The 72,089-nt window shown below is 44.1% G+C and overlaps 4 protein-coding genes across 5 annotated transcripts in view; all 4 read left to right on the top strand.

The window, feature by feature from the left end:
- Positions 1 to 13,584, top strand: part of LOC311223051 (uncharacterized protein) — a 17,764-nt gene extending 4,180 nt beyond the window's left edge. For both annotated transcript variants that reach the window (XM_084307748.1, XM_084307749.1), the window contains exons 4-5: positions 7,736 to 7,887; positions 13,170 to 13,584. In XM_084307748.1, coding sequence (XP_084163874.1) covers positions 7,736 to 7,887; positions 13,170 to 13,478 — 461 coding nt within the window. In that variant the 3' untranslated portion in view covers positions 13,479 to 13,584. The remainder of the gene's footprint in view (positions 1 to 7,735; positions 7,888 to 13,169) is intronic.
- Positions 13,585 to 28,267: 14,683 nt separating this feature from the next.
- LOC311223046 (uncharacterized protein) lies at positions 28,268 to 35,910 on the top strand. Its single transcript, XM_084307743.1, has 5 exons — positions 28,268 to 28,354; positions 28,525 to 28,929; positions 29,953 to 30,110; positions 32,410 to 32,479; positions 34,355 to 35,910. The coding sequence occupies exons 2-5, from the start codon at positions 28,542 to 28,544 to the stop codon at positions 34,903 to 34,905; spliced, it is 1,167 nt and encodes a 388-aa protein (XP_084163869.1). The 5' UTR covers positions 28,268 to 28,354; positions 28,525 to 28,541; the 3' UTR covers positions 34,906 to 35,910.
- A 5,350-nt stretch (positions 35,911 to 41,260) lies between these two features.
- On the top strand, positions 41,261 to 51,544 carry LOC311223128 (uncharacterized protein). Its single transcript, XM_084307878.1, has 5 exons — positions 41,261 to 41,315; positions 45,374 to 45,775; positions 46,801 to 46,958; positions 48,831 to 48,900; positions 49,871 to 51,544. The coding sequence occupies exons 1-5, from the start codon at positions 41,306 to 41,308 to the stop codon at positions 50,473 to 50,475; spliced, it is 1,245 nt and encodes a 414-aa protein (XP_084164004.1). The 5' UTR covers positions 41,261 to 41,305; the 3' UTR covers positions 50,476 to 51,544.
- Positions 51,545 to 60,823: 9,279 nt separating this feature from the next.
- LOC311224393 (uncharacterized protein) overlaps positions 60,824 to 72,089 on the top strand; it is a 12,652-nt gene continuing 1,386 nt past the window's right edge. Inside the window, exons 1-4 of the mRNA XM_084309360.1 lie at positions 60,824 to 60,863; positions 61,765 to 62,166; positions 63,689 to 63,843; positions 65,289 to 65,358. Coding sequence (XP_084165486.1) covers positions 61,779 to 62,166; positions 63,689 to 63,843; positions 65,289 to 65,358 — 613 coding nt within the window. The 5' untranslated portion in view covers positions 60,824 to 60,863; positions 61,765 to 61,778. The remainder of the gene's footprint in view (positions 60,864 to 61,764; positions 62,167 to 63,688; positions 63,844 to 65,288; positions 65,359 to 72,089) is intronic.

Raw genomic sequence — 72,089 nt, forward strand, 5'->3', positions numbered from 1 at the left:
CTATTCAACTATTAATCTACACGATATCTCAATGCCTATTCTGAGGCCAAGTAGGCCTTACTACACCACACGTGCGTCGTGGGTGAGGCTTCGCGTCTGTCACTCTGTTGGAGGGTAAAGAACTGGACTAAAAGGAAGTTCTACTTTACTTGCGCCATATATATATGCGCTATGAACAAATAGTACCATTCGTATTTCGCCAGACATATTCCTGCGTGGAACCGGGGCTTGCCACGACATGTTGGGCGGCACGATTGAACTTGAACCTAGGGGTATGGCAACCTGGCGCCAGGTTCTCGTCCAATGGTAGAATGAAACTATTATGGGCTGTTTAGTAGACTAAAGGGATATTCAGTGCATATTGTACAAGGAATATACAGGGGATATCAAACGATATACAAACACTATTTAAATATATATATATAAATAAATATATATATTCGGTTTAATCTGATCCTTCACAACAGCCGCCCCCTAATTAGTCCCACCTAATTAGCTAAGCAGAGACAGATTAACCGCACTGTCTACCACTCAAGGTCCGCTGTAAGGGTCAGTCAACTCACAAAGTCATGGGGTCATGGTCATCATCGATAGTATCTGGGAGTCGGGGCAGTTCTATGAGCCTCGCCACGGGACGTGTGTACGTGCGCCCTTGGACGAGTACTTCAGCTGCTCGGACCTTGCCATCGGCACCGGTGATCACTTTGCTTACGCGGCCAGCCGGCCACATAGCTCTGGGTAGTGACTGGTCGATAATCATGACGACTGTTCCTTCTGTCAAATTGTCTCTCTCTTTTACCCACTTCTGGCGGGTCTGTAGAGACGGTAGGTAGTGGAGCAGTCTGCTGTCTGATGGGACGGGGTTTCCTCCCTGTAGACAGTCTAGCTCATCTGGGAACGAGTCTCTCTGGGCTCGTTGTAGTAGAAGAAGTTCTGCTTCCTCGTAGTCAGCTGCTGACATGTCAGTGGTGGACTGAATCTCTGGGTGGTGCCGCAGGAATGTTCTTTGCTGCGCACTCTCTAGGGTAATGCAGTCATCTATGTTGGGGTCTGTGGAGGCGACTGTGCTCAGTCCACAGAACATAGGTTTCTTGTTCTCAGCCTCCTCGTTACTTGCTTCCCGTGGGGTGGGCGTGGGCCACTCTCCTTCCGGGAGCCCGAGGAATTCTGGTCCGTCACTGTAGATGTTGCGACGGGTTAGGTCATCCAGAGACATTCCCCGGGTGATGACGTCAGCTGGGTTGTGTTTGGTGTCCACATACCGCCAACTCGCTGCTTCTGTTAGCTCTTGAATCTCAGTGACTCTGACTCCCACGAAGACTTTGTATCTGCATGAATCAGACTTGATCCATGTGAGTACTGTCGTGGAATCTGACCACAAGATTGTTCTGTGCACCGGAATGGTGAGTTCACGTTGGATTAACGTGGCTAGATGCGCTCCTGCTAGGGCTGCGCAGAGCTCTAGACGTGGGATAGATTGTTGCTTACGTGGGGCTATTCTTGAGCGGGCCAGGATGAAAGCAGTGTGTATCTTTCCTCCCTTCTCTTGGGCACGCAAGTAGGCCACCGATCCGTAGGCTACTTCGGAGGCGTCGCTGAAGACGTGTAGATCAATCTCGCATGTCTCTGGCCTCACTGTGGATGGGAAGTAGCTGCGGCGTATATTGACGCCTGGGAGTGAGCGGAGTTCCGTCTCCCACTCTCTCCATGTTGAGGCAAGGTGTGCGGGTATTGGGTCGTCCCAGCCCTGGTCCTTGTCCCATAGTGCTCGTACAATCATCTTTGCCCTGGTGGTGTAAGGTAGAATACATCCCAACGGGTCATATTGTCTGGCGAGTGTTCTGTACACACTCCGTCTGGTGGTCGGTATCGCCGTCGACCTCCCCTGCTCTGGAGCCAAGGGTTTGTGTCTATAGTGGAGCGAGTCTGTTTTGAAGCGCCAGACTAGTCCTAGTGTCATTTCTTGGGCTTCTCCTGGGATGGTCGCCATCCAGGTTTCGCTGCTGGCAGCCTTGTCCGCGGGGGAGAGGCTGCGCAATACGTGCGGGTCACTGCTGGCCCACTGCCTGAGATCAAAGCCGCCTTTGATCAGGGAGGCGCGTAACTTGATTAGGAGAGTCTCGGCTTCTTCTTGAGTCGAAACGCTTTGTAAACAGTTGTCCACGTAGAAACTGTTCTTCACACTGTGTTGGACCTCTTCATCTGCTGTTGGGTCCTCTGCGACGTGTTTCTGTAGTGCAAATGTAGCACAGCACGGGCTGCATGTGGTTCCGAAGGGGAGTACTTCCCACTGGTAGATGGCTGGGTTCTCATCTCCGATCCTCTCTCTCCACAGGAACCGCAGCAGGGGCTTGTCCTCCTCTACTAGTCTCACCTGCAAGAACATCCCTTTGATATCCCCGCTGATAGCCACCTTGTCCTGGCGGAAGCGCAGTAGCACGCCTAGTAGGGAGGGGCCGAGTGTGGGGCCGGGCAAGAGCTCTTTATTCAGATTTTGGGATCCGATCTGGTAGCTGCAGTTAAACACAATGCGATCCTTGCCGTTGTGATGGACCTTGTGATGCGGCACGTACCATGATTCGGTCGTCTGATCGGCCTCTTTAATGTCAATCTTTGTTACGTGTCCCGCTGTGATTAGCTTCTCAATCTCAGCGCGGTACACACTCTCTTGAGCGGGGTCTTTGGCTAGGCGCCGCTCCGTGTTCAATAGATAGCGCTCCGTGGCGTCTTTCTTTGCGTGAAAGGTGGGCATTCCCTCTCGCCTCAGGAGTGGAGTTGCGTATCTCATCACTCCGCCGACTGTGACTCTCTTTGTCCCCTGCTCGAGTAGGTTGATGGCGTAAATGTCTTCTTTAGAACGAATATCTTTCTTTTCGTTCTTAAAGGGCATTGTCTCTAGTGTCCATAGCCTCTCGACATGCTGCAGGAGAGTGGTGTCTTCTTCTGTCGTTCTGGAGTGGAGGCAGCTAGTGGCTGCTGTTCGGTTGAGAGATTTAGCGAGGGGGCCTTGTAGGGTCCACCCTAGGCGGGTCTCGACTGCTGCAGGACAGCCTCGGGGTCCTGTATGGACCCGGTCAATCGGGACTATGAGTTCTGCATGGTCGGAGCCTATCAGCAGGGTCGGGGTAGCGCCGTCTATGAGCGGGATAGGTAATTGGCGCAGGTGCACATATTTATCCATCAACTTGGCGACAGGGTAGGTGTACTGCGATAGTCCTATTTCTTGGCTGGTGAAAGCATTTGTAATCTTGTACCGTCGCTCTGGCTGCCCGTTTGCTGCGATAGTGAAGGAGACATTCTCGCCCTTTATCGTCTTTAAATCTCTTCTTATTGTCCGAATCGTCATTTCGTTCTTGCTCCCCCGCAGTCCCAGCTGGGCCGCAGCGGACGCGAGCAGAAGGGTCTTCTCTGACCCGTCATCAAGGACGGCGTAAGTGTCCATGACTTTATCTTGGTAGCTCAATGTCACACGGACTACCTTTAAGAGCACTTGGGCGCCGCTGCTGCTGGCGGGGTCAATGTACATGACACTTGCCTTGGTGCCGCGCGATGGTGCAGGTGGAGGCTGTCTTCTGTTACTGTCGTGTAGTATATCTAGATGGGCTCCATCGCACCGACTGCACCTTTTCTTTAGGCGGCATTCGGCTGCCATGTGTGGCCGCGCACATCGGTAACAGCGCCTGTTGGACTTTATCCATTGACTCACTTCTTCTGCATTCATCTTTGTGAATAGGTCACATTGTGACAGCCAGTGTTCTTTCTCACAGTAGGGACACGCTATCTTCCACTTCTCTTTTCTCGAGGGGGTGCTGTGACTCTTACTGCTCGGTACTGACTCTGATTGGTGCATGACAGTCACCGATCTTCTTCCATCATTTATTCTCCTGGGTCCCTCTCTGGAGCTTGGCGTGCTCCGCCCGAATGTATCCAGTCGTAAGCTGCTGACTTCTCTCGCCAAGAAGTCGGCTAGATCAAGGAGGGATGGCTCGGGGCCGTTGGGGTCCCGGTAGTCTCTCTGCCGCCTAAAACGCTCCTGTCTTGCGGGTGGCAGCTTCTCCAAAATCCTCTCGACGTTAGAGTTGGCGTATAGCTCATGCATGCCCTTCTCCCGTTGCGCTCCCAGCATCCCTACCAGGGACTGCACTTTGATTGACAGGTCGTCTAATGAGCGATTGTCTGTGGCTGGGGGTAGGCGATCAATATGCCTTATCTCTTGGATTACGTAATCCCATATACGTCCATATCTCTGGTCCAGCGCCGCTAGGGCCGCTGTGTATGGTGTCGAAGAGGTGGCATAGGCTAGCGCTATATTGTGCGCTCGCGGTACTTTCAGGTGCTTCAGTAATATTGCATACTTGTGGCGTTCATCAGCGACATCCACCATCATTGTCTCTAAGCACATCCGGAGCTCCGTGTACTGTGCTCGACTCTCATAGGCGAAGTCTGGAAATGACGGCGTGGCAATGTATGACGCCGTGGATGGCTGATACATCGGCGAGCGTTGGGGGAGAGACCTCCTGGGCGAGTCCCCTCTTGCGCCTCGCTGTGGGCTGGTACTGACAGGGTACCATGGCCCGCTGGTCCAGGTGCTATTCCTCGGGGCTGGTCGTGCGTCGTGCTCACCCGTGAATAGAGTCGGGGGTCTGTAGCGCAGCGCCGCGGGGGTACAGCCTGGACTGTACTGGACCTCCTGGTCCGGTGGAGTACTGTGCTGTCGTCGGGCTTGGTTCTCCTCCTCTCCCTCTTCTTCCTCTATCAGATCTTCCAGATCCTGTAATCGTTTATTTAGCTTCTCCGCAGTGTATGCCGCTCCTTCCTTGTAGCTGGGTCTCGCTTGGACCGGTCTGGGAAGGGGGTCTGCGGGGGGTCTAGGCTCGGTCTGTTGGTCAAGTTCAGGGTCGCTTGCTCGTTGAGGAGACGCTGCCCTTGACTGTTGTCTCGACGAGTTCCTTGAACCCCTGGCGGAGGGAGAGGGTGTTGCCTTGCGGATCAGCTGCTCCATTAGCTGCGCTTGTAACTTGTCGCGCTCGACTTCGCGCTTGGTGAGATCTGCTTCTCTTTGGGCACCGGCAGCGGCGCGCTGGGCGTCGGCCCGGTCTCTTGCCATATTCTCTTCTGTCTGAAGGCGTCTCATCTCTAGGCGTGTGCGCTCTTCCTCGCTCCGTTGTTGTGCTTGAAGACGGTTGCGTTCACCCTGAAGTCGATCGCGTTCGGTAGAGGCTGTCAGGCTGACGAGGAACGCCTGTTGTAGCATCCTCTCCGCTTCGCTGGGGGAAGGCGGTTGTGGAGGTGAGCCGCTCCTGCGTGAGCCGCTCCTGGGGGTACCCGTTGGGGAGTCCTGGAGCTCTATTTCCTCGGCGCTCTCCTCCTCTTCTTCCGTGCAGAGTTCTCTCTCTGTAGGGTTGTCTTCCTCCCGGGGCTGGTCGGGGACTACTTCTTGGGTAGTGGCGGGGGGTAAAGGCATGTCCGCTTCCTCCTGGTCCCCACCGTGAGCTTGGTCAGTTACATTAGGACCTACTAGGGCCTCTGTGGTCGGGGAAACCTGGTCGTTAAGGTCAGACATAATTTTACTTTCTACTTTTACCGCGTTTACCGTTTGTCGAAGGCTAGGTAGTTGACTGCCAGTGTAAGCCTCTAAGTACTGAGGTGTCTGTCGTCTGCGCCGCGGGCGTTCTAGGTTAGGAGGACCGTTTCGTGGAGTGTTCATCATAGGCCATTTCAATATTAATAACACTATATTAATATTACACTAGTTACCCTCCGGCTCGAAGGACCAATTGTAACTGAGGGGTACAATTCCCTGACTGTATTGTTAGATATGATATTTAATACCACTACCTCTTGTACTTTAACTTCTGGCCATCCAGTACATGATATAAGTATGATGAACACTTTCCCACCTGATGAAACGAATCCACACAAATGTACAAATCGAATATTTAATATAGCAAAAGGTATATACAACGTTCACTTGTTTACACTTATGATTTGAAATATGCACTTGTATGGCAAATGAGTATTCGTAGGTAAATCAACATTGAATGTCCAATCTCTGGTTACGCAGGGAGTAAGTATACAACCTGGATATTTAGGAAACTATAGCGATGGTACTTAAATGATTATAGCTGGATACACTAAGGGGGGGGGGGGGTCCCGCTGGTTGTAAGACAGTAGGAGGGGGGGGTTCGAGAAGCCGCTGGCGGTATCCCATCTGGCCGACGGTTTCTTGGGAGAATTCAAAGTCTTGAACACGGTGCCTACAGAACCTCGGTCCGCAGACTAATACAGCTGGACCCTCTGGTGGACGGTAGCTGCCGGTCCACAACGGAGAGACGTGAGGCGACCTCACTGGTGTAGAGCGCCGTCTCACCTGGAGTCCTCTCCGGGGGGTAGTTCCAACACTCCGCAGTGTTGGCCGTTATCCATGGAATAATCAAAGCACCCAAAGCATAATCCAAGCCGTGGAAGGCTCGCCGTCGTCCGGGTAGAGCAATCCAATATACAGGTCCAGTCGCCCTGGCCCGGAGCTCCTCGGATGCAAGCACCACTAGGGGTCTGCCCAGCCTGGTTAAGCGTCCAGATAACGTCAGGAACGATGGGGGTACTGATAACTTTATAACTCTAACCGAACGATGCACCATACATAAATAGACTATTATTAGCTTAATAGAATACGTCCAACTCGACGGTATAGTGCCAAACTATGACTATTCAACTATTAATCTACACGATATCTCAATGCCTATTCTGAGGCCAAGTAGGCCTTACTACACCACACGTGCGTCGTGGGTGAGGCTTCGCGTCTGTCACTCTGTTGGAGGGTAAAGAACTGGACTAAAAGGAAGTTCTACTTTACTTGCGCCATATATATATGCGCTATGAACAAATAGTACCATTCGTATTTCGCCAGACATATTCCTGCGCGGAACCGGGGCTTGCCACGACATGTTGGGCGGCACGATTGAACTTGAACCTAGGGGTATGGCAACCTGGCGCCAGGTTCTCGTCCAATGGTAGAATGAAACTATTATGGGCTGTTTAGTAGACTAAAGGGATATTCAGTGCATATTGTACAAGGAATATACAGGGGATATCAAACGATATACAAACACTATTTAAATATATATATATAAATAAATATATATATTCGGTTTAATCTGATCCTTCACAACACGAAGCTTTGAATTAAAATCGAAGCTCGGCCCCGAAGCTTCGATTGCCAAAAAAAAATCGAAGGTCAGCCCTAACACCCAGGTCATGTGTAGATTTTCCCATTAATCAGTCAGTTAGTTGATTAGTTGATGACTAAACACTTTAGGAAAGCGTCATGTAGCAACCATTCACTCCAATGTTGGTTCTTTTAGTATTACACATCTCTTTCACATACAATATTTGCATATTAATGGGTCATACATTGCATACGATATAAAATGTAGCATGAAGAATTTGGAAGCGGCAAGTATTTTTTATTTTTCCTGTATCTGGACAGATGCTACTCCTACTACTTAGTCTACAAGCTAGGCAGTGATGTTACACATGGCAGCCATGAACTGTCAAATCAGAGATGTTTTGTAAAAGGAAGAATGCCACCGATTTTTCTACAAACCTTTCCCAGTTTGACAGTAAATGTCTGGCGTGTGTGCCAGTATGAGGAGTGTGACATCACCAGCTAGCTTGTAGAATGGCCAGTCCTCTCTCACACATTAATTCGCCCACTCTCTCCTTCTCTCCCCAGACGGAGAAAGTCCCTTCCCTGGGGTGTGGGAGGCGCAGAATGGAGAGGAGGCAGACAGACTCCCCTGGAGGCGGCCCATCACTCCTTCGTCATCCTCAGCAGACGAGGAGGAGGACAGTCTTCCAGCATCGTCAACCCCCGCCATAGACCAGGTATGTTCTGTCAGAGGTTAGAACACCCCACTACATTTCTTACATGCAGAGGGTGATTTTCTATTAAATATAGAGGTGTGAAATTATGGAATGATTTTCTCCATCTGGCAAAAAAAAACTTCAAAAACGTACAAAAAAGGTTTGAAGGAACATCTGATTATTATTATTGTAACAGTGTATTGTAATCAGTAGGGGTGTAACGGTATGTGTATTCGTCCCGCGACTTCGCGGTACGGACGTCACGGTTCGGTACATCCAGCCATACAACGAATACGTCTCATACCACTAGGTGAAACTAGGGTTGCACATTTTACAAATGTATGCTCAATATCTTTACTTTACTTTACACTGGCTTACTAACAGTCTTCTTTTTTTATCCACTTTTTCTCCTTATTTAAAATTTTTCTCATCCCAATTTCATGTATCCAATTCTCCCCTCCCCTGTCTTGAACGTTGCTCGACTATGCCCCCCACTGGTCGGTTGTAGAGAGGATAGAAGCCTTGCATCACATGTTTCCTCCGGCACACGAGGAGGCAGCCTGTCGCATCTTTTCACCTGCCAGCGCGGACTCTCATTGGCGAGTTGTAATGCATGGGAGGCTCACACTACCCTCGCCACTTCCTGTCTCTGCTATGCAGGCGTCTCCCAACCGACCTGTAGGGGTCGCTGTCCACAACATCCAATCCCCACCCATCGACTTCCACCCGCTGACTCTGCCAAATGAGCCAGTACGACGGCCGGCCCAAGCCGAAGGCAATGCTGAGACTGGGATTCGATACCGGAGTCTCTTGCATTGGTGACGAGCGCAATCTCCGCTACGCCGCCCCTGCTTAGTGCTTACTAACAGTCTTAACACAGAAGGTCATTCATTTAACGTTGAATATCAAGCTTGTATTGCCACATTTAGATGATGAATAAAACGTTGAAGCTTGTAAAGGCATGATGACAAGCCGACATAACAAATTAACCGCACACTCTAGTCTGCACTGGGCTGTTTCTCCCCTCCCCTTACTACAGGTGTGCCTGAAACTAAACTATGAATGAATGATATGTTTGTAACACAGCAGGGTCATTACACTAGGCTGAAAATGTTCTTTCTTGTTCGCCTAATATTGTTAACTAATGGAAAGACACACACGCACACACCCACCAACGTTCTTTCGCGCTACTTTCCCTTCACAGCTTATCCGAGAGGGGGGGAAAACGCAAATGTACTTTTGCTGATCTGGAATGGTTCTCTGGGCCCAGGAGTTCAAAACTTTTAATCCCTATCTGATCGGATCAGATTTGGATTTTGGGTAGTTCAAAACCAAAAAACAGGATCAGGATCACTTTGATATCTGATCAGATCAGGAAATTAAATCCAAGCTTTAATCTGGATCAAATCTTCAAAACGGGTAGTTCAAACCGACAACACAGGATTGGGATCAATTTGATCCCAAAAAAAATGGATTATCTTGATCCCACCAGAGGGGTGGATTTCCAGTGGATTACCAGAGCAAAATGTACTATACAATTTATAAAGAAAAATATCTTTCAATATAAATAAGATGGCAAAGTTTGTTAACTGAATTAATACACAATTCTTTTTTGTCACATTTGAGGTGGCCTATTCTTTTCAACCAAATCTTGATGACATAAATGATTATGCTGATAAAAGTATCGCAACAAAAATGGTCAATCACAAATGTAATTTAGATTAAAGAAAGTATCTTCAACAACAAAAAAAGGTCCATCAGCTGTCATCACCTTTCAAAAGTAATTGTGGACAATAGCATCTCGCATTGCACCACCACTCAGTCTCTCATTTAGAGGTAAATCCATAGGTGGGCCTAGATCAGTCTCTGAATAATTAGTAATTGCAAATACACACCTGCAATGCATGTCCAGATTTGTTTGGGCCTGTGGTTAATTAGGTAATTGATAGCAAGTAAGGGCCAGACCTATAGAAACGAATTGCTCACCTGACCAAACCAGTGAGTTGGAAAGATGGACAAGAAGGGGCCTAATTTCACATCTGCTGATACCCATGCACAGCTACAGAGTGTAAGGAATTATTATGACTCCATAATTGGTAGCTTTAACAGAGAGGGTGGAGCGACTTAAGAGCGGAATATGGATGGAAGTTACAAACAATGGGCCTCATTCAACAATACTCTCTTATTATATTTCTTATATTCTTGCTTACCTGTCTGTTAACACATTGGACGCCAACAACGTCATAATTCGTTATTGCCCGCCATGCGTTGAACGCCAACAACGTGATAATTTGTTGTTGGGATCAATATTTAATTTTTTCGCCATGGCATTCATAATTCATCCTGCCTCCCTGCGGGACTGCAGCTGCACCCTGTCTGATATTGCAACGCCTCAATACCGCCGCCTGGTGGATGATCGGGCGAATTACACTCTACGCCAAACCGGAAGTGGCGCTGGTGCATCGAGGAAATCCCTCCGGCAGTAATATCTTGTTACAGGACTCCAGACAAACACTCAAGTGCATGGGATCGCTTTCGAAACACTATAATCTATATGATTTCGGCGTTTATTGCGTCATACAAAAGGGAAATGGATCTAGCAGATCAACGTCAAATAATTGGAATATTTTTCCTCCAGTCTCATCGGCGAACGGTAAGAGGAATCTAACGTTATTTTAAGCTTGATTGTCCATTTCTTTGTTTGCAAACAGTCTGATCAATATATCAACCCATACTAAATAAAGCCGTTACTGACGATCAAGGAATTATAAACGACCTCCCCCCCCTTTCCTTCACGCATGATGAAGCATAATGTATACGATCATATACATTTGAATTTTTTAATATAGCGTGTATATAGGAAAGAAACGCCAATCGATAATCTATGCTTCAGGGCCTATAACTCGCGTTTTTGGAATTACAGCAGAAAAGCTTAAAACATACTTATATTCTAGACCAGGGGTCAGCAACCTTTTTGACATGGAGTGCCTGTTTGAAATATAGTTGTAACTAGTGTGCCTCAACAATATTCCATGCATCGTAATTTTTTTTCCTTACATCATTATTGTTATTATTAACAATATTATTATGATGGTTGTATCAACCCTAAATCTGAGTTGGGGGGGGGGGGGATGCAATGCAGACAAACAGCTGCATACAGTGCGACCATTTCACTCACATTTGCCCATTCATTTTTGGACACATCACACACCATCGGTGTGTGTACTGTACGTTTGCTGTCATAGCTCCACCTACAGGCCTAATGGAGAACACCAGGAGAACACCAGGATGTGAATGGAGGGTGAATGTGAGGTATATCGTGTAAATACGTTTTGATTGATCGCAAGACTACACTGTAAAAAAAGAAATTATAATAAGTTACCAGAACTTAAAAATATTGAGTTCAGTTACTGTGCATTAAGGTTTTCAGTTTTCAATCCATAATAAGTTAACAGAAAAATAAGTACACAACCACATTATTTCAACCTAATAAAACTATGTTTATTGTCATTGTTTTAAGAACACAAGTTGACTTGGTAATACTCACATTTTGAGTAAAAAAAATGGCTTTTAACATGTGTAATGTTCAATGAAAAAAAAAAAAAAAATTAGTTGATTAATCCCACTGGTCACAATGGTGACCGTAATAATGTTTTTGTTATAAGGCTCTGCAAATGTTACTGAATGATGTAGCAATGTATTTCCAGCTAAATTGAAATAATAAACAAATAAAGGGTCTCAATTAAATATGTGGTAGTAAAAAGAACCTGTGGGAGGATTTCAACAAGATAAATGCGCCTATGAAAATGCCCCCGCGTGCCTAGGGTTGCCTACCCCTGTTCTAGACGGTATTAACACAACAATGTATGAATAAAAAAATATAACGTTCCCACATCCGGAACGATAGATACCCGATGTTGAATGGGCCATAGTAATGTCAATATAGCTATAATATTAAAAAAAAGTTATAGCCCTGCAAAGAAGGTAAACATCTCCATAGGCTTACAGCGGTGGCAGACTGGGCATAAGGATGGGCATACTGCGTGGCAATCAAAGTGTTAAGAGAACAATAAGAAAAGCCACCGCCACATGGCTGAAAATAACGTTAGTGTCCTCTTACCGTTCGCCGATGAGACTGGAGGAAAAAGATCCCAATTATTTGACGTCGATCTCTTAGATCCATTTCCGGTTTGTATGGCGCAATAAACGGCGAAATCATATCGATTATTGCGTTTCGAAAGCGATCCAAATGCACTCGAGTGTTTGTCTGGACCCATGTAACAAGATATGACTGCCGGGGGCGGCTAGGTGGTGTAGTGGGCAAGGCGCTCGCCACCAACGCTTGAGACGCTGGGTTCGAGCCCAGCTCTCGGCGTTGCTACCAGCTTGGCTGGTCGCTCATACTAACACAATTGGCAGTGTTAGCGGTGGGAAAGCTGGTGGGTGGGTCCTGGGCGTTGTAAACAGAAAAAAACTCCTACAGTTCGGTCGGGGCGCCTGCTCAGCAAAGGAAGGATAATAATAATAATAATAATAATGGCTTGGATTTCTATAGCGCTCTTCATGACACCCAGAGCGCTTCACAGGATCTGGAGGGGAGGTAGTGTGACCTTCCACACGTTACACTCTCCCAGTGAGAATCTGCGCTGCCAGGCTGGCTGCCGGCTGGCTGCACATGTGTCGGAGGATAGCATGTGATAGTCTCCGGCCTCCCGGACCAACAGTAGGGGGGGTGCGCAACAACCAGGAAGGGAGTTGGGAATTGGCATAACGACTAACAGTGGGATGGGAGAAAAATCGGAAAAAAAGGAGGGGGAAAAAGATAATAAAAATTAAAATAAAAAAGATATGACTGCCGGAGGGATTTCCTCGATGCACCGATTGCCACTTCCGGTTTTGGTGTGAGTGTAACTCGCCCGACCATCCACCAGGTGGCGGTGTTGAGGCATTGCAATCTCAGACAGGGTGCCGCTGCAGTCCGGAGGGAGGCTGGATGAGTTATGGCGAAAAAATGAAATATTGATCCCAAAAACGATTTGCGTTGTTGTTGGCGTTCAACACATGGCGGGCAATAACGACTTACGCACATGGCGCACAATGTGTTAAGAACGGCTTGATGAATGTGGCGGTGGCTTTTCTTATTGTTCTCTTAACAGACGGGTAAGCAAGAATATAACAAAAATAATAAGAGTATTGTTGAATGAGGCCCATTGTTCTTATAGTACTACTATTTCCCAGGAGCTTGCATGCTTTTGATCATCTTATTAAGGGGGATAAAGTATATAGATAAACTTTCATTTCAGGTAGTCGATGCACCTGATGTGAAACACACCATTCAAGACGACGTCCTCCTGACCCATGTGGATGCAGAAGCTGGACCTTCAGCCAGGCCTGATGACACACCTCGAAAAAGAAGATGCAAGCGCACCAGACAACCAGAGCAGAGGGATGATGCCTACGAGACACTGCTGAGCCGTGAAACGGAGAGGACAGAGCTGCAGATCCGTCTGGCCAAAGAACAAATACAGCTGTGCCGGCTTCAGCAAACTGAAACCTCACTTCGAATTCAGCTCCTCAAAGCACGCCTGGATGAACCAGCTGCCTTTTTATGAATGTTTTTTGTTGTTACCCTAGTTTGAGTATTTTTGTTAATTACAATTCATTATGATTTTATGTCCTTTATGTATTTAACAATATAATTAGACATTATAGATGTCTCTGCAATGTGGTCTCTTGTCTTCCTTGTCTCTTGTCTTCCTTGTATTCTTTTTCATATCCACTAGATGGAGATCGGTAGGATTAAAGCACTGATATTCAGGATCTAGTCATCTTGAAAAGTCTCAATCTGGATCAGGGTGATCCTATCCTGGATTGCTTTGAAATACCGGGACAAAATCTGTCCGAGTTGTCTGATCCTGGATCACAAAAAATGGGATTTACAAATCTGATCGGATCAGATGGGGATTAAAAGTTTTAAACTCCTGGGCCCAGAGCTCCTCTCCAGTCGAGCTGTGGTGTTTAAATCCAAAATATTGATAAATCCTCTGCCATTGTTGTGTAACATGGCATCTGTTCTCTAGAGTCTTTATCTGCTTCATGTGAAGTAAAATCGACTCTAGACGTGGGGCTGGTGGGGGCAGTAGGCAATTAATTTACTCAAGTGGATTCCTGAACACAGAATGACACCGTTATCACTGACTGACTACCGCGGCAAGCCTAGGTGGAACTAAGTATAACTTAATACAAATTAATTATATTTAATTATTATTATTATAAAATAATAATCATAAATATTTTTTTCCTGTTGTACTGAACTCGTACCAAACCGTGACCCCAATACCGAGGTACGTACCAAACCGTGGCTTCTGTGTACTGTTACACCCCTAGTAATCAGTGTATTGTATTTTAACTTACACACTCGCTGTCACTCACACACGCGCATTACACACAGACACACACACACATTTACTCATACTTACTTCTTACTCTCACATACTCCAACAAGGTCCTTACATTGATCGTGTTTTCCAACTTGCTATATGGATTCATTGGATTGTAATATAATTATGTTTATTATTATAGGTGGAGGTTTCTTATAAGCCTTCTGGGATTTTCTGCCTCTTCCTGCACTGTATATCTTTTGTACTTTACAGTTTTATTGTGGTGTTGTTTCTATACTGTGTGAAAACTAAACACCCCCACCCTGGACCAGATATGCTCAGTCAGAGGTTAGATAAAATGTATATACTCTCTTTTCTAGACTATTTTTGTATCACAAACAGTACTGTATTTGCAAATCTGGTATGTCATAGATGTAGCAGTACTGTCTATCTGTATGTCATATATGTTATGATGAATTGAAAATGGGGGACCCTGATGTAAACAAGACGAAAGTCTTTCTCTGGTCTGCATCCCCTTAACAATTGTATGTATTGAACTGTACTGTACCCATTCTGCAATCTGTTAATAAAGTTATCAATCAAGATAGTATTCACTCTTTTCTGGTAGGCTTCACTCTCTTCTGGTAGGCTTCACTCTCTTCTAATCTCTGGTTGTGTCTTAAAGGGCCAGCAGACATTCTTGGCAGAGACTGTTGTTTACATCAAGGAGGAGCCGGAGGACTTTGAGTTTGAAGGTGAGTTGGAGTTGCTGTACTTTATCAAAAATGTTAAAAGACTCAACTGGTCTGTGGGAAGAAGGGAGGGTTTTCCCCTCAGTCCTCTCTGTCTATTAGTCTTATTACTAATTACTTATTCATTATCATTTTATTCTTAGTTCTTAATATTTATTAATTATACGCTACTTTCATTCTTAGTCCTTAATACTTATTAATTGTAGGTTACTTTTATTCTTAGTTCTTAGTACCTATTCATTGTACATTATGTAAAGGCTACTTTATCCAGGAAGCGGCGGCTAGCATCGCTAGCACAACAGGACAACTGCTACCACATCTACAAAAGAACCCACGAGAGGCCACAGCGAGAAGGAATGAACCGGGGTTCACAATCGTGGCGCCCAGCAAGTCGCAGGACCAAAACAGCGAGGCATCGCGAGCTAACGGGGCTAACAACAATGGACATAGAACCCCACCCCCCCCCCCAGGGCTGCACGATTTTGGGAAATAATCGAATTGCGATTTTTCTGACAGATATTGCGATTGCGTTTAAATTTGCGATTATAATATAAAAAAAAATAAGCAGCCCCACAGAGGTTTATTGTAAAATGCGGCTTGCATCTGGCCTACGTGTGGGTCTCTTCGGGACACCGAGCCTGAAAATGTTTCTTTTTACCTGGGAATCGATAGGCCTACTGGTACCCAACGGTACCTTTTTTTCTGTACTTTACTCTCCCTCTCCGAAGTCTAAACTTCACAACACACAATCTAAAACCCCTTACCTCGCTCTCCCAAACCGATCTTGTATCTCAATAAGACTTCCTGGTTAAACAAATAAAAAAAATAAAATAAAAAAAATGTGATTTCTTTTCTTTTTTGCGATTTGATAATTGCATCATTCCAAATCGCGATTTCGATTTAAAATCGATTAATCGTGCAGCCCTACCCCCCCTCCCCATCTACCGCCACCCGGTCAACCAGACACCACAGAACGTAACACAGACAATCAACACCTTGAACTCGACGACATAAACCAGATAACAGCCTGAGACCTAAACTGGCTGAAATCAGACAGATGACCGGTAAGGCAAACATATTGTGTTTCACAAGGGCGGCTACGTGGTGCAGTGGGCAAGGCGCTCACCACGAATACTGGAGACGCTGGGTTCGCCTGTTCGAGCCCAGCGCTCCACATTGCTTTCAGTTTAGCTGGTCGTCCGTACTAATACACATTGGCAGTATTAGGGGGTGGGAAACTGATGGGTGGGGATCGGGCGTTGTGGACAGCGACTCCTACAGGTTGGTTGGTGCGCCTGCGCAGTAGAATCAGGAAGCGATGGGGGCAGCGCCCCTCCAAAGCGGCGACCCCTGACGCTGAAAGATCGCGCAGCGCAGGTGAAAAGATGCGACTGCTGTTACCTCGAGTATCGGAGGGGACTCGTGCTATGTATGACTTAGTCCACATTGCAGCCGGATTGTGGGAGGCAAGAAACAGCGTTCGAGACAGGGGAGGGTTGAATTGGATGATACGAAATTGGGATGGGAGAAAAAGTGGATACAAAAAAAACATTGTGTTTCACAGAAACTAAACTACATTCATCTGTACAGGATCCAGAGATTGAAATAGAAAATTATTCAATAGTCAGGAGGGATAGGAATCAGTATGGAGGTGGTGTCTGTGTGTATATTCACAAAGATACCAATTTCATCAACCGTACTGACCTTAACCATGACGAAATTGAAACTGTTTGGATTGAAATCTTATTCGAAAGGGCAAAATCAGTACTAGTAGGCACAATCTATAGACCGCCAGAACAGAGTGGCTTCTATGACACACTTGATGGGTGTTTAGCTGGGGTGGAGGGTGTAGAAAAGATTCTTATTGTGGACTGGAACACGGATATGCTATGTAAAGCAGCACCCGTCTTCAAGGCCTTCAGTAGGTTTTGTGATCTGCACGGTTTCAGCCATCACCCAACCCACAAGGGTATGTTTTGATTGATTGATTGATTGAAAACTTTATTAACAGATTGCAGAATGGGTACAGTACAGCTCAATACATACAATACAATTGTTAAGGGAATGCAGACCAGAGAGAGACTTTCGTCTTGTTTACATCAGGGTCCCCCATTTTCAATTCATCATAACATATATGACATACAGATAGACAGTACTGCTACATCTATACATTTATGACATATCAGATTTGCAAATACAGTACTGTTTGTGATACGAAAAGAGTCCAGAAAAGAGAGTATATACATTTGACATAGAAACTGTACATTGGAGGAGGTTGGGTAGGTGGGGGGGCTGTACATTGGAGGTGGTTGGGGGGGGGGACACTGTACAACTGAACAAGCAAAACTGTACATTGGAATATTGACAAGACCATACTTGGTCATTTACTGTACATTGGGGGGGGTTGTGTTAGGACATTTACAGGGGCCAGTTTAGAATTGCAGTCTCCCGTAGGTGTTTTTTGAGAGTGTTTTTGAAAGTGGGTAGTGATTCACATTCCTTTACAGCTTTGGGTAGGGCGTATTTAGTCCCTTGTTTGAGCCGAATCTGGGTTTAACATGATTTGTGGAGCTCCCTCTGGTGTTGTGATCGTGGTATTCACTGACCTTTGGGAAGTATTTTGACATGTACATCGGTACCTTGGTCGTGTAGTGTATCTTGTAGACCAGGCCCATTGCAAGTTGCTGTACTCTGTCGTCTACTCTAAGCCATCCTAGGTTGTCAAAGTGGGCAGGGGTGAGGTGGGTTCTAGGAGTAAGGTCAAGCAGTAGTCTGACCAGTTTGTTTTGAGATGTTTGTAATTTTGTTTTTAGCGCCTTTGAGGTGCTTTGGTACCATGAGGTGCAAGCATAGTCGTAGTACCCTTGAATGAGTGCTCCTGCCAGAGTCTTCAGGGTATTCTTGTTTACCAGTGAGGAGATCCGGTACAAGAATCGTGTTCGTTGGTTGACTTTTTTTATTACATTGGATGCCATTTTGTCACAGGAAAGATTTGCCTCTAGGATGGAACCCAGGTAGGTAATATCATCTTTCCATGTGACAATATTGTCACCCACTGTAACTGAGAAGCCGTCGGTCTTGCTGAGTTTGTTATTTGAACCGAAGAGAATGGACTCTGTTTTGCCCATGTGTAATGATAGTTTGTTATCAGCGAGCCATATGCCATATGCATATGTGATTCAACACAAACCACCATTGACCTCATTCTGACCTCTGACAAGTCCATGATCATTATATGATTTTCTGTACCCGCAAAAAGCTCAAACAAAAGGCCGGCTGTCACAAAACAGTCACATCTAGGGACCTCAAAACCTACTCTAGAGAGGCCTTTAACCAAGAACTGGAGAGCATGGACTGGTCAGATGAGCTCAGTGGTACACTGGTTGAAGAAACATGGCATGGATTCAAAACCAAATTCACAACAATACTTAACAACATGGCACCCCTAAGAACCACCAGGGTTAGAAATCGCGCTGAGCCATGGATGCACACTGAAATACTGACCGCTATGAAAACCAGAGACAAAAAATGCTCTGAACTTCATAAAAGTCAGACAAAGCTTACCAAAAGCTCAAACAGTGAACTCCAAGCCCACATGGTTGAACTAAAAACTCAATAAGAAATGGCGTAAACACCATGATCAGAACCGCAAAAAAAATGTCATCAATGACAAAACTGAGGAAAATAAAAACAAACCCGCAAACTTTGGAAATTACTCAACAACCAACTAGGCTGCAGTGAAAAACTAAAAACCAGATTTATAAACATAAAGACAGAAAACACATCACAGACAAACTGGATGTGGCCAAATACCTAAACATATTCTTTACAAACATAGCCACAACACTGGTTAATAAACTACCCTCCCACTCAGGGCATTATGGGGTAGAACACATAGTAGCATACTACAAAAACCTAGGGGTCCGCAAAGACGACTTCAAACTGGAAATGGTAACAACAGATGAGGTACTCAAAAAACTGAGCGCCCTCCAACCTAACAAGGCCACTGGCCATGACAACATCCCCTCCAAATTCCTCAGAGACTCAGCAGCCGCCATCACCCCACTCATCACACACATAATAAACCTCTCCATAAAACAGGGACATGTACCCAAAGACTTCAAAAATTGCGAGAGTAACCCCCCTGCACAAAAAGGGGAGCAAATTAGACCCAGGCAACTACCGCCCTGTTTCTATTCTTACCTCCATCTCGAAAGTCATGGAAAAAATAGTATACGAACAGGTCGAAAAGTACCTAGCGGAAAAAAATCTAATCTACAAATTCCAATCTGGCTTCAGAACATCCCAATCCACTGACACATGCCTTCTCTATTTGAACAACCACATCAAACAAGAGGTGGACGCGGGCAAATACTGCGGCATGGTCATGCTGGACCTACAAAAGGCCTTCGACACTGTCAATCACTCCATTCTGATTGACAAGCTAAAAGCAATTGGTTTTGATAGTCTATCAGTGAGCTGGATGCAATCCTACCTTGAGGGGAGAGAACAGATGGTGGAGGTAAACAGTACCCCTCACAGTACAGCAGCTTGCGATGGGCCTGGTCTACAAGATACACTACACCACTAAGATACCCATGTACATGTTGAAATACTTCCCAAAGGTCAGTGAATTCCACGACCACAACACCAGAGGGAGTTCCACAAATCATCTTCAACCCAGATTCGGCTCAAACAAGGGACTAAACACGTTTAGCAATTATGCCACAACAATGTGGAACGCCCTACCCACAGCCGTAAAATTATAATGAATCCCTACCACCCACCTTCAAAACCGCCCTCAAAGAGCACCTACGGGGGACTGCAATTCGAAACTGGCCCCTGCAAATGTCCAAACAGTTTCTTCCCCCTCGAATGTATATATTTTCTTTTAGATATCTGTTAAACAGTACTGTATATCTTGTATGTCATAAATGTAACGGTACATATCTGTATGTCGTGTATGTGATAAATGCCATGATATATATCTGTATGTCGTGTAGGTCATAAATGTCATGAATTGAAAATGGGGGACCCTGATGTAAACGAGACGAAAGTCTTTCTCTGGTCTGCATTGCCTTAACAATTGTGTGTATTGAGCCATATTGTATTGTACCCATTCTGCAATCTGTTCATAAAAATGTCAAAAGAAATCAATCAATCAACATCTGTTTTGTAAAGTACTGTATGTATGGTGGTGATGGTGACGGTAATGATTAATAATCAGAATCAGGGGCGGCTAGGTGGTGTAGTGGGCAAGGCACTCGCCACCAACGCAGGAGACGCTGGGTTCGAGCCCAGCTCTCGGCGTTGCTACCAGCTTGGCTAGTCGCTCATACTAACACAATTGGCAGTGTTAGGGGTGGGAAAGCTGGTGGGTGGGTCCTGGTCGTTGTAAACAGCGACTCCTACAGTTCGGTCGGGGCGCCTGCACAGCGAGGGAAGGATCTGGAGGGAGGTAGTGTGACCTTCCACACGTTACACTCTCCCAGTGAGAGTCTGCGCTGCCAGGCCGGCTGCCGGCTGGCTGCACATGTGTCGGAGGAAAGCATGTGATAGTCTCCGGCCTCCCGGACCAACAGTAGTGGGGGGTGCGCAACAACCAGGAAGGGGGTTGGGAATTGGCATAACGACTAACAGTGGGATGGGAGAAAAATCGGAAAAAAGGAGGGGGGGGGGGGGGGGAGATAATATAAAATATATATAATAATCAGAATCAGAAAGGTCTTTATTGCCAAGTAGTTTTCACATACAAGGAATTTGCCTTGGTCGTTTTCCGTGCGACATTAACGGACAGACAACAGACAGATAATACAATAAAGAGGTGGAGTGAAATAAAATGAAATATTAGCACAATATAATTATTAAAGAAAATATAGGCCAGGGCTGTACAACTGTAAATAAAGATGTCGAATAAAATAAAATGGGATATAAACCAAATTAAATATAGCACAATAGAATATAATACAATTATAAGTAAAAAAAAATTTATTGGAATAAGAATAGGTCAGGGCTGTACAACTGGGCAAGATGTGCTCAAGTATACACTAATTAGAATGAAATAACAATAAAGTGGGATGGGGATAATTAGCAGGGCTCTGCAATTGAGCAGTTATGTGCAAAGAATATGAATCGGTGAAGTATGAACAAGTATGTTTTGATTGTTTATGCAAGTACTGTATAATAGTCCAGTAGGGGTGTGTTAATGTAACACAGTGGGGGGTGTCGGTGAGTGTCCCGAGCCTTGTTGATGAGGCTCACTGCAGAGGGGAAGAAACTGTAAAAGTGGTATAATACAATAAATTGTGTTCTACGTGGCCCCACCCTGCCAGATAAACTGACCAATCATTTGTCTTCCAGGTTGTGATGGAGTTCCATTTCCCGGTCAACCAGGTCAGAACCACACCAAGACCAACACCAAGATCAATGCTTCTCGACCACAAAAACGTTACCCAACACAGATGAGAACCTATAAACCTGCAAGGATTCCCGAGTTCACCTGCAACTTCTGCGAGAAGTCCTTCCTGAAGTCTTACAAATTGCTGGAACACCAGAAGAAGTGCAAGCCCCGGCACGTCCCGCCAAAGGAGTTCACCTGTAACAGCTGTGGCCGGCGGTTTGAGAGGGCCTCTTCCCTCCGCAATCACCTGAAGCATCACAGCGGCGAGAAGCCCTACAGCTGCTCATTCTGTGGGAAACAGTTTGTCTTCGACAAGAGTTGCCGCACCCATGAACGCAGAGATCACGTCGCCATGGGCTACCGGTGTTCTGACTGCGGAGAGACCTTCCGTGAGCGAGAGCAGAAGGACCGACACAAGTGCCTGGTGTTTAAAGGAGAGACTGTCTTCCCCTGCACTGAATGCACGGAGGTCTTCAGCAGGCGGTATCTCCTTAAGAAACACCAGCTAGAGTTTCATCCAGAGATCTTTGTGGAAACAAGCCAGAGTCCTCGCACAGAGAATGACAGAATGAACCCTGCAGACACTGTTGACCAGGCCATGGATGAGATGGAGAGGAGGAAGGAGGAGGAAGAGGAGGTTAGAGATGCCACCTTTGGAGCCGTTTGATTCAGGAGAGTTGGTCCCACTGTCCCTGGGCCTGCTTGAGATGGATGAGATGGTCCAGCCTGGGTTCTCCAACAAACGGTGAATATACAGAAAACACAAACCATGAGTTTGAAGATGACAAAAGTCTTGCCAAGAGGCAGAGGATCTGTGGATGCCAGGGTGGAGAAATAGGGATCCGTGGGCATTGTCAAGTGGCATGACAACAGATCCGTTACTGTGATCTCTTCCTACTGTGCAGTTGAACCTCGAGACAAAGCTCGACGCTGGATCAAATCAGACAAAGCATCTGTGGATCAGCAGGCCACACATTGTGAAGGAGTACATATATATATTTATTATGGTGGTATTTTGAAAACAGAAATGTGGTCTATTTCATCTGTCTTATGTCCCCCATAATTTTCCTTGAAGGAGAAATGGGTCGGGGTTCTTATAATAACATGTGCAGGGTTGGGTCATGATTTGTGGTTTTGGTGTGCTGTTGAAAGGGTTTAGTGCTGGTTTAGTTCTACATCCATTCTCTTCTGATTTGGAGACTTCATTATGATAACATTTATTAAAAGGGGGGGGGGGGGGGGGGGGGCAGAAATCTGACTAGGTTTTGTTTTTTTCCTTCTCTACCACCACCTCCTAATAGACAGTCTCCTCCCCACCGCATGTATATATTCTCTCCCCACCGTATGTATATTTCTCAACCCACCCACCCACCCCCTCCTAATGTACAGTCCCCTCCCCATCATATGTATATACTCTGTCAGGATCTATGGGTAACAGTGCTGTATATTTGAATACCGTTTATGTCACAAATGTATCAGTACTAAATACCTGTATGTCCCTATGCCATAAATGTCATGTATGTTGTGTATGTCATAAATGTCTATGAATTGAAAATGGGGGACCCTGATGTAAACAAGACAAATGTCTTTTTCTGGTCTGCATCCCCTTAACAATTGTGTGTATTGAGCCGTACTGTATTGTACCCATTCTGCAATCTGTTAAATAAAGTTTTCATTCATTCATTCATCGTGACCCACAACTGACTCCAGTACTATGATTTAAATGGGACTCATTGATGATCTGGAGCAAAACAGACGTGTAGATCTGAAAGATGCAGCAAAGAATGAAAACATCCCGTATGCCATCAGTTACTTACTGCTGAGAACAGTCCTGTGTTTAAAGAAGCAGCAACGAATCTTAACAACTCTGACATACAGTACAGAGACAACTAAGACTCCAACTAACCCTAAAGTCAGAGACACTCAAACTAATCGTAAAGCCAGAGACAATGTCGAAATGTATGTTTTGTTTTATATTTTCAATTTGAGAATTATAATTTTTCTATTACATTTTAAGGTGTAGGATTTCACAAGATGGCCGCCAACCCTGAGCTGCTGTGATGAATGAATGAATGAATGAAAACTTTATTTAACAGATTGCAGAATGGGTACAATACAGTACGGCTCAATACATACAATTGTTAAGGGGATGCAGACCTGAGAAAGACGTTTGTCTTGTTTCCATCAGGGTCCCCCATTTTCAATTCATATAGACATATATGACATACATGACATACAGATAGTCAGTACTGCTACATCTATACATTTATGACATACCAGATTTGCAAATACAGTACTGTTTGTGATACAGAAGGAGTCAAGAAAAGGGAGTATATACATTTGACGTAGAAACTGTACATTGGAGGTTGGGTGGGGGGGGTTGGGTACATTGGGATATTGACAACCATACTGGGTAATTTACATTGGAGGTGGTTGGGGGGGCGGGGGGCACACTGTATAAACAAGTAACACTGTACATTGAGGGGGGGGGGGGGAGGAGACACTGTACAAACAAACACAATTGTACATTGAACTATTGACAAAACCATACTAGGTAAATGACTGTACATTGGAGGGGGTTGGAATGATTGGGTTAGGATATTTACAGGGGCCAGTGTTGAATTGCAGTCTCCCGTAGGTGTCCCTTGAGAGAGTTTTTGAAAGTGGGTAGTGATCCACATTCCTTTACAGCTTTGGGTAGGGCGTTCCACATTGATGTGGCATAATTGCGAAACGTGTTTAGTCCCTTATTTGAGCCGAATCTGGGTTTGACATGATTTGTGGAGCTCCCTCTGGTGTTGTGATCGTGGTATTCACTGACCTTTGGGAAGTATTTTGACATGTACATGGGTACCTTGGTCGTGTAGTGTATCTTGTAGACCAGGCCCATTGCAAGTTGTTGTACTCTGTCGTCTACTCTAAGCCATCCTAGGTTGTCGAAGTGGGCAGGGGTGAGGTGGGTTCTAGGAGTAAGGTCAAGCAGTAGTCTGACCAGTTTGTTTTGAGATGTTTGTAATTTTGTTTTTAGCGCCTTTGAGGTGCTTTGGTACCATGAGGTGCAAGCATAGTCGTAGTACCCCTGAATGAGTGCTCCTGCCAGAGTCTTCAGGGTGTTCTTGTTTACCAGAGAGGAGATCCGGTACAAGAATCGAGTTCGTTGGTTGACTTTTTTTATTACATTGGATGCCATTTTGTCACAGGAGAGATTAGCCTCTAGGATGGACCCCAGGTAGGTAATTTCATCTTTCCTTGTGACAATATTGTCACCCACTGTAACTGAGAAGCCGTCGGTCTTGCTGAGTTTGTTATTTGAACCGAAGAGAATGGACTCTGTTTTGCCCATGTGTAATGATAGTTTGTTATCAGCGAGCCATATGCAGATTCTGCCTAGTTCCGAGCTGAGGGTTTTTTCAACCTGTAACTTGTTCTTGTCAGAGACCAGCAGGGCTGAGTCGTCCGCAAACAGGAACAAGTTGCAGTCACAAGCTGACGACATGTCATTTGCATAAATTAGGAACAGTAGCGGTCCTAGTATGCTTCCTTGTGGAACACCACAGCTCACTGTGAGGGGGGGGGATAGGGTACCGTTTACCTCCACCATCTGTTCCCTCCCCTCAAGGTAGGATTGCATCCAGCTCACTGATAGACTATCAAAACCAATTGCTTTTAGCTTGTCAATCAGAATGGAGTGATTGACCATGTCAAAGGCCTTTTGTAGGTCCAGCATGACCATGCCGCAGTATTTGCCTGCGTCCACCTCTTGTTTGATGTGGTCATTCAAATAGAGAAGGCATGTGTCAGTGGAGTGGGATGTTCTGAAGCCAGATTGGAATTCGTAGATTAGATTTTTTTCCGCTAGGTACTTTTCGACCTGTTCGTAGACTATTTTTTCCATGACTTTCGAGATGGAGGTGAGAATAGAAACAGGGCGGTAGTTGCCTGGGTCTAATTTGCTGCCCTTTTTGTGCAGAGGGGTCACCCTCGCAATTTTGAAGTCCTTGGGGACGTGTCCCTGTTTTATGGAGAGGTTTATTATGTGTGTGATGATTGGTGTGATGGCGGCTGCTGAGTCTCTGAGGAATTTGGAGGGGATGTTGTCATGGCCAGTGGCCTTGTTAGGTTGGAGGGCGCTCAGTTTATTGAGTACCTCATCTGTTGTTACCATTTCCAGCTTGAAGTCGTCCTTGCGGACCCCTAGGTTTTTGTAGAAAGCTACTATGTGTTCTACCCCATAAAGCCCTGAGTGGGAGGGTAGTTTGTTTACCAGTGTTGTGGCTATGTTTGTGAAGAAAATGTTTAAGTAATTGGCTACATCCAGCTTGTCTGTGATGAGCGTGTTGTCAGTTTTTATGTTTATGTTTGAGAATCTGGTTTTAAGTTTTTTACTGCATCCTAGTTGATTATTGAGTAATTTCCAAAGTTCACGTGGTTTGTTTTTGTTTTCCTCAGTTTTGTCATTGATGAAATTCTTTTTTGCAGTTTTGATCATGGAGTTTACGTCGTTTCTTAGTCTGTTTCTTTCTAGTTTGAGTTCAGTCACGTGGGCTTGGAGTTCACTGCTCGTGCTTTTAGTAAGCTTTGACTGACTTTTACGAAACTCAGAGCATTTTTTTGTCTCTGGTTTTCATAGCGGCCAGTATTTCGGAGTGCATCCACGGCTCAGCGCGATTTTTTACCCTGGTGGTTCTTAGGGGGGCCATGTCGTTTAGTATTGCTGAGAATTTGGTTTTGAAACCAAGCCATGTTTCGTCAACCAGTGTACCATTGAGTTCATCTGACCAGTCCAGACTCTCCAGTTCAAGGTTGAAGGCCTCGCTAGAGTAGGTTTTGAGGTCTCTAGATGTGACTGTTTTGTGGCAGCCAGCCTTTTGTTTTAGTTTTTTTCGGGTACAGAATATCATATAATGATCACTTAACCCACATGCTATAACCCCTTTATTTGAGATCTTGGACTTGTCGGAGGTCAGAATGAGGTCAATGGTAGTCTGAGTTGATTCACATACACGTGTGGGTTGGGTGATTAGCTGGCTGAGGCCATGCAGATCACAAAACCTACTGAAGGCCTTGAAGACGGGTGCATCTTTTCGTTGCATATCCGTGTTCCAGTCTCCAATAAGAATTTTGTCTACATCCTCAACTCCAGCTAAACACCCATCCATTGTATCATAAAAGCCACTATGATCTGGCGGCCTGTAGACTGTGCCAACCAGTAGGGATTTCGCCCTTTCGAATAGGATTTCCACCCATACAGTTTCAATTGATTTATGATTCAGGTCATTTCTGTTGATGAATTTGGTGTCCTTGTGTATGTACATACAGACACCACCTCCATGGGAGAGTTTATTGCTGCAGGGGGTAATTGGCAGCATGGAAATTCAGGTGTGAATGCCATCTTGGGGTGGAATAGACAGAGAAAAAGATTCTTTGCAATGGAAGGATTAGTTTCCTTCAGTGGGTGAAGAATACCCATTTTTAGATGAGGGAAAAGAGGGTTCGGTGAAGGAATCACCTCAGAGACGCCATTGGTATGCATGTTTTGTAGTTTTTTGGTAATTGTCCATTTAAATTACTATAATTTATACCTGTAAAAGTTTGGGTTGTTGGCAATTTTGTGGGAATCTTTATAAAAATATATTAAATGTATTTGGTTAAATGAAATTCAAACTAAATTGATTTGGTCTGTTTAAATTAAAATAACATGTATTTGGAAGGAAAACTAATCATGTTTAATAAAAAGACTACACTTGAAGGAAATGTTTTATTATTTAGCATGAATGAAAACTTTATTAACAGATTGCAGAATGGGTACAGTACAGTACGGCTCAATACACACAATTGTTAAGGGGATGCAGACCAGAGAAAGACTTTCGTCTTGTTTACATCAGGGTCCCCCATTTTCAATTCATTGTAACAGATATATGACATACAGATAGACAGTACTGCTACATTTATGACATACCAGATTTGCAAATACAATACTGTTTGTGATACAAAAAGAGTCCAGAAAAAAAGTATACATTTGATGTAGAAACTGTACATTGGAGGAGGTTGGGTAGGTGGGGGGGACTGTACATTGGAGGTGGTTGGGTGGGGGGGGGGGGTTGTTATTTGTGGAGTGTTGTTATTTGTGGAGTGGCTAATTTGTGTGTGTCTTTCTTTAAAGGTTTTCAACCTACTTTCAACCAACATGATTTGAATGATGCTACTTTCAACCTACATGATTTCAAAGATGATGTGTGGAAACAATGAACAGTCATTAAATCTGGAAATTGGAGTGGAGTTGTCCAGCGTCCTCTGTTGATGGTTCAAGCCATTTTTCAAGTTTAGGCAGCACTGAGACCAAAAAAACGCATAACTTGACACTAAGACGCCAACTAAACCTAAAGTCAAGAGACTAAGACTCCAATAACTGACCCTAAAGCCAGATATGACCAATACTAAGACAAACACCAACCTTGTCTTTACCATTAGTTTCTTAAGCTAGCTAGGTTGACATGACAAGATGGAATAGAGGTAGGCCTGGCTACAGGCAGGGTAATACGAATAAAATAGAAATGAAAGTAAAAACAAAGATACATGTGTGATCATCTAAGTCAACCCCATGGTACAAATATATACTGTATAGCGCCTAACCTAAGTCTACAAATTGGTAGGCACAGTTAATTGTTAAATGCACTGCATTCCTCTGTGACTGTCAGCCATCAATTCAGCATTTGTATTTGTGGACATGCACAAGGCCATTCCTTAATACAAATTTAAAAAAAAAAGTTGACATTTGGTGAACATAAATTGTCCATGTTATGTGATTGTTTTCAGAGTTTTTTTCCCCCGTCACTGACTGTCGTCATTACGCACGTCGCGCACGCGCAGTTTAAAGGATCGTTGTTCTATCGTCCATTTTGTTCTGGTCGTGGATTTGTTCTGTTCAGTAGCTGTGACGATCCAAATAAGTCAAGGTAAGACGATTTGGACGTTGTTTACGTTCCTGTGGTTGTTATGGCTTCTTTTATTCACAGACACACCACTCACATAAGTCACATTAACGTTAGCATTGCGATGAATTGAATGAATCAGTCTGTTGAGACTTGAGACTCCTCCTATAGTTACTTCAGCTTTTGTTTCGCAGCAGAGAACGAGAGAATAATGGCAAAAGTCGCCCCAGCTCCGGCTAAAGGCCTCTACAGACCCAGGATAGCGAGTCTCAGCGTCAGTGACCGGGTCGTCGAGGCAGTGTCCGCTTCTAAAGAGAGGGGCGGCATGTCTTTGCATGTCGTAAAGAAGACTCTGGCTGCCGGTGGCTACGACGTGGATAAAAACAAGTTTCGTGTGAAGACTGCCATCAAGCGTCTGGTGGCGAAGGGAACCCTGGTCCAGCTGAAGGGTACCGGAGCCGTCGGCTCTTTCAGAATCAACAAGGACAAGCATGAGGTTAAAGCCAGAGTCAGTCAGCCTGCAAAGAAGCCACCGGATCTCCTCTCTGGTAAAATAGAATACCCTGAAGACTGGCAGCAGCAGGAGCACTCAATCAAGGGTACTACGACTATGCGTGCACCTCATGGTACCAAAGCACCTCAAAGGCGCTAAACAAAATGACAAACATCATAAAACAAACTGGTCAGACTACTGCTTGACCTGACTCCTAGAACCCACCTCATCCCTGCCCACTTTGACAACCTAGGATGGCTTAGAGTAGATGACAGAGTACAGCAACTTGCAATGGGCCTGGTCTACAAGATATACTACACCACTAAGGTACCCATGTACATGTCAAAATACTAACCAAAGGTCTGTGAATACCACGACCCCAACACCAGAGGGAGCTCCACAAATCATTTTAAACCCAGATTCGGCTCAAACAAGGGACTAAACACGTTTCGCAATTATGCAACAACAATGTGGAACGCCCTACCCACAGCTGTAAAGGAATGTGAATCACTACCCACCTTCAAAACTTCTCTAAAAGAGCACCTACGGGAGACTGCAATCCGAAACTGGCCCCTGTAAATGTCCAAACTCAACCCCCTCCTATGTACAATCCCCCCCCATGCCCCAGTGCTAAATGATGTAGCAACCAGCCACAACATACTTCAAATGTTGCTTCTTTTAGTATTCATACAATCTCTTTCACATACAATATATGTGTATATTAACAGACCACATACTGAACATTGCATATAATATAAAATGTAGCATGGATAATTCGAAAGTAGGAATCTAGATTCAAAATCTACAGCTCCAAAGAGTTGTGCTCACTTCTCACTCATGTCATCCCTCATTCATAACGACGTCCAAGTGATGTCACACCCCACATACAGGCACACACGGCAGCCTTGGACTGTCAAATCAGAGATGTTTTGTAAATTGGAGAATGCCACCAAACCTTTCCAATTTGATAGTAATCGTCTGCCGTGCGTGCCTGTATGAGTGGTGTGACAATCACCAGTTAGCTTGTAAATGGCCAGTCCTATGAGGGGTGTGACATCACCAGCTAGCTTGTAGAATGGCCAGTCCTCTCTCACACATTAATTCGCCCACTCTCTCCTTCTCTCCCCAGACGGAGACAGTCCCTTCCCTGTGGTGTGGGAGGTGCTGAATGGACTACTCTGGAGGCGGCCCATCACTCCTTCATCATCCTCAGCAGACAAGGAAGAGGAGGAGGACAGTCTTCCAGCACCGACAATAGAAATACTTTTTACCCCCGCCATGGACCAGGTATGTTCTGTCAGAGGTTACTTAGAATAGAGAAATGAACTATAGTAAAACCAAAATATTCCTGTGTTTTTTTGTTGTTGTTGTTGTTGATGCAAAGCACCTCTATGCCTGGCAATGTCATTAACTCATGCAATCATTCATTGATTCAGTCATTCACTCACACTTAGCTGTGCTGCCCCCTGGTGGCTTCCCACAAGCATTAGGTTGACATCATCATCAATCGCACTTCCACACACAACATCCACACAGGCCAGGCAGCGTCTATGCCAAATACAACGCAGTTCGGTTTCCGGGTTCCTCTGATTGGCCACTAAGCCCACGTGACCGCGGCTAGCACGCCCCCCTTATCGCCCGCTGCCGCGCTGTGAAGCGGAAGAGCCAGCGAGGCGCCGCGAGGCGGTGGTTTCAGCAGCAGCGGCCGTCTTCTTCCGAGGCGGCTTGTTCTTATTAATCCCTAATGTCATGTATGTTGTGTATGTCATAAATGTCGATATGAATTGAAAATGGGGGACCCTGATGTAAACGAGACGAAAGTCTTTCTCTGGTCTGCATCCCCTTAACAATTGTGTGTATTGCGCCGTACTTTATTGTACCCATTCTGCAATCTGTTAAATAAAGTTTTCATTCATTCATTTCTCCCCCACTACTCCCAAAAGTAACACTAAATAGATAAAGTACAACAACTCCAGGCTCAAGAAACTGTGTTCCCTTTGGTGCATTACACACAATTGTTAAGGAGTGCAGACCAGAGAAAGACGTTTGTCTTGTTTACATCAGGGTCCCCCATTTTCAATTCATATCGACATTTATGACACACAACATACATGACCGCTTTGGCTGTTTGTACGATGAAACAAAGAACTTCTAAGATACATTAACTTGGATTTCAGTGATATTCAGCGGTTATGTCAGTGTTCTTAAAAGCTTGTAGTTGTGCATGTCATAAAAAAACAAACTCGCATCATTTGGGTATTTCTGAATGTTTTGGCATATGAGTCTATATAGGATGCATTTTTGTGTAATTGTTTGATCATAATACAGGACTAAGGAACATGGTATTTCTTTTATTTCAAATTATATATATATATATATATAGGACTAATATGTATAAAGAAACCATTTCTTCTTTCAGAGGCTGATATAAAGCGAATGTTTTGTGTAATTGTTGGACATCACAACGTCGATTCCTGAACGCGCCCTCTTTGATGGAGGAGAGATTACACCCATGCAGCCTCGAGTGTTGTGTGCAGTGTAAACAAACATTGTTTATGGGAACACAGTTTCTTGAGTCTGGCGTTGTTGTACTTTATCTATTTAGTGTTACTTTTGGGAGTAGTGGGGGAGAAATGAATGAATGAAAATTGTTAAGGGGATGCAGACCAGAGAAAGACTTTCGTCTTGTTTACATCAGGGTCCCCCATTTTCAATTCATATCGACATTTATGACATACGCGACATTAGGGATTAATAAGAACGAGCTTCCTCGGAAGAAGACGGCCGCTGCTGCTGAAACCACCGCCTCGCTGGCTCTTCCGCTTCACAGCAAGGCAGCGGGCGATAAGGGGGGTGTGCTAGCCGCGGTCACGTGGGCTTAGTGGCCAATCAGAGGAACCCGGAAACCGAACTGCGTTGTATTTGGCATAGACACGGCCAGGCAACCCCGGTATGAGTGCTCCAACACCAGTCCATCTCATTCTGACATTCTGTGTTTATATTATAAGGTGGCACGTTTTTGCATTTGTCCAAAACCGGGGTTGATGCACTTATTTAAGTAATTTATTGACATCCTGAGTCGTGTTTACACTGTAGATATGTTAGCTAAGTATTTAAGTTAAGTTACTGACATCCTGAGTTGTGTTTACACTGTAGATACGTTAGCTAAGTATTTAAGTTAAGTTATAGTAGAGGGAGAGCGCATGTTCTGCCAGTGACATCACTTCCTGGCGACGCATACATTTGCAAGTTCAACAACAATGACGAAGCCCTCCATTGCAGTCCAGTTTTATACAGTTCAGGCACAATTATGTTAGGTTTTAATTTAGAAATAATCAAACGGATAGTAATATCTTCCATCAAATCTGTTGAGTGACTGATCAATGTAGCTGCAGCCTAACCACATTTTCATGCATTTCTCTATGGCCGTATTACATGATATTACATTTGGACGGTAAATTAGAAGTCGGTCACATTGACAAAAGAAATGCTAGCGGAAACACTGCTGGTTAGTCTGATATGTCTCTGCTTCTACATGCTGTCAACCGTCTTCTTCTGTTTTAACATATCTGGTTGTGTCTTAAAGGGCCAGCAGACATTCTTGGCAGAGACAGTTGTTTGCATCAAGGAGGAGCCGGAGGACTTTGAGTTTGAAGGTGAGTTGGAGTTGCTGGACTTTATCAAAACAGTAAACCGCCTTAACACATTGGGTGCCACGCCCCTTCTGGGAAGTGCATAGGCTCATGCCACCCATTAAACCCATGTAATCTGTCACCTTGTTTGTAGAGCTAAATCTATATTCTATATTATAGCCATGGATTCAATACTATAGTTATTTGACTGGGTTTCTTCTGGTCAAGATGCAAAAAATAAATAATTTTTCCATCCATATCTTCCCGTTTTATACTGTGGTGAATATGAGTTTTATTTCGGAATGATCCGGGCCAATTCCTGAGAGGCTGGTTATAAGCCCCAATGTGTATTATAGTAAATGCATTGGCGTTTTGTCCCTACACACGCTACTTTAAAAAGAATAGTCCGCCCGGACCTATATCATCGACGCACAGCCAAAGACTCAACGTTTCAAAGGATGTGCAATACCGGCCGCATACCACCAGGCGGCGGCATTGGACTTTTGCAATCTCAGACTTATTCCCTATGATAACAGCAGGCTCCCTGGATGGAATAGGATATTAAAATAGAAAAAAAATGGAACTATCCAGAAACGTGTTAACACGTGATTGGCACTGGGCCATCAGAAACGTGTAAATCAGTGATTGGCACTGGAAGTGTTAAGCCCGATCGGCCAGATACCGGGCCAAGATTTATTTCACGTCATAAATGGATCAATACAGTCCATATTAATTAATGTTTCTTTTTCAAATGTAGCCAAGAGTAAAGACCCTAACCCTGTCAAAACGGCAGTCAAAGTGTATATTTTCAGCAGGTTTGTTTACCAATGATTTTAAGTGTTATTAGCGAAATATGAGTTTATAAAAATCTCAGCGCTCTTTAGATGCAAGGCAATGACGCCGTCATGAAATCGTTGTAGTCCTAAGAAAGAGGAGACCCAGGGCTTTCGATGGACATAGAAATTTCATAAAACTACACTACCCAGCTCACACCAGTGCTGTTGAACACAGCCGGCTGGCGTGAACAAAATTATTGACGTTATTTTTCGGGTTGAACAAACCTGAACGTTATTGCCATAAAATACAACAAATATTGTATCTTTACCTTTCTGTGAACGTCTACCAAAAAAACGCATTGCAATCTGGTGAAAAGTGGCGGAGCTATGGACATTATACAAAAGTAACTGTACTTACAATTGATTTAATTCACGGTCTTTGCTGCCCTGTAACGGGCGCCTGGTGGTACTAAATCCAGATTTAACTCTGCTATTGGAAAGAAGATTTGGCCGATCCATAGATGTATGACTTGGCCATAATAAGGTAATTTAAAGTCCTTATATGCATATTTCAAATTGCATGTGTCCGGATGGCAAAATTCTGTACTGTATCTACTAGTACAAAACTCCTGTAAATCATCTGCCCTTTATTCATTGCTTAGATATTTAGTACATATGTAGTACACATCTCAAGAAGGTGCTGAATGAGGTCAATGTTAGCATGGTGTTATTCACCGTCAAAGATGAACAAATTAAAATAAATTATAATATTTTATATTCTCCTTTGGTTCATCACAATTTACTCAAGCATAGTAACAGAAACAATATTTCTGACACTGGAAATACATTCCATGAGGTCCATAGATACCAGGAACATGCAAATTAACCAAATGAAGTGGTGCAATCTTCCATTTACTTGGGGTATGTCCTTTTTAGGGGAATTTTCTGAAAATATGGCTAGGGCTTAAGAGGTTAAAAGACTCGACTGGTCTGTGTGAAGAAGGGAGGGTTTCTCCGTCCAGTCTGTCTGTTTGTCTCTCTCTGTCATGATGATGATGGTGTGTGTGGTAGTGATGGTTATTAATTGTGGCACAATATATTGAGTTTTATATCTGTCTTCCAGGTTGTGGTGACATTCCCCTTCCCAGTCAGCCAGGTCAGAACCACACCAAGACCAACACCAGCGCTTCCCAACCAGGTCATCACCTGAAGCAGCACAGCGGCGAGAAGCCCTACAGCTGCTCCTTCTGTGGGAAACAGTTTGCCTACGGCAAGAGTTGCCGCACCCATGAGCGCAATCACGTCGCCATGGGCTACCAGTGTTCTGACTGCGGAGAGACCTTCCGTGAGCGAGAGCAGAAGGATCGACACAAGTGCCTGGTGTTTAAAGGAGAGACTGTCTTCCCCTGCACTGAATGCACGGAGGTCTTCAGCAGGCGGTACCTCCTTAAGAAACACCAGCTAGAGTTTCATCCAGAGATCTGTGTGGAAACAAGCCAGAGTCCTCACACAGAGATGGACAGAATGAACCCTGCAGACACTGTTGACCAGGCCATGGATGAGAGGAAGGAGGAGGAAGAGGAGCTGTTTGATCCAGGAGAGTTGGTCCCGTCGTCCCTTGGCCTGCTTGAGATGGATGAGATGGTCCAGCCTGGGTTTTCTTGCAAATGGTGAATATGTAGAAAACACAAACCATGAGTTTGAAGATGACAAAAGTCTTGCCAAGAGAGGCAGAGGATCTGTGGATGCCAGGGTGGAGAAATAGGGATCCGTGGGCATTGTCAAGTGGTATGACAACTGTGCAGTTGAACCTCGAGACAAAGCTCGACGCTGGATCAAATCAGACAAAGCATCTGTGGATCAGCAGGCCACACATTGTGAAGGAGTACAACACATTCATGGAGGGCTAGACCTCTTAGATGCCATTACAAGGTACAAGTACTACCTGTTCTGGCAAACCATAATGCTGGACCTACTTGGTGTCCAAAAGCCACCACAACTAGCCTCATTTTCCTCCAATCACAAAGGGGCTTTCAGGCAGAGGTCACAACTAGCCTCATTCTCCAATCACAACAGGGCTTTCAGGTAGAGGTCACAACTAGCCTCATTCTCCTCCAATCACAGAGGAGCTTCCAGGCAGAGGTCACAACTAGCCTCATTCTCCTCCAATCACAAAGGGGCTGCCCATCACTCAACGCCACATCTCCACCACCGCCTCCCAGGAGAGCTCGTGTTTCAGATGATGTTCATGTGGACCAGGTTGCACTGACCTGTGAAATGAGACAAGCGTGGCCGCAAATTCTGCTAAATCGATGCAGCCACCGTCTGATAAACGCCACGTTCGTCTTTGTTTCACTGAGGAAAGAAATCATTAAAAATCTTTCCATTTGGCCTAAACTGGCTAAACTCCCACACATGCCGATAACAACGGTTCAAACACTGTGCTAATGGTACAAAAGTGTATTTGTTTCTAAACTCTTTTTTGAAAACATGTTTTTCAAGTTTACTACATAAGTCTGTTGCTCAGTTTTCTACAGCTACAGTAACTTTTTGAGAAGACCAACAATATGAGGCAGTCAGTCTTATTTATTTGTATTGAGTTTGCACATTTTTGTGTTTAAAACAAATAACAAATAAAATTGTTGATAAACCTAAGAAGGAAAGCTATGGTTTGTGGAAATGCAAATAAAAAGACAAACGGAAAGATTGTCAGGTTGATTTATTTTTCAATGAGGAATACGTTTAACAATTAACGCCCAATGTGACATTATGTAACATTTCAGATATTTGCCACTAGGGGGTGGTATTTTGAAAACTGAGAAATGTGGTCTATTGCATCTGTCTTATGTCTCCCATAATTTTTCTTGAAGGAGAAATGGGTCGGGGTTCTAACATGTGCAGGGTTGGGTCATGATTTGTGGTTTTGGTGTGCTGTTGAAAGGGTTTAGTGCTGGTTTAGTTCTACATCCATTGTCTTCTGATTTGGAGACTTCATTATGATGATAACATTTATTTAAAAAATTATTAAGCGGGGGCAGAAATCTGACTCAATCAGGGGTTTCTCCCCCCCCCCTTCTCTAGCATCGTGGCCCACAACTGACTCCAGTACTACGATTTCAATGGGACTCATTGGTGATCAGAAGCAAAACACAGACGTGTAGATCTGAAAGAAGCAGCAAAGAATGAAAACATCCTGTATGCCATCAGTTACTGCTGAGAACAGTCCTGGGTTTAAAGAAGCAGCAACGAATCTTAACAACTCAAGACATACAGTACAGAGACAACTAAGACTCAAACTAACCATAAAGCCAGAGGCAATGTTGAAATGTATGTTTTGTTTTATATTTTCAATTTGAGAATTATTTTTTCTACTACATTTTAAGGTGTAGGATTTCACAAGATGGCCGCCAACCCTGAGCTGCTGTGATGGGAGAGTTTATTGCTGCAGGGGGTAATTGGCAGAATGGAAATTCCGGTGTGAATGCCATCTTGGGGTGGAATAGACAGAGAAAAAGATTCTTTGCAGTGGAAGGATTCGTTTCCTTCAGTGGGTGAAGAATGCCCATTTAGATGAGGGAAAAGAGGGTTCAGTGAAGGAATCACCTCAGAGACGCCATTGGTACATATGTTTTGTAGTTTTTGGTAATTGTCCATTTAAATCACTATAATATATACCTGTAAAATGCTGGGTTGTGCTCCTGCCAGAGTCTTCAGGGTATTCTTTTTACCAGAGAGGAGATCCGGTACAAGAATTGAGTTCGTTGGTTGACTTTTTTTTATTACATTGGATTCCATTTTGTCACAGGAAAGATTAGCCTCTAGGATGGAACCCAGGTAGGTAATTTCATCTTTCCTTGTGACAATATTGTCACCCACTGTAACTGAGAAGCCGTCGGTCTTGCTGAGTTTGTTATTTGAGCCGAAGAGAATGGACTCTGTTTTGCCCATGTGTAATGATAGTTTGTTATCAGCGAGCCATATGCAGATTTTGCCTAGTTCCGAGCTGAGGGTTTTTTCAACCTGTAACTTGTTCTTGTCAGAGACCAGCAGGGCTGAGTCGTCCGCAAACAGGAACAAGTTGCAGTCACAAGCTGACGACATGTCATTTGCATGAATTAGGAACAGTAGCGGTCCTAGTATGCTTCCTTGTGGAACACCACAGCTCACTGGGAGGGGGGGGGATAGGGTACCGTTTACCTCCACCATCTGTTCTCTCCCCTTCCCCTCCAGGTAGGATTGCATCCAGCTCACTGATTGACGAGCTAAATAGTCAATCAGAATGGTGTGATTGACACTTGACAGTGTCGAAGGCCTGTCAAGGTAGGCCTACAGGCAGGGTAATAAGAATAAAATAGAAATGCAAGTAAACACAAAGATACATGTGTGATCTAAGTCAACCCCAGGTACAAATATATACTGTGTATATAGCTAACCTAAGTCTACCCTGTACAAATTGGTAGACACAGTTAATTGTTAAAAGGCACTGCATTCCTCTGTGACTGTCAGCCATCCAGTGGCGGACTCGCGCTGTTTGAAGGGCAGGGGCGAAAAGAAAAAAAGGTCACCTACTGCACAACATGGGACCCCATCAGTGAGCAAAAAGATATGATGCGTCATGTATGGTGAAATAGTCTTCATCCTTGATTAAGATTAACATTAGAATAATATAGACAATCCAGATTAATAGTATAACCACACCTCTATGATAAAAAACACAGGGAATAATACACCTTTCAAATGTTTATTTCACCTCATTGTCATGGTGTTTGAAAAGTAGATTTATCATGGTGTTTGAAAAGTTAATTATCATGGTGTTTGAAAAGTAGATTATCATGGTGTTTGAAAAGTTAATTATCATGGTGTTTGAAAAGTAGATTATCATGGTGTTTGAAAAGTAGATTATCATGGTGTTTGAAGGTCTCTAAACCATTGCTGCAGTGGTACATTTCTCAATGCTAAAGATATCAGTGAGGATGGAATATAAATATTTGGGAAAAAGCATTTTAATATGGTCTGGGTTGAAAAATAGTGAACCTATTCTTTAAAAGCTATTTACAACATATATTTTACAGGATATAAAACAGTTGAACAGTTAAGTTAATTCGAGTGCCGTTGAGCTTCTTCCTTTCTCTCTCCTTCTCTCCTCCCCCCATGTCCTCCTCCTGCCCTCTCCCTCTGTCCTAATACTCCCCATCTCTCCTCCTGTACTCTCCCTTCTCTCCTCCTGTCCTCTCCTCATGTCCTCTCCTCCTTCTCTCATCCTGTCCTCTCCTTCTCTCCTCTATCTCTCCCTCCCACTCTCTATCTTCCCCATTCTCTCCATTAAAGTTAATATATTGTACCTGGATACTGGCTGGATCAGTGGGATATTTTAATGGCAACAGGAGAGTATTCAAGTTATTTGTTGTTGTGTCGTTTGAATCATTTCTCTCCCTATCATCATTTGCATCCTTGCTTTCTCCATGACCATCTTCATCATAATTTCTCTCCATAGCATCATCTGCATTCTCTTTCCTCAACTTCTTCATAATTTATCTCCATAGAATCATTTGCATTTTCTCTTTCCTCCACTTCTTCACCATCTCTCTTCCTGATATCATCATTTCCTCTTGAATATCTCCATCTTCATTGTCCGTCTTTGTCTAAGGTGGAGCAAATCATATTTGTTTTATAATAGTAATATAATTGTACTGTATATAATATTCGTACAGTAGCCTACAATGTTATAATTGTATTATAAAGTAATATGTCATATAGCACTACCACTAGCCCTCTTGCCTTGATTGGAATAAAAAATATCTATGGTTGGTCAATTTAAATGTTTAAAACAAATTTTTCTGTCCAAAATAAGCATTATTGACCATGTTATAACCAGATTCTCAGTTATAATCCAAACTATTGGCTCTGTGCGACAAGCTTGTACACGTAGCTAGTAGTGAGGACTTACAAATACATAGGCCTACCTGTATCCTTATCTCCTCCCTTACTATTGTTGCTTTGGACCCAATTTTTCAAAGAGAAGCTGCTTTCAGCTGCTTTTTAATATTATTCCGATTTCGTTCTCTCATTGGCATTCTGTAATCATAGAATATAGGCCAATGCTGGTCGGCTAGGTGGTGTAGTGGGCAAGACGCTCACCACCAATGCAGGAGACGCTGGGTTCGAGCCCAGCTCTCCGCATTGCTATCAGCTTGGCTGGTCGTTCATACTAACACAATAGACCTATCTCAAACCCTGCCCCTTTTCTTGATCCTCTAATCACAACTGTCGCTTACCTCGGACAAGCGACAGTTGTGATTGGAGGATCAAGAAAAGAGGGCAGGGTTTGAGATAGGTATATTGGCAGTGTTAGGGGTGGGAAAGCACGTGTGTCGGAGGAAGCACGTGATAGCCTCCACTCTCCCAGACCGACTGTGGGGGGTAGGTGCGCAGTGACCAGGAAGGGGATTGGGAATTGGCATAATGACTAACATTGGGATGGGAGAAAAACGGAGGAAAAAGGAGGGGAAAAAAAGAATATAGGCCAATGCTAAACCCACTTTTATGTTTACTACCACTCTTAAGTTAGCTTTAAAAAGCAATTCACACTGAACTTTAAAGTGCTATGGGTATATTTTGTGCAAATCCTAAAATAATTTGTACACTTTATTTCTAAATTGAGAACACAGGTTAGCATAGAATCAGCTAAGCAAGGTACCTGTTTAGTTAGCTAGCTACAGTAGCCTAGGCTAAAACATCCTGCCATCAATAAAAGCACTTGCAGTGTACACACATTAGTTTTTAGTAATGCATAATTGCTAAAACAAACTCAATCTTTGCAACTTCAAAGAAAGCTTGCTGTATTACCTACCTCACACACAGCAGTAGGATGCAGGGTTACAGCTCAGACTGCATTAAGCCCTCTGGCATCTGAACATTCAAGAGGGGATGTGTCTAAAACTGAAAACTTAAATGGATGGAATATTGTAGTGACAGGGCTGCTCAGAGTTGTGGCTAACACTTTTGCGTGACATTATTTAACCGTCGGGGCACATGGTCAAGTTTAGACCATTGGAAGGGCACCAATGGGCACGTCCTCTCATTTTCGCCACTCAAAAGGGCATTTTAGCGTGATGTTTTCAACTGTGGGGGCACATGGTCAAGTTTAACCATTGGAAGGGCACCAATGGGCACATCCTAGTTGTTTCCACTCAAAAGGGCACTTTAGGTTCAGCGCGATGTTTTCAACTGTCAGATTCAGATTACCTTATTCACCATATTGTATACAAATGGAACGTGATTCGACATTACAGTGCATGATTTTTTTTCACAAATAGGAATAACATAATAATAAATAAATAAGTGCAAAAACAGGACAGAACAGTGAGACAACAATAAGACAGTAAAAGTGCAGTGGTTGGGGACATGGATACAGTGCAGCACAGTTCAAGTCCAGAGGTCTGTGGGGGGCCTGGGGCACATGGTCAAATCTAGACCATTGGAGGGGCACAACCTCTAGTTTTTTCACTCAAATGGGCACTTTTGTGTGATGTTTTTCAACTGTGGGGGCACATGGTCAAGTTTAGACCATTGGAAGGGCACCAATGGACACGTCCTCTATCATTTTTGCCACTCAAAAGGGCACTTTTGCATGACATTATTTAACCGTGGGGCACATGGTCAAGTTTAGACCATTGGAAAAGCACCAATAGGGCACACCCTCTAATTTTTCGCCACTCAAAAGGGCACGTTTTTCAACCGTGGGGACACCAGTCCGCCAGTGCAGCCATCAATTCAGCATTTGTATTTGTGGACATGCACAACGCCATTCCTTAATGCAAATAAAAAAAAGGTTGACATTTGGTGAACATAAATTGTCCATGTTTTGTGATCGATTCCTTAAATAAATACAAATCCATTGTTTTCCCAGTATTTTTTTTCTCTCCTGTCACTTGTTTGCAAACCATTGTTTTCCGAGTTCCCCCCCCCCCGTCACTGACTGTCGTCATTGCGCACGTCGCGCACGCGCACTGTCCATTTTTGTTGTGGTCGTGGATTTGTTCTGTTCAGTAGCTGTGAACGTGTCCCGATCCAAATGAGTCCAGGTAAGACGATTTGGACATTTACGTTCCTGGGGTTGTTATGGCTTCTTTTATTCACAGACACACCACTCACATTAACGTTAGCATTAATTGAATGAATCAGTCTGTGTTGAGACTCCTAGTTATAGGCCGTATGTATGGTGGAGGCTGAGAAGTGGCTAGCCCCTTTCGTGACTTTCGGTTTGCAAACCGAAAGTCACGAAAGGGGCTAAGAAGTGGCTAGAAAACGATTCTCGTTCCCACTTCCCACCTCCCCGAACTACACAATTACTCTGGGTGAAAGATATATTGATGTAGATTTAGAGACAAAAAGTGCTCCATTGACAAACGAGGCCATTTTGCGCAATTCATAACTTTAAAGTCGGGACTAGATCTTTCCTCGCGAACGGATACTTGGTCACCGCGGAGTTTTATTTGACATAATTGGTGCGAGTTCGGTCACGTATCTTGCGCTCGACCAATAGCAGCTCTCTTTGTTGCGAGGATACGGTCGTACAAAGAGCGCTGCTATTGGTCGATCCGGTGTCAACAAAGAAATTACATCCAAACTAACGTTACGGACGAAAATGGACAAAAAACACCGTCTAAAGTTCGAACGGTGGCTTAACCTACCAGGCCAGATTCCAGAATCATACCATTGTGGAGACATACACACATTGTTTAGAGATTTGTGTCATAAATGTCATGATATCTGTATGTCGTGTATGTCATAAATCAATGTCATGATGATGAATTGAAAACGGGGGACCCTGATTAGATTAGATTGTACTTTAGTTTATTGTCATTATATTTGCATACAACGAGATTTGGGACTCAAACCTAAGGTGCAGTAATAAAATCACAAGTAATAAAAGATAAACATAAAATCCTATACAGAAACATTAAATGCTATACAATAAGACTGTTAGTCCTGTACAATATACAAAATAACAACAGAATAGCAATACACAAATAACAATCACAGTGTCAGACGGTAGTGGGTGGGTATTTCACTGTGGATATTGCACATCAGGATATTGCACACTGTGGGATTACTTCAGCTTTTGTTTCGCAGCAGTACTAGTAGGCACAATCTATAGACCACCAGAACAGAGTGGCTTTTATGACACACTTGATGGGTGTTTAGCTGGGGTGGAGGGGGTAGAAAAATTATTGGGGACTGGAACACGGATATGCTGCGTAAAGCAGCACCCGTCTTCAAGGCCTTCAGTAGATTTTCTGATCTGCACGGTTTCAGCCAGCTAATCACCCAACCCACAAGGGTATGCGATTCGACACAAACCACCATTGACCTCATTTTGACCTCTGACAAGTCAATGATCTCCAATAAAGGGGTGATAGCATGCGGGTTAAGTGATCATTATATGATTTTCTGTACCCGCAAAAAGCTAAAACAGAAGGCCGGCTGTCACAAAACAGTCACATCTAGAGACCTCAAAACTTACTCTAGAGAGGCCTTTAACCTAGAACTGGGGAGCTTGGACTGGTCAGATGAACTCAGTGGTACACAGGTTGAAGAAACATATGGCTTGGATTCAAAACCAAATTCACAGCAATACTCAACAACATGGCACCGATAAGAACCACCAGGGTTAAAAATCGCGCTGAGGCATGGATGCACACTGAAATACTGGCCGCTATGAAAACCAGAGACAAAAAATGCTCTGAACTTCATAAAAGTCAGAGAAAGCTTTCCAAAAGCTCAAACAGTGAACTCCAAGCCCACGTGGTTGAACAAAAAATCCAAAGAAACAGACTAAGAAATGACGTAAACACCATGATCAGAACCGCAAAAAGAAATTTCATCAACGACAAAACTGAGGAAAACAAAAACAAACCCTGCGAACTTTGGAAATTACTCAATAATCAACTAGGCTGCAGTAAAAAACTTAAAACCAGATTCTCAAACATAAACATAAAGACGGACAACACGCTCTTCACAGACAAGCTGGATGTAGCCAATTACTTAAACATCTTCTTCACAAACATAGCCACAACACTGGTAAACAAACTACCCTCCCACTCAGGGCATTATGGGGTAGAACACATAGTAGCATACTACAAAAACCTAGGGGTCCACAAAGACGACTTCAAACTTGAAATGGTAACAACCGACAACCTAACAAGGCCACTGGCCATGACAACATCCCCTCCAAATTCCTCAGACGCAGCAGCCGCCATCACCCCAGTCATCACACACATAATAAACCTCTCTATAAAACAGGGGCACGTCCCCAAGGACTTCAAAATTGCGAGAGTGACCCCTCTGCACAAAAAGGGCAGCAAATTAGACCCAGGCAACTACCGCCCTGTTTCTATTCTTACCTCCATCTCGAAAGTCATGGAGAAAATAGTCTACGAACAGGTCGAAAAGTACCTGGCGGAAAATAATCTAATCTACGAATTCCAATCTGGCTTCAGAACGTCCCACTCCACTGACACATGCCTCCTCTATTTGAACGACCACATCAAACAAGAGGTGGATGCGGGCAAATACTGCGGCATGGTCATGCTGGACCTACAAAAGGCCTTCGACACTGTCAATCACTCCATTCTAATGGACAAGCTAAAAGCAATTGGTTTTGATAGCTTATCAGTGAGCTGGATGCAATCCTACCTGGAGGGGAGAGAACAGATGGTAGGGGTAAACGGTACTCTATCCCCCCCCCCTCACAGTGAGCTGTGGTGTTCCACAAGGAAGCATACTAGGACCGCTACTCTTCCTAATTTATGCAAATGACATGTCGTCAGCCTGTGACTGCAACTTGTTCCTGTTTGCGGACGACTCAGCCCTGCTGGTCTCTGACAAGAACAAATTGCAGGTTGAAAAAACCCTCAGCACGGAACTAGGCAAAATCTGCATATGGCTCGCTGATAACAAACTATCATTACACATGGGCAAAACAGAGTCCATTCTCTTCGGTTCAAATAACAAACTCAGCAAGACCGACGGCTTCTCAGTTACAGTGGGTGACAATATTGTCACAAGGAAAGACGAAATTACCTACCTGGGTTCCATCCTAGAGGCAAATCTTTCCTGTGACAAGATGGCATCCAATGTAATAAAAAAAGTCAACCAACGAACTAGATTCTTGTACCGGATCTCCTCTCTGGTAAACAAGAATACCCTGAAGACTCTGGCAGGAGCACTCATTCAAGGGTACTATGACTATGCGTGCACCTCATGGTACCAAAGCACCTCAAAGGCGCTTAAAACAAAATTACAAACATCACAAAACAAACTGGTCAGACTACTACTTGACCTGAACCCCAGAACCCACCTCACCCCTGCCCACTTTGACAACCTAGGATGGCTTAGAGTAGACGACAGAGTACAGCAACTTGCAATGGGCCTGGTCTACAAGATACACTATACGACCGGGGTGCCCATGTACATGTCAAAATACTTCCCAAAGGTCAGTGAATACCACAACCACTACACCAGAGGAAGCTCAACAAATCATGTTAAACCCAGATTCGGCTCAAACAAGGGACTAAACACGTTTCGCAATTATGCCACAACAATGTGGAACGCCCTACCCAAAGCTGTAAAGGAATGTGAATCCCTGCCCACATTCAAAACCGCTCTTAAAGAGCACCTACGGGAGGCTGCAATTCGAAACTGGCCACCGTAAATGCCCAAAACCCCCACCACCTCCTAATAGACCGTCTCCTCCCCACCGCATGTATATATTCCCTCCCCGCCGTATGTATATTTCCCTCCCACCCACCCACCCCCTCCTAATGTACAGTCCCCTCCCCATCATATGTATATACTCTGTCAGGATCTAGGGGTAACAGTACTGTATATTTGAATACCGCTTATGTCACAAATGTATCAGTACTAAATACCTATATGTCCCTATGCCATAAATGTCATGTATGTTGTGTATGTCATAAATGTCTATATGAATTGAAAATGGGGGACCCTGATGGAAACAAGACAAACGTCTTTCTCAGGTCTGCATCCCCTTAACAATTGTATGTATTGAGCCGTACTGTATTGTACCCATTCTGCAATCTGTTAAATAAAGTTTTCATTCATTCATTCATTCATTCAGAGAACGAGAGAATAATGGCAGAAGCTAAGGCTAAGGTTGCCAAGAAAAAGGCAGCTCCCAGACCCAAGAAAGTAGGTCCCAGCGTCAGTGAATTCGTCCTCGATGCAGTGTCTGCTTCTAAAGAGAGGGGCGGCGCGTCTTTGCATGTCATAAGGAAGGCTCTGGCTGCCGGTGGCTACGACGTGGATAAAAACAAGACTCGTGTGAGGACTGCCATCAAGCGTCTGGTGGCGAAGGGAACCCTGGTCCGGGTAAAGGGTACCGGAGCCGCTGGCTCTTTCAAGATCAACAAGAACAAGCCTGAGGTTAAAGCCAAACAGCCTGCAAAGATGCCACTGGATCTCCTCTCTGGTAAACAAGAATACCCTGAAGACCGGCAGGAGCAGGAGCACTCATTCAAGGGTACTACGACTATGCGTGCACCTCATGGTACCAAAGCACCTCAAAGGTGCTAAAAACTAAATTACAAACATCACAAAACAAACTGGTCAGACTACTGCTTGACCTGACTCCTAGAACCCACCTCACCCCTGCCCACTTTGACAACCTAGGATGGCTTAGAGTAGACGACAGAGTACAGCAACTTGCAATGGGCCTGGTCTACAAGATACACTACACCACTAAGGTACCCATGTACATGTCAAAATACTTCCCAAAGGTCAGTGAATACCACGACCCCAACACCAGAGGGAGCTCCACAAATCATTTTAAACCCAGATTCGTCTCAAACAAGGGACTAAACACGTTTCGCAATTATGCAACAACAATGTGGAACGCCCTACCCACAGCTGTAAAGGAATGTGAATCACTACCCACCTTCAAAACCTCTCTAAAAGAGCACCTACGGGAGACTGCAATCCGAAACTGGCCCCTGTAAATGTCCAAACTCAACCCCCTCCAATGTACAATTCCCCCCCTTGCCCTAGTGCTAAATGATGTAGCAACCAGCCACAACATACTTCAAATGTTGGTTCTTTTAGTATTCATACAATCTCTTTCACATACAATATATGTGTATATTAACAGACCACATACTGAACATTGCATATAATATAAAATGTAGCATGGATAATTCGAAAGTAGGAATCTAGATTCAAAATCTACAGCTCCAAAGAGTTGTGCTCACTTCTCACTCATGTCATCCCTCATTCATAACGACGTCCAAGTGATGTCACACCCCACATACAGGCACACACGGCAGCCTTGGACTGTCAAATCAGAGATGTTTTGTAAATTGGAGAATGCCACCAAACCTTTCCAATTTGATAGTAATCGTCTGCCGTGCGTGCCTGTATGAGTGGTGTGACAATCACCAGTTAGCTTGTAAATGGCCAGTCCTATGAGGGGTGTGACATCACCAGCTAGCTTGTAGAATGGCCAGTCCTCTCTCACACATTAATTCGCCCACTCTCTCCTTCTCTCCCCAGATGGAGACAGTCCCTTCCCTGTGGTGTGGGAGGTGCTGAATGGACTACTCTGGAGGCGGCCCATCACTCCTTCATCATCCTCAGCAGACAAGGAAGAGGAGGAGGACAGTCTTCCAGCACCGACAATAGAAATACTTTTTACCCCCGCCATGGACCAGGTATGTTCTGTCAGAGGTTACTTAGAATAGAGAAATGAACTATAGTAAAAACCAAAATATTCCTGTGTTTTTTTTTGTTGTTGATGCAAAGCACCTCTATGCCTGGCAATGTCATTAACTCATGCAATCATTCATTGATTCAGTCATTCACTCACACTTAGCTGTGCTGCCCCCTGGTGGCTTCCCACAAGCATTAGGTTGACATCATCATCAATCGCACTTCCACACACAACATCCACACAGGCCAGGCAGCGTCTATGCCTTCTACAACGCTGTTCTGTTTCCGGGTTCCTCTGATTGGCCGCTGAAGCACGCCCCCCGAGTGACGCGACCCCCGAGGTTGGAAAATCACTTAGATTTCGTAAATATTTACCCGTTTCTCATACGGTTAACGATTCAGAAACAATCATTTCTCATCTCTGTGTGTTTATGTCGTTGCAGATGCTCAACAAGGTGGGTTTGATACGCAGTCATGGCGGCGAAAGTGTCTTTATTATTTTGATTAGTTAACGTTATCATTAGCAGGTAAGTTATGAAGTCATTGTTTATCATAAAACCAACAGCATGACTGGCTCGTCTATTCTGTGCTAGATTAAGACACTATTTCAATAATGGATGACGGTGAAAGCATACACGCCACCGAGAACAGTTAGTACTCTGTAGATATAACGTCAGCTAGCGAGGTTGCACACCTATATCTTCTACTTTCATGAATTGTTTTCTACTCCTACTCTGCTTTAAAAAGATAATTCCGCACCGTCATCCATTATTGAAATAGTGTCTTGATCTAGCACAGAATAGAGGAGCCAGTCATGCTGTTGGTTTTATGATAAACAATGACTTCATAACTTACCTGCTAATGATAACGTTAACTAAATAATAAAGACACTTTCGCCGCCATGACTGCGTATCAAACCCACCTTGTTGAGCATCTGCAACGACATAAACACACGGAGATGAGCAATGATTGTTTCTGAATCGTTAACCGTATGAGAAACGGGTAAATATTTTTACGAAATCTAAGTGATTTTCCAACCTCAGGGTTGATCTCCATCGAGTTCGCTCGGTGAAGGCTGGCTGTTCCCGTGTCACTCGGGGGGTGTGCTTCAGCGGCCAATCAGAGGAACCCGGAAACCGAACAGCGTTGTAGAAGGCATAGACGCGGCCAGGCAACCCCGGTACGAGTGCTCCAACACCAGTCCATCTCATTGACATTCTGTGTTTATATTATAAGGTGGCACGTTTTTGCGTTTGTCCAAAACCGGGGTTGATGCACTTATTTAAGTAATTTATTGACATCCTGAGTCGTGTTTACACTGTAGATATGTTAGCTAAGTATTTAAGTTAAGTTACTGACATCCTGAGTTGTGTTTACACTGTAGATACGTTAGCTAAGTATTTAAGTTAAGTTACTGACATCCTGAGTTGTGTTTACACTGTAGATACGTTAGCTAAGTATTTAAGTTAAGTTATAGTAGAGGGAGAGCGCATGTTCTGCCAGTGACATCACTTCCTGGCGACGCATACATTTGCAAGTTCAACAACAATGACGAAGCCCTCCATTGCAGTCCAGTTTTATACAGTTCAGGCACAATTATGTTAGGTTCTAATTTAGAAATAACCAAACGGATAGTAATATCTTCCATCAAATCTGTTGAGTGACTGATCAATGTAGCTGCAGCCTAACCACATTTTCATGCATTTATCTATGGCCGTATTACATGATATTACATTTGGACGGTAAATTAGAAGTCTGTCACATTGACAAAAGAAATGCTAGCGGAAACACTGCTGGTTAGTCTGATATGTCTCTGCTTCTACATGCTGTCAACAGTCTTCTTCTGTTTTAACATATCTGGTTGTGTCTTAAAGGGCCAGCAGACATTCTTGGCAGAGACAGTTGTTTGCATCAAGGAGGAGCCGGAGGACTTTGAGTTTGAAGGTGAGTTGGAGTTGCTGGACTGAATGAAATTTCATAAAACTACACTACCCAGCTCACACCAGCGCTGTTGAACACAGCCGGCTGGCGTGAACAAAATTATTGACGTTATTTTTCTGGTTGAACAAACCTGAACGTTATTGCCATAAAATACAACAAATATTGTATCTTTACCTTTCTGTGAACGTCTACCAAAAAAACGCGTTGCAATCTGGTGAAAAATGGCGGAGCTATGGACATTATACAAAAGTAACTGTACTTACAATTGATTTAATTCACGGCCTTTGCTGCCCTGTAACGGGCGCCTGGTGGTACTAAATCCAGATTTAACTCTGCTATTGGAAAGAAGATTTGGCCCGATCCATAGATGTATGACTTGGCCATAATAAGGTAATTTAAAGTCCTTATATTCTATATGCATATTTCAAATTGCATGTGTCCGGATGGCAAAATTCTGTACTGTATCTACAAAACTCCTGTAAATCATCTGCCCTTTATTCATTTGCTTAGATATTTAGTACATATGTAGTACACATCTCAAGAAGGTGCTGAATGAGGTCAATGTTAGCATGGTGTTATTCACCGTCAAAGATGAACAAATTTAATTAAAATCAATTATAATATTTTATATTCTCCTTTGGTTCATCACAATTTACTCAAGCATAGTAACAGAAACAATATTTCTGACACTGGAAATACATTCCATGAGGTCCATAGATACCAGGAACATGCAAATTAACCAAATTAAGTGGTGCAATCTTCCATTTACTTGGGTATGTTTTTTAGGGGAATTTTCTGAAAATATGGCTAGGGCTTAAGAGGTTAAAAGACTCAACTGGTCTGTGTGAAGAAGGGAGGGTTTCTCCGTCCAGTCTGTCTGTTTGTCTCTCTCTGTCATGATGATGATGGTGTGTGTGGTAGTGATGGTTATTAATTGTGGCACAATATATTGAGTTCTATATCTGTCTTCCAGGTTGTGGTGACATTCCCCTTCCCAGTCAACCAGGTCAGAACCACACCAAGACCAACACCAGTGCTTCCCAACCAGGTCAGAACCGGAGGTTTAAGAGGGTCCGTAAACTCCGTAACCATAACCTCACCAATCACCCGAAGCATCACGGCGGCGAGAAGCCCTACAGCTGCTCCTTCTGTGCGAAACAGTTTATTTACGGCAAGAGTTGCCGCACCCATGAGCGCAAATATCACGTCGCCATGGGCTACCGGTGTTCTGACTGCGGAGAGACCTTCCATGAGCGAGAGCAGAAGGACCGACACAAGTGCCTGGTGTTTAAAGGAGAGACTGTCTTCCCCTGCACTGAATGCACGGAGGTCTTCAGCAGGGGGTACCTCCTTAAAAAACACCAGCTAGAGTTTCATCCAGAGATCTGTGTGGAAACAAGCCAGAGTCCTCGCACAGAGATGGACAGAATGAACCCTGCAGACACTGTTGACCAGGCCATGGATGAGAGGAAGGAGGAGGAAGAGGAGCTGTTTGATCCAGGAGAGTTGGTCCCGTCGTCCCTTGGCCTGCTTGAGATGGATGAGATGGTCCAGCCTGGGTTCTCTTGCAAATGGTGAATATGTAGAAAATACAAACCATGAGTTTGAAGATGACAAAAGTCTTGCCAAGAGAGGCAGAGGATCTGTGGATGCCAGGGTGAAGAAATAGGGATCCGTGGGCATTGTCAAGTGGTATGACAACAGATCCTACTGTGCAGTTGAACCTCGAGACAAAGCTCGACACTGGATCAAATCATACAAAGCATCTGTGGATCAGCAGGCCACACATTGTGAAGGAGTACAACACATTCATGGAGGGCTAGATGCATGCATTACAAGGTAAGGTTAGGTACAAGTACTACCTGTTCTGGAAAACCATAATGCTGGACCTACCGCCGTGACGGCCAACTACTTGGTGTCCAAAAGCCACCACAACTAGCCTCATTTTCCTCCAATCACAAAGGGGCTTTCAGGCAGAGGTCACAACTAGCCTCATTCTCCTCCAATCACAAAGGGGCTTTCAGGCAGAGGTCACAACTAGCCTCATTCTCCTCCAATCACAAAGGGGCTTTCAGGCAGAGATCACAACTAGCCTCATTCTCCTTCAATCACAGAGGAGCTTCCAGGCAGAGGTCACAACTAGCCTCATTCTCCTCCAATCACAAAGGGGCTGCCCATCACTCAACGCCATATCTCCACCACCGCCTCCCAGGAGAGCTCGTGTTTCAGATGATGTTCATGTGGACCAGGTTGCACTGACCTGTGAAATGAGACAAGCGTGGCCGTTGCAAATTCTGCTAAATCGATGCAGCCACCGTCTGATAAACGCCACGTTCGTCTTTGTTTCACTGAGGAAAGAAATCATTAAAAATCTTTCCATTTGGCCTAAACTGGCTAAACTCCCACACATGCCGATAACAACGTTTCAAACACTGTGCTAATGGTACAAAAGTGTATTTGTTTCTAAACTCTTTTTTGAAAACATGTTTTTCAAGTTTACTACATAAGTCTGTTGCTCAGTTCTCTACAGCTACAGTAACTTTTTGAGAAGACCAACAATATGAGGCAGTCAGTCTTATTTATTTGTATTGAGTTTGCACATTTTTGTGTTTAAAACAAATAACATATAAAATTGTTGTTAAACCTAAGAAGGAAAGCTATGGTTTGTGGAAATGCAAATAAAAAGACAAACGGAAAGATTGTCAGGTTGATTTATTTTTCAATGAGGAATACGTTTAACAATTAACGCCCAATGTGACATTATGTAATATTTAACCATTAAACCCAATGTGACATAATGTGACATTTCAGATATTTGCCACTAGGGGGTGGTATTTTGAAAACTGAGAAATGTGGTCTATTGCATCTGTCTTATGTCTCCCATAATTTTCCATGAAGGAGAAATGGGTCGGGGTTGTTATAATAACATGTGCAGGGTTGGGTCATGATTTGTGGTTTTGGTGTGCTGTTGAAATGGTTTAGTGCTGGTTTAGTTCTACATCCATTGTCTTCTGATTTGGAGACTTCATTATGATGATTACATTTATTAAAAAAATTATTAAAGGGGGGCGGGGGCAGAAATCTGACTCAATCAGGGGTTCCCCCCCCCCCCCCCCCCCCTTCTCTAGCATCGTGGCCCACAACTGACTCCAGTACTATGATTTCAATGGGACTCATTGGTGATCTGAAGCAAAACAGACGTGTAGATCTGAAAGAAGCAGCAAAGAATGAAAACATCCTGTATGCCATCAGTTACTGCTGAGAACAGTCCTGGGTTTAAAGAAGCAGCAACGAATCTTAACAACTCAAGACATACAGTACAGAGACAACTAAGACTCAAACTAACCGTAAAGCCAGAGGCAATATCGAAATGTATGTTTTGTTTTATATTTTTAATTTGAGAATTATAATTTTTTTCTACTACATTTTAAGGTGTAGGATTTCACAAGATGGCCACCAACCCTGAGCTGCTGTGATGGGAGAGTTTATTGCTGCAGAGGGTAATTGGCAGAATGGAAATTCAGGTGTGAATGCCATCTTGGGGTGGAATAGGCAGAGAAAAAGATGCTTTGCAGTGGAAGGATTAGTTTCCTTCAGTGGGTGAAGAATGCCCATTTAGATGAGGGAAAAGAGGGTTCAGTGAAGGAATCACCTCAGATGCCATTGGTACGTATGTTTTGTAGTTTTTGGTAATTGTCCATTTAAACTACTATAATATATACCTGTAAACGTCTGGGTTGTTGGCAATTTTGTGGGAATCATTCCAATTCTTAATGTGGAATGTACTGTTTAACTAAATAGTTAATGATGCCAATTGGCAAGTTATTTAGTTTATTTGGGTTGAATCTGTTCCAGTGTGATCAAATAAGAATTATTTGGTAAATTGATTTGGTTAAATGAAATTCAAACGAAATTGATTTGGTCTGTTTTAAATTAAAATAACATGTATTTGGAAGGAAAACTATAACTGTACATTGGAGGTGGGGGGGGGGGGGGGGTTGGGTAGGCGGGGTGGGGTGGGGGAAAACTACAACTGTACAAGCAAAACTGTACATTGGAATATCGACGAAACCATACTTGGTTCTAAGAAGAGGGTCTTGTGTATTCTTGGGTTAGGTCATTTACTGGGGTTGGGGAGGGGGTTGGGTTAGGACATTTACAGGGGCCAGTTTCGAATTGCAGTCTCCCATAGGTGTTCTTTGAGAGTGGTTTTGAAAGTGGGTAGTGATTCACATTCCTTTACAGCTTTGGGTAGGGCATTCCACATTGATGTGGCATAATTGCAAAACGTGTTTAGTCCCTTGTTTGAGCCGAATCTGGGTTTAACATGATTTGTGGAGCTCCCTCTGGTGTTGTGGTCGTGGTATTCACTGACCTTTGGGAAGTATTTTGACATGTACATGGGTATCTTAGTTGTGTAGTGTATCTTGTAGACCAGGCCCATTGCAAGTTGCTGTACTCTGTCTTCTACTCTAAGCCATCCTAGGTTGTCAAAGTGGGCAGGGGTGAGGTGGGTTCTAGGAGTAAGGGCAAGCAGTAGTCTGACCAGTTTGTTTTGTGATGTTTGTAATCTTGTTTTTAGCGCCTTTGAGGTACTTTGGTACCATGAGGTGTAAGCATAGTCGTAGTACCCTTGAATGAGTGCTCCTGCCAGAGTCTTCAGGGTATTCTTGTTTACCAGAGAGGAGATCCGGTACAAGAATCTAGTTCGTTGGTTGACTTTTTTTATTACATTGGATGCCATTTTGTCACAGGAAAGATTTGCCTCTAGGATGGAACCTAGGTATGTAATTTCGTCTTTCCTTGTGACAATATTGTCACCCACTGTAACTGAGAAGCCGCCGGTCTTGCTGAGTTTGTTATTTGAACCGAAGAGAATGGACTCTGTTTTACCCAGGTGTAATGATAGTTTGTTATCAGCGAGCCAGGTGCAGATTCTGCCGAGTTCTGAGCTGAGGGTTTTTTCAACCTGTAACTTGTTCTTGTCAGAGACCAGCAGGGCTGAGTCATCCGCGAACAAGAACAAGTTGCAGTCACAAGCTGACGACATGTCATTTGCATAAATTAGGAACAGTAGCGGTCCTAGTATGCTTCCTTGTGGAACACCACAGCTCACTGGGAGGGGGGGGATAGTGTACCATTTACCTCCACCATCTCCCCTCAAGGTAGGATTGCATCCAGCTCACTGATTGACAAGCTAAAACCAATTGGTTTTGATAGTCTATCAGAATGGAGTGGTTGACAGTGTCGAAGGCCTTTTGTAGGTCCAGCATGACCATGCCGCAGTATTTGCCTGCGTCCACCGCTTGTTTGATGTGGTCGTTTAAATAGAGAAGGCATGTGTCAGTGGAGTGGGATGTTCTGAAGCCAGATTGGAATTCGTAGATTCGATTTTTTTCCGGAACTAAACCTAAAGTCAAGAGACTACTCCAATAACTGACCCTAAAGCCAGAGACGACCAATACCAATACTAAGACAAACACCAACCTTGTCTTTACCATTAGTTTCTCAAGCTAGCTAGGTTGACATGACAAGATTGATTTGTATTTATCCCCATGGGGACATTCAAGTTTCAAAGCAGCAGGTAATACGAATAAAATAGAAATGCAAGTAAAACAAAGATACATGTGTGATCTAAGTCAACCCCAGGTACAAATATACTGTACTGACGCGTACTGTATGCGTCTATATTAAAGGCAGCCCAAGAGCGCCTCCGCATTGGCGTTTTGCGCTCTGATTGGCCGAGCACGCGCATGAGCCGCGACGCGCTCCTCTAGCCAGGAATCGAAACTCCGTTTAAGCTCCAGAGAGCGAGGCTGAAAATCCACAGTTCTTGCCCCACTGATGGGAGCCGAATCCCGGATCCGAGTTTTCTGATGAATACCCCCAAAATATGGAGGTCCCGAACGCAATTAAGTATTGATTACGCCGTAACGAATCATTAAAGAAATATACCGTTAACTGGAGTATGTTGTTTCTTTACATATATGTTGGATTAGAGAATTGGTTTGTCATGACAATCCAATAAAAAATTGCGATTTACCCGGTGGTACAATGAACGGTGGGGCTGGGCTGGGGCGCGCGGTGCTCCCACTTAGGTGGCGGCGGCGGCGGTTGACCGATGGCGATGACGAGCACGTGTCCGTGGGGTAAGACGGCCGGTGAGAGAGCGCGGCGCGGAGCCAATGGCAGTGTCATGATGGGAATAATCGGACGCGTTAAACAGCAATGAATTAATTTAGTATAACAGTCCGGTTCTGTGTTTGTTTGTGTCTGTAGATTGTTGGTGAAAAACTAACTTTAGGTTAGTTTAACGCGTCCGTGTCGATTAGCCCCACCGTTCATTGTAAACAATGAACCACCGGGTAAATCGCGATTTTTTTTTTTATTGGATTGTCATGACAAACCAATTCTCTAATCCAACATATATGTAAAGAAACAACATACTCCAGTTAACGTATATATATATTTTTTTTTATTGATCTTTTTCCCCCTCCATTTTCCTCCGATTTTCTCCCATCCCAATGTTAGTCGTATGCCAATTCCCAATCCCCTTCCTGGTCGCTGCGCACTTACCCCCCACAGTCAGATCATCTGGGAGAGTGGAGGCTATCACGTGCTTCCTCCGACACACGTCCAGCCAATCAACCGCTTCTTTTCACCTGGCAGCGCGGATCCTCCCTGAGAGGGCGTAGCGTGTGGAAGGATCACACTATCCCACTCAGGTCCTATCCGCGCTTAGCAGGCGCCCCGGCCGAACTGTAGGAGTCGCTGTTTACAACGACCCGGACCCACCCCGCCAGCTTCTCCCACCCTCTAATACTGCCAATTGTATTAGTGTGAACGGCCAGCCAAGCTGGTGACAACCCCGGAACTGTGAGCTGGATTCGAACAGGCGAATCCAGCTCACAGCTCCGGGGTTGGTGACGAACGCAATCTCCGCTACGCCACCTAACCGCCCCTACGTATATTTTTTTAATGATTCGTTACGGCGTAATCAATACTTAATTGCGTTCGGGACCTCCATATTTTGGGGGTATTCATCAGAAAACTCGGATCCGGGATTCGGCTACCATCAGTGGGGCAAGAACTGTGGATTTTCAGCCTCGCTCTCTGGAGCTTAAACAGAGTTTCGATTCCTGGCTAGAGGAGCGCGTCGCGGCTCATGCACATGCGTGCGCTCGGCCAATCAGAGCGCAAAACGCCAATGCGGAAGCACTCTTGGGCTGCCTTTAATATAGACGCGTACTGCGTGCATAGCTAACCAAGTCTACCCTGTACAAATTGGTAGGCACAGTTAATTGTTAAATGCACTGCATTCCTCTGTGACTGTCAGCCATCAATTCAGCATTTGTATTTGTGGACATGCACAACGCCATTCCTTAATGCAAATAAAAAAAGCTATCGACATTTGGTGAACATAAATTGTCCTGATTGACAAGCTAAAAGCAATTGGTTTTGATAGCTTATCAGTGAGCTGGATGCAATCCTACCTGGAGGGGAGAGAACAGATGGTAGAGGTAAACGGTACTCTATCCCCCCCCCCTCACAGTGAGCTGTGGTGTTCCACAAGGAAGCATACAAGGACCGCTACTCTTCCTAATTTATGCAAATGACATGTTGTCAGCCTGTGACTGCAACTCGTTCCTGTTTGCGGACGACTCAGCCCTGCTAGTCTCTGACAAGAACAAGTTGCAGGTTGAAAAAACCCTCCGCTCGGAACTAGGCAAAATCTGCATATGGCTCGCTGATAACAAACTATCATTACACATGGGCAAAACTGAGTCCATTCTCTTCGGTTCAAATAACAAACTCAGCAAGACCGACGGATTCTCAGTTACAGTGGGTGACAATATTGTCACAAGGAAAGACGAAATTACCTACCTGGGTTCCATCCTAGAGGCAAATCTTTCCTGTGACAAAATGGCATCCAATGTAATAAAAAAAGTCAACCAACGAACTAGATTCTTGTACCGGATCTCCTCTCTGGTAAACAAGAATACCCTGAAGACTCTGGCAGGAGCACTCATTCAAGGGTACTACGACTATGCGTGCACCTCATGGTACCAAAGCACCTCAAAGGCGCTTAAAACAAGATTACAAACATCACAAAACAAACTGGTCAGACTACTACTTGACCTTACCCCCAGAACCCACCTCACCCCTGCCCACTTTGACAACCTAGGATGGCTTAGAGTAGACGACAGAGTACAGCAACTTGCAATGGGCCTGGTCTACAAGATACAATATACGACTAAGGTACCCATATGTCAAAATACTTCCCAAAGGTCAGTGAATACCACAACCACTACACCAGAGGAAGCTCAACAAATCATGTTAAACCCAGATTCGGCTCAAACAAGGGACTAAACACGTTTCGCAATTATGCCACATCAATGTGGAACGCACTACCCCAAGCTGTAAAGGAATGTGAATCCCTACCCACATTCAAAACCGCTCTTAAAGAGCACCTACGGGAGGCTGCAATTCGAAACTGGCCACCGTAAATGCCCAAAACCCCCACCACCTCCTAATAGACAGTCTCCTCCCCACCGCATGTATATTCCCTCCCCACCGTATGTATATTTCTCTCCCACTCAGGGCATTATGGGGTAGAACACATAGTAGCATATACTACAAGAACCTAGGGGTCCACAAAGACGACTTCAAACTGGAAATGTTAACAACAGATGAGGTACTCAAAAGACTGAGCGCCTTCCAACCTAACAAGGCCACTGGCCATGACAACATCCCCTCCAAATTCCTCAGAGACTCAGCAGCCGCCATCACCCCAGTCATCACACACATAATAAACCTCTCCATAAAACAGGGACACGTCCCCAAGGACTTCAAAATTGCGAGAGTAACACCCCTGCACAAAAAAGGCAGTAAATTAGACCCAGGCAACTACCGCCCTGTTTCTATCCTTACCTCCATCTCGAAAGTCATGGAAAAAATTGTATACGAACAGGTCGAAAAATATCTTGCGGAAAAAAATCGAATCTACGAATTCCAATCTGGCTTCAGAACATCCCACTCCACTGACACATGCCTTCTCTATTTAAACGACCACATCAAACAAGAGGTGGACGCGGGCAAATACTGCGGCATGGTCATGCTGGACCTACAAAAGGCCTTCGACACTGTCAATCACACCATTCTGATTGACAAGCTAAAAGCAATTGGTTTTGATAGTCTATCAGTGAGCTGGATGCAATCCTACCTGGAGGGGAGAGAGCAGATGGTGGAGGTAAACGGTACCCTATCCCCCCCCCCCTCACAGTAAGCTGTGATGTTCCACAAGGAAGCATACTAGGTCCACTACTGTTCCTAATTTATGCAAATGACATGTCGTCAGCTTGTGACTGCAACTTGTTCCTGTTTGCGGACGACTCAGCACCCAGATTCGGCTCAAACAAGGGACTAAACACGTTTCGCAATTATGCCACATCAATGTGGAACGCACTACCCAAAGCTGTAAAGGAATGTGAATCACTATACCCACTTTCAAAAACACTCTCAAAAAACACCTACGGGAGACTGCAATTCGAAACTGGCCCCTGTAAATGTCCTAACACAACCCCCCTCCAATGTACAGTAAAAATGACCAAGTATGGTCTTGTCAATATTCCAATGTACAGTGTTGCTTGTACAGTTGTACAGTGTCCCCCACCCACCCCTCCTACCCAACCTCCCCCCCCCACTCCTACCCAACCTCCTCCAATGTACAGTACCCCCCCCCCACCTACCCAACCTCCTCCAATGTACAGTTTCTACGTCAAATGTATATACTTCTTTTCTGGACTCTTTTCGTATCACAAACAGTACTGTATTTGCAAATCTGGTATGTCATAAATGTATAGATGTAGCAGTACTGTCTATCTGTATGTCATATATGTTACGATGAATTGAAAATGGGGGACCCTGATCATGTAAATGTAACGGATATGTGCCGCGATAGTGTGACTACGGCACATAGAAGTGTGTAAAACTCACTCCCCAGAGGCATACAAACTGAGCGCCTTGGGGGGGAATTCCCTTCTTGGCGCAACGGTTTGCTATGCTGGCCCCGGTGCAGACGCCCGGGGTTCGACTCCCACTCGAGGCACGGTCGAATTTCGTGGCAGGTGCTAGGTGGCACCTGCTACAGTGGTGCCGTTGACCCGGATGCGTGTAACTGTTCCGCAACAGTAAGTGACTTCCGGGGTAGGCCTGATTGGCCCCGACAGGCACGTGACGCGCAACTTTCTCTGCCGCGCCGCACGCTCCGCGGAGCCGAGCGGCAGAGCTTACGGAATTACGTAACCGTCCAAATACGCCATGACTCTCATTCGGCGCTATAGCTCACCTGGCAGAGCAGCGGTCCTGCGATCCTGTGGTCCGTTGTTGGTGAGTTCGAATCCCATCAAATCTTTTTTTTTAACGTGATTTTTTTTTTAACGTGTATTCTTTCGCCGGTTAAGGTTAGGCATGGTTAAGGTTAAGGTTAAGGTTAGGCATTGTTTCGGAGTTGGTTAAGGTTAGAACGGTTAAGTTTAGGCGCTGTTAAGGAGCTGGTTAAGGTTAGAGTTTGTCTTAGAGAATGGCAATATTCTTTCTATGGTTAAGGTTAGGCATGGTTAAGGTTAAGGTTAAGGTTAGGCATTGTTTCGGAGTTGGTTAAGGTTAGAACGGTTAAGTTTAGGCGCTGTTAAGGAGCTGGTTAAGGTTAGAGTTTGTGTTAGAGAATGGCAATAGACAGCCTATTTCCGCGCGACAGCTCTCAGCAGCCTCGTTGCGCGTCCTGAGTTTGCCGCGTCACGTGCCTGTCGGGGCCAATCAGGCCTACCCCGGAAGTCACTTACTGTTGCGGAACAGGTACACGCGACCCGGATGCCTTGGGTGGTGTGAGTTTAGGGGGGGTGAATGTAACGGATATGTGCCGCGATAGTGTGACTACGGCACATAGAAGTGTGTAAAACTCACTCCCCAGAGGCATACAAACTGAGCGCCTTGGGGGGGGATTCCCTTCTTGGCGCAACGGTTTGCTATGCTGGCCCCGGTGCAGACGCCCGGGGTTCGACTCCCACTCGAGGCACGGTCGAATTTCGTGGCAGGTGCTAGGTGGCACCTGCTACATAAACAAGACGAAAGTCTTTCTCTGGTCTGCATCCCCTTAACAATTGTATGTATTTAGCTGTACTGTACTGTACCCATTCTGCAATCTGTTAATAAAGTTTTCAATCAATCAATCCCACCCACCCACCCCCTCCTAATGTACAGTCCCCTCCCCATCATGTATATACTCTGTCAGGATCTAGGGGTAACAGTACTGTATATTTGAATACCGTTTATGTCACAAATGTATCAGTACTAAATACCTATATGTCCCTATGCCATAAATGTCATGTATGTTGTGTGTCATAAATGTCTATATTGAAAATGGGGGACCCTGATGTAAACAAGACACACGTCTTTCTCAGGTCTGCATGAATGAATGAATGAATGAATGAATGAATGAATGAATGAATGAATGAATGAAAACTTTATTTAATTAATGAAAACTTTATTTAACAGATTGCAGAATGGGTAATACAGTACGGCTCAATACATACAATTGTTAAGGGGATGCAGACCTGAGAAAGACGTTTGTCTTGTTTACATCAGGGTCCCCCATTTTCAATTCATATCCCCTTAACAATCCCCACATCCCAATCCCCACATCCCCTTAACAATTGTGTGTATTGAGCCGTACTGTATTGTACCCATTCTGCAATCTGTTAAATAAAGTTTTCATTCATTCATGTTATGTGATCGAAATACAAATCCATTGTTTCAGAGTTATTTCTCCCGTCACTGACTGTCGTCGTTACGCACATCGCGCACGCGCAGTTTAAAGGATCGTTGTTCTATCGTCCATTTTTGTTGTGGTCGTGGATTTGTTCTGTTCAGTAGCTGTGAAAGTGTCCCGATCCAAATAAGTCAAGGTAAGACGATTTGGACGTTTACGTTCCTGGGGTTGTTATGGCTTTTATTCACAGACACACCACTAACATTAACGTTAGCATTAATTGAATGAATCAGTCTGTTGAGACTCCTAGTTATAGGCCGTATGGTGAAGGCTGATAAGTGGCTAGAAAACTATTCTCGTTCCCACCTCCCCGAACTACACAATTTTCACTCTGGGTAAACGCTATATTGGTGTAGATTTAGGGACAAAAAGTGCTCCATTGACAAACAAGGCCATTTTGCGCAATCATAATTTTAAAGTCGGGACTAGATCTTTCCTCGCGAACGGATACTTGGTCACCGCGGAGTTTTATTTGACGTAATTGGTGCGAGTTCGGTCACGTATCTTGCGCTCGACCAATAGCAGCTCTCTTTGTTGCGAGGATACGGCCGTACAAAGAGCGCTGCTATTGGTCGATCTGGTGTCAACAAAGAAATTACATCCAAACTAATGTTACGGACGAAAATGGACAGAAAACACCTTCTAAAGTTCGAACGGTGCTTTAACCTACCAGGCCAGAATCATACCATTGTGGAGACATACAAACATTGTCTAGAGATCGATTTGTGTCATAAATGTCATGATATATATTTGTATATCTGTATGTCATAAATGTCATGATGATGAATTGAAAACGGGGGACCCTAATTAGATTATTGTCATTATATTTGCATACAACGAGATTTGGGACTCAAACCTAAGGTGCAGTAATAAAATCACAAGTAATAAAAGAGAAACATAAAATCCTATACAGAAACATTAAATGCTATACAATAAGACAATGTTAGTCCTGTACAATATACAAAATAACAACAATTGCACATCAGGATATTGCACAGTGTGGGATTACTTCAGCATCAGCTTTTGTTTCGCAGCAGAGAACGAGAGAATAATGGCAGAAGCTAAGGCTAAGGTTGCCAAGGAGAAGGCCGCTCCCAGACCCAAGAAAGCAGGTCCCAGCATCAGTGACTTGGTCGTTGAGGCAGTGTCCGCTTCTAAAAAGAGGAGCGGCATGTCTTTGCATGTCGTAAAGAAGGCTCTGGCTGCCGGTGGCTACGACGTGGATAAAAACAAGTTTCGTGTGACGACTGCCATCAAGCGTCTGGTGGCGAAGGGAACCCTGGTCCGGGTAAAGGGTATCGGAGCCCAGGGCTCTTTCAAGATCAACAAGAACAAGGCTGAGGTTAAAGCCAAACAGCCTGCAAAGACGCCACTGGATCTCCTCTCTGGTAAACAAGAATACCCTGAAGACCGGCAGGAGCAGGAGCACTCATTCAAGGGTACTACGACTATGCGTGCACCTCATGGTACCAAAGCACCTCAAAGGTGCTAAAAACTAAATTACAAACATCACAAAACAAACTGGTCAGACTACTGCTTGACCTTACTACTAGAACCCACCTCATCCCTGCCCACTTTGACAACCTAGGATGGCTTAGAGTAGACGACAGAGTACAGCAACTTGCAATGGGTCTGGTCTACAAGATATACTACGCCACTAAGCTACCCATGTACATGTCAAAATACTTCCCAAAGGTCAGTGAATACCATGACCACAACACCAGAGGGAGCTCCGCAAATCATTTTAAACCCAGATTCGTCTCAAACAAGGGACTAAACACGTTTAGCAATTATGCAACAACAATGTGGAACACCCTATCCACAGCTGTAAAGGAATGTGAATCACTACCCACCTTCAAAACCTCTCTAAAAGAGCACCTACGGGAGACTGCAATCCGAAACTGGCCCCTGTAAATGTCCAAACTCAACCCCCTCCAATGTACAATTCCCCCCCTTGCCCTAGTGCTAAATGATGTAGCAACCAGCCACAACATACTTCAAATGTTGGTTCTTTTAGTATTCATACAATCTCTTTCACATACAATATGTGTATATTAACAGACCACATACTGAACATTGCATACAATATAAAATGTAGCAGGGGCGGTTAGGTGGTCGAGCGGAGATTGCGTTCGTCACCAGCCCCGGAGCTGTGAGCTTGGTTCGCCTGTTCGAATCCAGCTCACAGCTCCGGGGTTGTCACCAGCTTGGCTGGCCGTCTGCGCTGATACAATTGGCTGTATCAGAGGGTGGGAGAAGCTGGCGGGGTGGGTCCGGGTCGTTGTAAACAGCGACTCCTACAGTTCGGTCGGGGCGCCTGCTAAGCGCGGATTGGACGTGAGGGGGATAGTGTGGTCCTCCCACACGCTACGCCCTCTCAATGAGAATCCGCGCTGCCAGGTGAAAAGAAGCGGTGATTGGCTGGACGTGTGTCGGAGGAAGCACGTGGTAGCCTCCACTCTCCCAAAATGATCTGACTGTGGGGGGTAAAGCGCAGCGACCAGGAAGGGACTGGGAATTGGCATACGACTAACATTGGGATGGGAGAAAATCGGAGGAAAATGGAGGGGGAAAAAGACCAAAAAAAAAAAAAAAAAACAATATAAAATGTAGCATGGAGAATTCGAAAGTAGGAATCTAGATTCAAAATCTACAGCTCCTTCTCACTCATGTCATCCCTCATTCATAACGACGTCCAAGTGATGTCACACCTCACATACAGGCACACACGGCAGCCTTGGACTGTCAAATCAGAGATGTTTTGTAAATTGGAGAATGCCACCAAACCTTTCCAATTTGATAGTAATCGTCTGCCGTGCGTGCCTGTATGAGTGGTGTGACAATCACCAGTTAGCTTGTAAATGGCCAGTCCTATGAGGGGTGTGACATCACCAGCTAGCTTGTAGAATGGCCAGTCCTCTCTCACACATTAATTCGCCCACTCTCTCCTTCTCTCCCCAGACGGAGACAGTCCCTTCCCTGTGGTGTGGGAGGTGCTGAATGGACTACTCTGGAGGCGGCCCATCAGTCCTTCATCATCCTCAGCAGACAAGGAAGAGGAGGACAGTCTTCCAGCACCGACAATAGAAATACTTTTTACCCCCGCCATGGACCAGGTATGTTCTGTCAGAGGTTACTTAGAATAGAGAAATTAACTATAGTATTCCTGTTTTTTGTTGTTGATGCAAAGCACCTCTATGCCTGGCAATGTCATTAACTCATGCAATCATTCATTGATTCAGTCATTCACTCACACTTAGCTGTGCTGCCCCCTGGTGGCTTCCCACAAGCATTAGGTTGACGTCATCATCAATCGCACTTCCACACACAACATCCACACAGGCCAGGCAACCCCGGTATGAGTGCTGCTCCAACACCAGTCCATCTCATTCTGACATTCTGTGTCTATATTATAAGGTGGCACGTTTTTGCATTTGTCCAAAACCGGGGTTGATGCACTTATTTAAGTAATTTATTTAAAACATCCTGAGTCGTGTTTATACTGTAGCTACGTTAGCTAAGTATTTAAGTTATAGTAGAGGGAGAGAGCATGTTCTGCCATAGCCCCTTTCGTGACTGCCATGTGCAAGCCAGGGGCTTTTGAATACGCAGTCACTCGCAGCTCCCTAGTAGCCAGGTTAATTTGGACCACCAAGCACTGCTTAAAAGCTCGGGGTGGGTCTGAAATATATCAGATATAAATTTCAAAGGTGCCCAGTGTTCAATTAGGGTTTCAGACACGCACACAGCGGGGTTTGAAAGCTCGGCGTTGCTAATAAACATTTAAAATCATTTTAATAAACTGGTCAACACTGCATTATTTCCGGCGTTGGGTGCATGATGAGCATGCGCTGTGATCACAGCGCAGGCGCACCAGGCAGCCAAATACGGAAATACAGCCGTTTTGAGCAGTGTTGACCAGTTTATAAAAATGATTTTAAAATGTTTATTAGCAACGCCGAGCTTTCAAACCCTGCTGTGTGTGTCTGAAACCCTAATTGAACGCTGGGTACCTTTTGAAATTTATATCTGATATATTTCGGACCCACCCCGAGCTTTTAAGCAGTGCTTGGTGGTCCAAATTAACCTGGCTACTAGGGAGCTGCGAGTGACTGCGTATTCAAAAGCCCCTGGCTTGCACAAGCCCCTGGCTTGCACATCGCAGTCACAAAAGGGGCTAGTTCTGCCAGTGACATCACTTCCTGGCGACGCACACATTTGCAAGTTCAACAACAATGACAAAGCCCTCCGTTGCAGTCCAGTTTTATACAGTTCAGGCACAATTATGTTAGGTTCTAATTTAGAAATAACCAAACAGATAGTAATATCTTCCATCAAATCTGTTGAGTGACTGATCAATGTAGCTGCAGCCTAACCACATTTTCATGCATTTCTCTATGACCGTATTACATGATATTACATTTGGACTGTAAATTAGAAGTCGGTCACATTGACAAAAGAAATGCTAGCGGAAACACTGCTGGTTAGTCTGATATGTCTCTGCTTCTACATGCTGTCAACCGTCTTCTTCTGTTTTAACATCTCTGGTTGTGTCTTAAAGGGCCAGCAGACATTCTTGGCAGAGACAGTTGTTTACATCAAGGAGGAGCCGGAGGACTTTGAGTTTGAAGGTGAGTTGGAGTTGCTGGACTTTATCAAAACAGTTAACCCCTTAACACAGTGGTGTCAAACTCATTTTCACAGAGGGCCACATCAGCATTATGGTTGCCCTCAAAGGGCCAAAGACCGTATAAATGTTAATGTAATGTAAAATAAATGTAGCTACACATTTACATATTGTTAAACATGGTGTTTCTGTATTTATTACTTATTCAAGTTATACATATTGCATATTCATTTGCATAAATGTAAAAATATATGTTAGCTTATGTTATTTTAACAAATAATTTTAGTTTATCAGAACCCCATATTACTCCACCAATCAATGATCAAACCATTCAAGTAAATAACAAAGAAGAATATCATCAAATACAAGCTATGACATTAAGTTTGTTCAAAACCTTTTTGTCACAGTCAAGAGGGGCAGAACTAACAACTGTGAGCTGCAAAGAACACGTGGGACAGATGTAGCAGATGTTACAAAAACAAATGGCTGCACACAACCTTGCAGAGGCCATACATCCAACTAATGGAAGATAGTTTAATTAACTTTAATTAACAGATTGCAGAATGGGTACAGTACAGCTCAATACACACAATTGTTAAGGGGATGCAGACCAGAGAAAGACTTTCGACTTGTTTACATCAGGGTCCCCCATTTTCAATTCGTAATGAAATTGCTATTATGTGTCTGCATGAACACACAACTGTAACTGTACTCAAAAATAACAAAATAAGGGTTGTCTCAGTTCACAACTATATTGGTCAAGTTTTGGGTGGGACTTGTTTGCGTCCCTACAGCTTCTTATTCAATTGAGCGAGATGCTCGGTTATGTCACACAGCCAGTTTGCATCTGACAGTTCAGACAATATTTCTTCAACCCTTTGTTACCTATTCCGCCTGGATCTTTTTTGTATTTTGGGCTGTAAAATTGTCAAAGAATGTCTGAGGAGTAAGTGCTTTTGGCTTTTTTCCTTTGTTACCTCAGATGTTCAACATACATGTATGTGTAAGAATGTGTAATAACTAAGGCTGTCAAAGTTAAAGCTTAACGTATTAACCCACAATTATTTTAACACTGCTATTTTTTAACCCAATATTAATGTAAATTTTTTTTTTTTTTTACCTGAGCTCTTGGGGGGCCACATCAAATGACGTGGCGGGCCGGATTTGGCCCGCGGGCCGTGAGTTTGACACCTATGCCTTAACACATTGGGTGCCACGCCCCTTCCGGGAAGTGCATAGGCTCATGCCACCCATTAAACCCATGTAATCGGTCACCTTGTTTGTAGAGCTAAATCTATATTCTATATTATAGCCATGGATTCAATACTATAGTCATTTGACTGGGTTTCTTCTGGTCAAGATGTAAAAAAGAAAAAAAAATCCATCCATATCTTCCTGTTCTATACCGTGGTGAATATGAGTGTTATTTTGGAATGATCCGGGCCAAATTCCTGAGAGGCTGGTTATAAGCCGCAACGTGTATTATAGTAAATGCATTGGCGTCTTGTCCCTACACACGGTACTTTAAAAAAAATCAAATGCATATGATCGGTATTCCATGTTCCATCATCAAGTGTGGGGGGGGGGGGGGGGGGGGGGGGTCGTTTTTCAATGCTTTGATCATCACCAACGGAATACGTTATGGAGTAGCGTTACACACATACATTCGGATCGCAATGAAGATTGATACCATATAGCCCTTACCTTGACTAGGATGTACCCCGAAAAGAATATTCCAATTATCTGATCGCCATTCCAAGTATTGATGTATTTTTTCATGTATTTTTTTCAAACTTATTTTGAGTTTAATTCTCATTATCATGCACATCTCACAAGAAGAAATAAAGACTTACGCATTCCTTTCTGTAGGACCTCTGTTGCCAAATTCTCATTTGTTTATCAAGGTGCAGTGATGTGGAATGATAATACAAAATCAAATAGAAACATGTTTCACTTTAAATATATTTTAAAGCGCTTAAAAAAGAACTACAGATCCTGTAGTCTATAGTATCCATGTGTATTTGTGTAAAGTCTTTAAAAAAAAATCCCAACATTATAATAGTTGTATAATGCTGTATTGTATATATCTGTGTGTATGAGAGAGGGATATGCGCATGTGTTTGTGCATAATGTGGGGGGGGGGGGGGGGGGGGGGGGTATTTTTTAGTTATCCTATATAGGTTTAAGAGGGGACGTCGCTTATAAGCCCTTGGGTTTTTTGACCTTTCCTGCACATTTTAACTGTTCTTCTTTTTACTTATTTTATTCCAGAATGTATGTTTGTAAGTGCGAATAACAATAATCAAACAAAAGTATTGATGTCCATCGTTCCGCCAACATAATCCAACACAGATTCCACCACGGGAGTAATTGTTTCTTCTCAATCCGAGCATTAGAACCGCTACACTTGTCCGACTGAGGCCTTGTCCACACGAGCGCTGGATTTAATATAACCATGATTGTATGTGCGCAGTTGCACTGTTCGGCCACACAACCGGGGATTTGCTACACTGCAACCGCGGTCTTGAAAACCGGAGCCCAGGGTGAAGTTTTGCGGTTTTGCAGTTGCGTGTGGGCATAGCAACCGAGGTTATTCCCAGTGTTTACAGCAGAGCTGTCGCAATTATTTCCCATGTTCACGGCAGACTGTCAAACAATAGCAAGTTAGCAACCGAGCGCGGGGTAGAGAGATTAGAGCAGAGCCAGCTACACCAGTGTTTACAGCAGAGCTGTCCCAAGTAAGGTTATATGAAAATGATTGTAACAAACTTTTGTTCAAAACGTATCGTCTGTGTTGAAGAGTGTTGTGATCGACTGATGTCTGTCTCATTCCTGACCTGATGCTCAGAGTAAACATGTAGCTGCGGCTAAACTAAACTCATGTGTTGTCAAGTTATTGTTATAAGGAACCCAGTCCAGACTGCATCCCCTTAACAATTGTTTGTATTGAGCCGTATTGTATTGTACCCATTCTGCAATGTGTTAAATAACGTTTGCATCCATTCATAGCGGTAACGTTACCACATTACGTTAGCATTTAAGCTATATACTATACATAGATATAGCCATTCACATTAGCATGTAGGTAACAACACCGGCAGTCTTTTGTGAGACTAAACTATCCGCTCTTGGTGGTAAATTGTGTTGCTGATGGTTTTGTTTCATCAACAAATGAGAGGCAGAACACACAGTGAATGTATCCGTTTGTTTATTGCACTTTTATTGCAGTTTCTTTCTTTGCTGAAAATATATGTTCCGTTGGCAAAATGACATTTAAAGATGGCGGCTAAACAGGAAGTGTAGTGAGCGTTCAACCTTTTCTGATTGGTTGAAATGGCCTTCATGTCTGAACAACATCGCCGCCTACTGCTTTGACATTGTACTACATGTATTGGTTTGCTGGTTTTCCAGCCGCCGTGAGTACACAATTCTATGCGGTTGTTCACCTGTGTGGACAGAGGTTTATTTTTTTCAAACTTCGGTTACATTAAATCCAGCGCTCGTGTGGACAGGGCCTAAGAATAGTCCGCCCGGACCTATATCGTCGACGCACAGCCAAAGACTCAACGTTTCAAAGGATGTGCAATACCGGCCGCATACCACCAGGCGGCGGCATTGGACTTTTGTGATCTCAGACTCATTCCCTATGATAACAGCAGGCTCCCTGGATGGAATAGGGTATTAACTAGTGCTGTCAAACGATTAAAATATTTAACTCGATTAATCGCATGATTGTCCATAGTTAACTCGCGATTAATCGCAAATTAATAACTTTTTTTTTTATACCTTAAACAGATCTTTTTCAAGTTCCAAGTTTTAATACTCTTATCAACATGCGAGTCAACAAATGCTTGCTTTGTGCAGCCATTTAACACAAAAGGATGACCCTCATGCATTGCAAATTTGCATCAAATTCAAAACAGAGTGATGCACAAAATAACTTAAAAGAAAATAATAATTTAAAACAATGAATAAAGTGTGCATGAAATAATAGGGGAAAGAAAACGTTAGGAACTTGTTACATTCACACACACAAGGGCTGATTAATCACACACCCCCCTCTCTCCCTCACACACACACTCTCCCAGCTCTTTTTCTCTTTTGCCCCTTCCTCATCTCCTCACCCCCCTCTCTCTCTATATCTCACACACACACACACACACACACACACACACACACACACACACACACACACACACACACACTTCAGAAACAAACATAGTATCAATGAGAGCATCAATAATACACCTGAGTGAAGTCTAGTAAAAAAAAAAAAAAAAAAAATGTTTAGTTAATCTTGAGTTAAAAAAATTAGTGGCATTAATAGAATCGGGAGTTAACGCGATATTAACGCGATATATTTGACAGCCTTAGTATTAACTCATTCAGCGCTAGTGCGCCAAAATATATCTTAAATTATAGCTATGCATCTAATACACCCGTCGATTATCAGTGAGTTGCTTCCAGTCAACATGTACAAAACGGATTTTTTTTTCACCGGTACATTTCCGTTTTTATAGCCTTTTGAATATGAATATAGTTTTGGTGATTCTGAGTAATTCCAGAGAAAGACGCGATAATAGCGTTTTAGTGGAATACACTAAACAATTTTTTTTTTTTTTTTATTATCTTTTGCTCCCTCCTTTTTTCCTCCGATTTTCTCCCATCCCAATGTTAGTCGTTATGCCAATTCCCAATCCCCTTCCTGGTCGCTGCGCACTTACCCCTCACAGTCGGTCTGACTGTGGGGGGTATCACGTGCTTCCTCCGACACACGTCTAGCCAATCAACCGCTTCTTTTCACCTGGCAGCGCGGACTCTCACTGAGAGCGTGTAACGTGTGGAAGGATCACACTACCGCCCTTAGATCCTATCCGCGCTTAGCAGGCGCCCCGACCGAACTGTAGGAGTCGCTGTTTACAACGACCCGGACCCACCCCGCCAGCTTCTCCCACCCTCTAATACTGCCAATTGTATTAGTGTGAACGGCCAGACAAGCTGGTGACAACCCCGGAGCTGTGAGCTGGATTCGAACAGGCGAATCCAGCGTCTCCGGGGTTGGTGACGAACGCAATCTCCGCTACGCCACCTGACCGCCACACTAAACACGTTGTAATTTTTTGCCTGATTATAGAATCTTCCTGAAATCAACGCTAGATCATCATTATCTTTCCTCGTGCAAGCATGCAATGTGGTTTAGACCGGCGCACATCCTGCACTCAACGGCACACATACACACAGAGACGGCGTCGATCGGGGTAGAAATAAATATCAGATCAACAATCAAATTCCAAATACTGCTCATGGAGGGCCGTACCACATTACCGACCATTTCACAATGACGGGCGGGCGGGGTTACTGTTCCAATGCATCATTGTATCTGCCTACCTCGCCTGAGTATTTAAACCCCGCCCGCACGGCTCGGATCGTCCCAGAAAAGAAACTACACCATTCCCAGTGGAGTGCAATACCCGCTGGAAGGCGTAGGCGGCGCTATTTGCCCTTTTACGAGCTCAGACCCATTCCCAACAATAACATCAGGCTGGATGGATGAAAATGAATGGATATCGCTAATAAAAGAAATAACAATCAAAACCGACTATACTCGTGATTGGCGCTCAAGCGATGGCGAGTTAACCCGACTATCATCGTGACTGGCGCTGAATGAGTTAAAATAGAAAAAATTAGAACGACGCAGAAACGTTAACACGTGATTGGCACTCGGCCGTCAGAAACGTGTAAATCAGTGATTGGCACTGGAAGTGTTAAGCCGATCGGCCCGATACCGGGCCAAGATTTATTTCACGTCATAAATGGATCAATACAGTCCATATTAATTAATGTTCAGTTTCTTTTTCAAATGTAGCCAAGAGTAAAGACCCTAACCCTGTCAAAACAGCAGTCAAAGTGTATATTTTCAGCATGTTTGTTTACCAATGATTTTAAGTGTTATTAGCGAAATATGAGTTTATAAAAATCTCAGCGCTCTTTAGATGCAAGGCAATGACGCCGTCATGAAATCGTTGTAGTCCTAAGAAAGAGGAGACCCAGGGCTTTCGATGGACGTCGAAATGTCATAAAATACACTACCCAGCTCACACCAGCGCTGTCGAACACAGCCGGCTGGCGTGAAAAAACTGATTGACGTTATTTTTCGGGTTGAACAAACCTGAACGTTATTGCCATAAAATACACAAATATTTTATCTTTACCCTTCTGTGAACGTCTACCAAAAAAACATGTTGCAATCTGTTGAAAAATGGTGGAGCTATGGCCATTATACAAAAGTAACTGTACTTACAGTTGATTTAATTCACAGTCTTTGCTGCCTTGTAACGGGCGCCTGGTGGTACTAAATCCAGATTTAACTCTGCTATTGGAAAGAAGATTTGGCCCCATCCATAGATTTATGACTTGGCCATAATAAGGTAATTTAAAGTCCTTATATTCTATATTCATATTTCAAATTGCATGTGTCCGGATGGCAAGATTCTGTACTGTATCTAAACCCCTGTAAATCATCTGCCCTTTATTAATTTGCTTAGATATCTAGTACATATGTAGTACACATCTCAAGAAGGTGCTGAATGAGGTCAATGTTAGCATGGTGTTATTCACCGTCAAAGATGAACAAATTTAATTAAAATAAATTATATTTTATATTCTCCTTTTGGTTCATCACAATTTACTCAAGCATAGTAACAGAAACAATATTTCTGACACTGGAAATACATT

This window comes from Notolepis coatsorum (genome assembly GCF_963971535.1).
Source record: "Notolepis coatsorum genome assembly, chromosome: 2".
Classification (NCBI taxonomy): domain Eukaryota; kingdom Metazoa; phylum Chordata; class Actinopteri; order Aulopiformes; family Paralepididae; genus Notolepis; species Notolepis coatsorum.

Coding starts and splice junctions, on each gene's coding strand:
- LOC311223046 (XM_084307743.1), top strand. CDS start 28,542: ATGGCAAAAGTCGCCCCAGCTCCGGCTAAAGGCCTCTACAGACCCAGG. Junction 28,930..29,952: donor GCAGGAGCACTCAATCAAGG/GTACTACGACTA, acceptor TTCTCTCCCCAG/ACGGAGACAGTCCCTTCCCT. Junction 30,111..32,409: donor TTACCCCCGCCATGGACCAG/GTATGTTCTGTC, acceptor TGTGTCTTAAAG/GGCCAGCAGACATTCTTGGC.
- LOC311223128 (XM_084307878.1), top strand. Junction 45,776..46,800: donor GCAGGAGCACTCATTCAAGG/GTACTACGACTA, acceptor TTCTCTCCCCAG/ATGGAGACAGTCCCTTCCCT. Junction 48,901..49,870: donor GGAGGACTTTGAGTTTGAAG/GTGAGTTGGAGT, acceptor TCTGTCTTCCAG/GTTGTGGTGACATTCCCCTT.